The sequence below is a fragment of the Plecotus auritus genome, assembly GCF_963455305.1.
Source record: "Plecotus auritus genome assembly, chromosome: 9".
Taxonomy (NCBI): domain Eukaryota; kingdom Metazoa; phylum Chordata; class Mammalia; order Chiroptera; family Vespertilionidae; genus Plecotus; species Plecotus auritus.
In genome coordinates, this window is record NC_137783.1 from 83948634 (window position 1) to 84020722 (window position 72089).

Sequence of the window (72089 nt, forward strand, 5' to 3'; positions counted from 1 at the left end):
GAATGAGAGAGAGAGAGAGAGAGATTTGGGGTAAGAGAGTTGTATGAGTCTATAGTGCAGCCTTTTGAAAAACCACTTAGCTCTAGACATATAATTGGCTGTGATACTATGATTTGTAAGAAATACTTATTTGGTCCTCCTCTTGTTTCTGGTAATGAGCTCCTAAAACCATTAAGATTTCCTAAGTGATGATAATGATAAAGGTGTCTTTTGTTATCTTTATGAGGTGACTATTGGAAAGTACCTAAGTAACCTAATGATGGGGGCAGTCACCAGGGAAACCAACCGGTGATTAGAAGATTGGAGCTTTTAGTCCCACCCCACTTCAGGGGAGGAGGAAGGGTGGGAGGCCTAAAGATCAAATCAGTCACCAGTGTCCAGTGGTTTAATCAATCAAGCCTTCATAGAAACCCAAAATGTATGAGATTCAGAGAGCTTTCAAGTTGGAGAACCTGTAGCGATTCAGAGAGCATGGAGCTCCATGCCCCTTTCCCACATGCCCTGCCCTGTGCATCTCTTCCATCTGGCTGTTCTGGAGTTAAATTCTCTAAAATAAACTGGCAATCTGGTAAATAAAATGTTTCTCTGAGTTCTGTGAGCTACTCTGGCAAATTAGTTGAACCCCAGGAGGAGGTCGGCAAACCTCCCATCTATAGCTAGTCAGTCAGAAGCACAGGCGACAATCTGGATGCCAGACTGGTGTCTGAAGTTGGTGGGGTGGGGGGGAAGGGGGGCAGTCTTGTAGGACTTAACCTGTGGGACCTGATGCTGTCTTCAGGTAGATAGACTCAGGATTGGGTTGAATTGTCGGACACCCAGTTGGTATATGGGATTGCTTAGTAGTGTGGGACCCCCCCCCCCCCCCGCCTCCCCACACATACACATTGTAATTGGGAGCAGAATTCTTTTTTTTTTTTAAATATATTTTATTGATTTTTTACAGAGAGGAAGGAAGAGGGATAGATAGTCAGAAACATCGATGAGAGAGAAACATCGATCAGCTACCTCCTGCACACCTCCCACTGGGGATGTGCTCGCAACCAAGCTACATGCCCTTGACCGGAATCGAACCTGGGACCCTTCAGTCCGCAGGCCGACGCTCTATCCACTGAGCCAAACCGGTTTTGGCGGGAGCAGAATTCTTAATGGCAGTTGGAGATTGTGGGGAGCACTCTGGGCAGGATACTGACAAAATCTTATAAAATTTATTCGTGGTACTTGAACTCTACTTCAGGCCCAGAATTTAGTATTTTCACTCACAACACTCTAAGTTACTGATGAGGAACCCATGGCTCAGAGGACTCATGACTAGTTCTGCACTGAATTTTATCGTCTTGTGTCAGGGATTGTAATTTGTATCTCACTGCCAGGCACTGACTCTGTCCTAACCAGTGTTCCTAAATGTCTAAGCTTAATGATTATAGAGGTAATTTACAGTTAAGTGGTTAATGACTGCATTAGGAATTGTTTTTTTTATCCATGATTTAATTATATCCAAGTTTCATAATAACATTATGAGTTATTTGTGAACAAGTATTGTTATTATAAGCCCAATTCTATGGAGGAGAAGCCTGGCACTAAGTTATGAGGTTGATTGATGTATTTAAAAGGCAGAAAATAAATATTCTTTTGATCTAGAATGCATTATTCATAGAAAACTTACAGCAACGATAAAAGCTAATAGGCAGTTATTTAAAGGACAACATAGTCAACAATGCCTGGGAATTAGAAGGAAAATTCCTTTTTAATTTAGTAAAGGACATTGAATATAAACTTTAAAAAACTGTTATATGTGTTTTAATTGTTCTTAAACTGTTTTTGTAAAACTTTTGCCACACTGCCAGCATTTTTATAGAAGCTTGAGTGGAAGAAATTACTCTGTGTACTTTTTTTTTTCCTAAGGCAAATAAAGAAAGAAAGATGAAACTTTCTGCATAGCTCTGAAACCAAAATAAGGGTTTCTTTGTGACTCTCACTAATATAGAAAATCTGTTTAAATTTTCTCACTTCCCCTTTCCTTTCAGACCTGACTGATCCCAGTTAGCCTTGGCTCCCACCCTCTCTTTCCCCAGTTATAAAACCAAATGGAATGTTTGTGCTGAAGGGACAAGTCTGTGCAGTGACTCAGAGGAAACAAGCATTTATAAACCATGTTTCCCCAAAGCCTCGGCACAAACACCACCGTGGCCCAGTTCCAGATTGGACGGGGCAAAAACCATGGTGGTGTGGCCCCACAAAACCTAGTTGGAGGAGCCTCGCTGGAAACAAGACCTGGGCTGCAAATGACCTGGAGGCAACATAGCACCTTGGAGATATTTCATCATTAAGAGTCAAAACAAAAATGGTAGAAATGAAGTCATACAGAGAAATGTTTGGGCTTTGCTGGAATGCAGTGTTTTCTATGGATTTTTCATGTGGTTTTGTCTGACTGTAGCTTCCTTGCTGGTGAATCCTGCCTTTACTGTGTCCACGAACTGCCTTCTTTGTGTAACATCTCTGTCCAAAGGCCTAGACCCATGGTTGGCAAACTGCGGCTCGTGAGCCACATGCGGCTCTTTGGCCCCTTGAGTGTGGCTCTTCCACAAAATACCATGGCCTGGGCGAGTCTATTTTGAAGAAGTGGCGTTAGAAGAAGTGTAAGTTTAAAAAATTTGACTCTCAAAAGAAATTTGAATTGTACTGTTGATATTTGGCTCTGTTGACTAATGATTTTGCTGACCACTGGCCTAGACTGACCCCACCTGCCTGAAATATGAAGGATTATAAAGATAGATTGGATTTAGCTCTGAAGTCAGTCAGATTGAGTTTAAATCCCAATTCACCACTTCATATTTTCACTTGACAATGTTTACTAAGGACTTATTTTGTGCCAAACATGGTTCTAAGTGCTCAGAATGAGGAAGCCAGAAGAATAATCGATGTCTTCCATTCTAATTGGAGGAAGTAGGGAAAACAAAACAAAAACAGATTATCCTACAGTGATGACAATCCTATATAATAAAAGCTGAGCAACCAAATGGTGGAATGACCAGAATGACCACTCAACCAGTCGCTATGATGTACAATGACAACCAGGGGGCAGACACTCAATGCAGGAGCTGGCCCCTGTTGGTCACTGCACTCCCTCAGTGGGAGTAGCCGCTCAGAAGGTGGGTCCACAGCCGCTCTGCTGACCAGGATGAGCAGCGCTCCCATAGCAGGTTGATCCCCACAGGCCATGCCCCCCACCAGTGTACAAATCCCATGCACCTGGCCTCTAGTAATGTCATAAAAGTAAGTTAGGGAGCTCAATTGGGTGACCAGGGGAGGCCTCCTCAAGATGGTGTGGAGAAGGCTTCTATGAAGAAGTGACATTCAAGCTGAGGATACAAGCACTCCTGGCTTAGGCACACCTGAAACAGGAATAACATTGAGGAATGAAAAGGCAGCCCATGTAGCTGGAGCACTGTGAGTGAGGAGAGAGTAAGACGAAATGAGGTTGGAGAGTATGGCAGATCAAAGATGGTCACCCATCCTTTGAGGTGCCTGCCATAGAGAGGTGGGTCTGTTTCCGCTCTCCTTGAATTGGGGCTGGCCTGAGACTCTTTTGACCACTGGAGTGTGGCAGAAATGATGCTGTGTCAGTTCTGAGCTTAACCTTTAAGGTGACTGGTGCTCCTATCTTGGACTCTCTGGCACTAAACTGACATGTAAGGCTGACCACCTGCTGGAGAGACCACATGGAGAGGCCCTGAGAGTACATGACAGGGATGGGGTTGAGCTTAGCCTAACCTTCCAGCGCTTGTCCCTGCCATGGTGTCAGATGAGTGAGTGAAGCCATCTCGGATCAGCTTAACTGCCAGCCGAACACCACTCAGTGACTCCAGTAGATGCCTCTTGAAACATGAGAACCATCTTACTGAGCCTTGCTCCAAGTCCTGACATAGAAAACCGGAGATATAATTCAGTGGCTGTTTTGAGTCACTAAATTTGGGGGTAGTTTATTTCTCAGCAAATGATTTCCTGAACAGAGAGGCAGGCTGGACTAGGTTACTTTGACGTTGAGCCTGGATAAAATGTTTGGCTTGAGTTGGAATAGGTACCACAGGAGGGTCTAAGCAAGTGGCATGGGGCTTACAGGAGCTACATTACATTTAAATCTTTAACTGTTCTTGACTTCGTAGTTCTTTGACCTTGTACAAGTAAACTGAACTGTGCCTTGGTTTTTAATTATAAAATGAGGATAATAATAGTTATCCACAGTGTTGTCTGAGGATTAAATAATAGAAAATCATTAACATATAGTCCCCAGCTCCTCGTTAAGGGCTTAAAATATGATAGCTGCAATTGTTACTGTTTTTCTGGTTCAGCTTCTACTTGAACAACTGAAAATACTTCAGCTACCTTCAGCTTCCACTTGAACAATTGAAAAGACTTCAGCTACCTTCAGAAAGTAGACTGCCTGGATTTGAGTCCTGAATCCACTAGTTCAACAAATCCTCAGGGGAATGGAATTATGTATTCATAGAGAGAGCTTTGCCATTCCACTTGATGCCTCATATTCATCAGAACTGGCCATTTTGTACCTTTCATGGTCTCCTCTCCTTCTCTAATGTTGGTCCCATGGATCCTCCAAAATAGCTAGTCAGATTAGCATGACTGGGCAGTGGCCGAGGCCTCTGCATCTTCTGTTGTGGTTTCCTTGTCTTCCTCAGGATGGGATGTGCCAGCTGCCGCCTCTCAGGCTGTCAGTCTGTGGACTCCAGCCACCATCATGCTCAAGTGAGGCCAACAGCCTCACTGCTTCCCCCTTGGAGAAGACACTGCCCAAATAGCGATTCCTTGAGCTCTGGATCCTGTAGAACTATCAGTGATAAAAGTATATTTATTGTGTTATATTGTATCACATCACATCATATATATCATATTGTATTGACTTACAATGCGGTTATGTCCTAATAAACCCATCATAAATTGGAAATACTATTACATCAAAAATGCATTTAGTACACCTGACCTACCAAACACCATAGCTTAACCAACCTATTAAATATGCTCAGAACACTTAAAATACCCCACTGTTCAGCAAAGTGTCTCACTCCTGCTGCTCAACATCATGAGAGAGGATCCTACAGCATATCTCTAGCCTAGGAAAAGAAGACAATTCAAAATTTGTAGTAGTTTCTTTTGAATGTGTATTGCTTTGGCACTGTTCCAAAGTTGATAAATTTTAAGTTAATCATTGTAAGCTGGGGCCCATCTGTATTATAAGGGGACCTGGTCCACCTGCAGACTGGCAGTGAGGGAGCTTGCTCACTGACTGACCCTCCGGATCCACTACTCTACCTGGCATCTGCAGCCCTTCCCCTCCCCCAGCTTCTCTTCCCTGACTTTTCCATTAGATCAGTTTTTCTCAGACTTGTGTTGAAAAACTTCGGTTCAGCTCTTCAGACATGCCAAGTAAAAATAAAGTGATCCTGGTAACTGCTTCTTTCTATCACTCCATTTCAGAGAGACCCGGAGGCACACTCCAGCAAGAAACACGGTTTCACTTGGCTTGATCCAGCATTCCATAAACCTACTTAATCATGACACTTGGAGTCTCTCCCAAGAAGAATCTCCTATGAGGAAATGTGGTCTGGTTATGTGGTCAAGGTTGAGAACGATGGATCTAGTAAGGAATGGATGACTTGTCAATTTAAAATGATATTCTTATTTCTTAAAATCTTGTATATTCTAATCCAAACTTTTGAAATACAGGGGGAATTATCTACTTAGCTGTGGTTGGAAGATATGGAGATTAGTTTTATTACTGATGATATGATTTCATGATTTAATCTAATACTTTTTTTTTTTTTAAATGGTGTTTGAGAGATGTTGCATTTAATGTTTTTCCTCATTTCCAGGAACTGGAAGAGTTTAGCCCACTTCTTTCAATTGTAATGTATGTCAAAGTAGTACCACATTTTTTTTTCTGGGTGTTATTTCTATTGCATAGTGAAAGTAGACTGCCTGGGTTTGTGTCCTGAATCCATTACTTATTAGCTGCATAACTTTGGACATATTACTTTATCTGCTCCTCAGTTTCCTTATTTGTAAACTTAAGATAATAATAGTATTTTCCTCATAGGGCTGCTGTGATGGTTAAATGATCTCACCCATAAAAACTGACTTCCATATTTTCTGCTTACAAATGTTAGCTGCTAATGCTATGATATATTATTACTATCATTATTTAAAACAAAGCAGTCAACATTTAGGGTCTATACATTTTCTTTTATATAAAGATTTATTCAGTTTAAAACCAAATAATTCCTCCTGTTTTTATTGTGAATCAACAATGCTCTACAACAAAATCTGACTTTAGGACAGAGGTGTGCAGGAAATACATTAGTGATGCCAATATGAGAGGTGTGTTAACTGAAAGTGTAACCCTTTATGACTATTACATTTGTGATCTTATTAGTGCTAATGACATAATTGGAAAGCCCAATGTTGATGGTGCCATTTAACATATAGTCATATGAGCTTAATACATTTTAGCCATTACACATCAGATGTCCTTGAAAGAAAAGGTATTGTCGAGGTGGAAGCTTCCTGTTAGCCAGTCATTCTAAGCGGGTAAGAGTTCTCTTTACATTCAGGAGAGCCATGCACTGTGCAGTAGGAGTCAGCGTTAATCCCATTTTCTAAGTGAGGCCTTCAAGGCATCTGAAAATTTTATCTATCTTTATACTTTGTCCATTGGAAGCAGAGAGACACAGTTAGGGTGGAGAAAACATGATACGGACCTTTCCAGGGTCAGTAGCCACTATTAAGATTTTTTGGTTTGAGCAGTGAGAGCCAGCCTCAAAGAATGGGAGGTAGCCTTTTGGTTCCAGTCTGCTCCAGGACTGGGTACAAAACGGGACCTATTGATTTCATAAAGCAAAGTTTTCTCTTTGAAGTGCAGTAAGGAGGGACAGGTTTGGATTGAATAGAGATAAACTCCAGTTTATCATAAAGTTTAGTGATAAAGGAAACATGCTACATAGATTCACTCGATCTTGCTTTATATGGCAGTCTTGTTTAAATTATATGTACATTATCAAGAGGGAAAAGCTGCTTGAATGCTCTGTTCAGCTCTCCATACCTTACCCTGCAGGCAGCTGCCCCAATAGGAAGCATTCTCTTATGAGAAAGTATCCTATGAGGCTCTCCTTGAAAATTCGAACTTACACCAATGGTGACTGTACATAGGACAATCATTTTGTAATCTTCTTTATTGACCTTGAAACCCCTGATTGAGAAGCAGTAAGCTTTTCAGGCAAGTCTTTTGACAAATGTAATGATGGCAATAATTTGGTTAATGTAAAGCACAGTGCTCCTTACAGAGTTGTTATTGTTATCATTGTCATCATTTTGGCTGGCTTTCTTAGAAGCTTGCCTTCTCTCCATCCTTGAATGAAACATGATTTTCTTATGATTGGGAAGAGTGGGAGTCCTGAGAGGATCGTTTAACATCCAGAGGTCAGGGCCTTTCCTGGCCCCGGAGAGTCTCAGAGAATATTTGTTGGACGAATGGATGGGGGAGTGAGTAAATGAAATGTTAAAATAGCTGGATGCCTTTCAGTCCTCCACTCTGCTCTGGCACTGAAGATTGCCTTTTAAAAAGTCAAAGATCAATTTGGAGGCCTTTTTCAAGAGCAGCTCATTCTAGAATACAATATATGATACAAATATGGAAAGATGTCTTCTTTCCTATGCATTGCTGTCTTTTTCAAGACAGTTGTGCATGTTGCCAAAAGCAAGAAGACAAGTATCTCTCAAGTACAATCCAGACAAATTGCCTCCTGCTATTTAATGAAAAGGAAACAAAATTGATCTTACTTTGTACTTTTATATAAATAAAAATATTTTTAAACCCTCAGGCCAGAATACTCCCCTAGAGTAATATTGGATGATTGCTTGGCATTTCTTTCTTTACAAAAATATCAATACCAACTTTCTACTATATGGGTTTTATCTTCTTTTGTGCAAAATGAAACCGTAAAAATTTGTTAGCATATATAATATATGTAGCTCTTTTTTGCTGGAGGTTTCTATAAAACTTTTACTCTAAGATTTACCTCAAAGTGAATAAAAATAAAGTTATAAAAATATTTCTATTGGCAATATATTTTTTCCTGCTGTTTTACAGAACCAAAGGAGTGAGAAAACAGACTCACTGGGAATGCATTTGTTAGGAATTTACACACAGGGTATCTTGGAATATTTTCCCTACAAATGACTTTATATTGGGGGTGAATCTTCCTACAGCTTCTAATTTAAGCCATGTGTTCTAGATTTAATATTAGAATTCACTCTCAAGTGTCCTGGGCTTGTAATAAAAGAAACATATCAGAGGTTCCTCTAATAATAATGCAATATTTATGAAAAAGAATCTAACCAAGAGAAAGATGTTGCCATAGACGTCAATATTTATGAAACTGGCATTGGACTTGTCGCTGTGAGTATACATTTAGGAGAAAGAAAGAATATTTAAAACCTTGAGCAAAACTTTACCAGCTTTTTTTTTTGTTTGTTTTGTTTTGTCATTGGCATCCAGAACACAAGTCACACATCAGCTTTTGAGATCAACTCTTGCTCTCACCTTCTTGGGATGTGTGTGTGTTTTCTTTACAAATTAAAATAATGACTATGTTGCTTTGAAAAACGCAAAACATAGGATTTATGGGAAAATGGCAAAGTTCTTGGGAAAACATACTACTTTCCATGTACGAATAGTCTCACTACCTTATAGCTTTCTATTCTCTGCCCTCTCATCTGGAAAGCACACCCAGAACCTTCCTTAAAAATATGCCAGGTACTCATTTACTCACACCCCCATTGTGGACCTAGCACTGTCTTAGGCTCTGTGAAGACATGATCCTGGCTCTCAAAGAACTCATGATCTATTTGGGGTTAGTAAAAGGAAGAACTCTGGTAAATGAAGTGACATCAGGCAAAACCAGGTGCCTAAATAGGAGGCAAATGTTAAAGATTTAAATGTCAGAAGGTGTGCTTTCTGGCTTTTATGCCATTGCTTATGCTTTTCCCTCTGCCTGGAATGCCATCCTGTTCCTTTAGAAATTTTACCTATTCTTTAAAAAGTGGCCAACACTATGCCATCTTCTTTAAGGAGCCTCTCCTTATCCCTCTAGGCAGAACTTGTCTCTTTCACCCCTGTAGTTCTACATCTTTTTTCCCCCTGGACTAATCCTGTGGGAGTTATCACATGCAAGTTCATATTGTTGTTATTTATGTACTTTAGCAAAAAAAATTCCCCTTCACTTCCTGAAGGTCTTTTGTATTTTTGGATCTTCCCTAGCAGGATATAGGTGCTTAAAATATGTTTATTGAATGGATGATTGAATGGTCAGATGATTGAATCACATAATTTTGTACAAAAACTCCACACATTATCTTTGTTAATACTGAGAGATAGTTATTATCATCACCACCTTACAAATTAGTAAATCAAGGATTAGAATGGTCAAGTAAGTTGTTTCACTGCATACAGCAAGTAAATGGCAGAGCTGATATTCAAACTAGTCTTTTGGCTCCAAGGCTAGTACCTGTTCCTTTCCCTCCTATGTCCTATAGTAATTCAGTTTCTATACACTGCAGGGGTTATTTAAATGCATTTTAAAGCTTCAATAACTTTATATTTAAGCAGTTTGCGGAAAGACTATTGAGGTTCTCAGTATCCTCAAAGGACTGGTGCAACACTGCATTTTTATACTTTTTGTTGGAATCTTACGTCATTTGAAGAACCAGTGCTACTGATGTTGTACCAGATGTTACATATCTCAGGTTGGAGCCTCTTCAGATGATAAGGCCCCTTTTTTCTTTTAGAAAGAAGTTGTTTGGCTCTTCTTTACTATATATGTATTTCAAATATCAAACTGATATACATAAGTGAAAATGCTCCCATATTTAATACATCAGTTAATTTTGTTGTAAATAAGGCTCCCCATTGCAGGCCTTCTAATGTATATCACAGTTCTCTAACATTCATCTGAACAACAAATACTTGTTCATCCTTGTAGCTCAAGTTATAGTCAACTGACTAAAAAATCATAATGTCCATAATGTCTATACTCTTAAAGGCTAGTCTGGCAGAGTGAAAAGAGCTTAACTTGGAGATTAGAAGATGTGAGTCAACTACTCTTCCATTTAAACTAGTTATATGATGCTGGGCAAATCATTAATGTATGTGGGTCTGTTAAAATGAAGATATTGAAGTCTTATCTATAAGGGGTTTCCAGCTCTAACATTCTAGAATTCATTTGGTCTTTTATTCAACAAGAAAGCCTTATGCTTCCTAATAGTTATAAGAGGATTAATTTTATACAACTACGACATCTCTCTCATTGACTAGCTAGGTGAAATGAAATAAATTTAAACTCTCCCTTGGTTTACTTATATGTAAGGTAGGGATAATAGTACCCACCACACAAGATTAAAAACAGACAATTTATGAGAAAGATCTTTGTAAAGTCAACATACTATACAAATGCAATTAGACATATAAATGCTGCTTTATGATATAACAGTCTGAAAGTATCAAGGATGACATAATTCCCATTCTTTCTGTACTGCTTTTTCATTATTTATTGCATAAAATTTTATAAACACACAATAATATAAATGTAAATTTTGAAGCATAGTAACAGAATGAACACCCACAAAACCATCACCATCCAAGGTACCAGAATACTCTCAGCATCACTGAAATAGCTCTGTGTGTTTTTCTCTGATTCAACCCTCTGTTTTCCCATTAGAATTTGTGTTTTTAACTTTTAAAAATAGTGTAGTATATTGTTTAGTTTTGTTTTAATAAAAATGACAAAGTATGCAGCCTTTTGAGACTTTCTATTTTCCCCCCACTTAATTTTCATTAGCAAAATTATAATTTTAATGCATTAATAATATTAGCTTACAATAAAATTATATATTAATTACATGTAGATTACATATTAAAATATAATTCACCTAAATTGTGTAATAGTTATATAAATTATATTTTCATATAATTATACTAAAATATAAATTATAATATTATATCATGTATTAATTATACAGGGTGGAACCAAACTAGGTTTACAGCTGTGAGTATATGAAACAGAGTTTATTCTTTTATTATTATTTATTCTTTTATTGTTTTCCTTACAAACAACTGTAAACCTACTTTTGCTCCACACTGTAGTATTAATATTGTAGCTTATAGATAATAGATTTTTGCTATTGTATTATATTCTGTTCTGTGAATATGCCACACATTATTTATCCATTTTCTGAACATTTGCATTGGGCAGTAGTTTTACTATCAAAACCATAACACCAAATTGGTCATGAGCACTCTTGTGTTCTCCTGGTACACATGAATAAGAATTTGCCCCCCTTATATCCATGCTTAATCTTCTTCTTACTATTTATCACTATCAAGTATTATGCATGCACGCACGCGCATGCGCGCGCGCGCGCGCGCGCACACACACACACACACACACACACACACACACACACACATATCTTGTTCATTACCTGGATCCCCAAGTGGATTATAAGACTCTATTTTTTTCAATACCATTTCCCCAGTACCTAGAAAAGAGGATATAGCAAGGACTCAGAAAATATTTGTTGAATGAATGAATGAGTGAATAGGGTTTTATTGCTGGTTTGTTAAATAAGTTATCCTGTTTGGATTTCTTATTGATGCAGAAATCTGCAACGAATATGCAGAAGACACTGAACACACTATTCTGGGTTCTGACCCCAGATCTGCGACTAACTAGCTATGAAACTTTGGGCAAGTTACTCAACCTTTCTGATTCTGAGTATCACATTTATACAAAGGGATGATAATAATTTCTGGGTATTGTGAGGATTATTATGTGATGCTTATACAAAGGTTATATTAACCATGAATTCATAAATATATGCCAATTGTCATTTTTTATTATAAAAATCCCATATATTTGCAGATACTAAAAAAATGAGCACAAGGTAAAATTATTTGTTTTGTATTAAGACTTTCTGAGGTAGGGCAGGGAGCTTAAAAGAAAATAACAGACAGGAGAAAGTGAGAGAGCCCAGTGCTAGGGCCTCCTCTGATACACTTCATGTGTTGGATGTGTGGTATCTAGCTTTCATTGCAAAATCAAGCTATTTTTAACCTAAAGAAAGCATAAAGAATCTCTTCTTAAGTAGGGCGACCAAGATAGTGTGCTACCCTTTTCAATCAGACTGCCTAAATGAAATATTCATCTTTTGTGTCAAAATAAGAAGTGATAAATATAGTTGGGCACCAAGAAAGGATGGAGTCTTTTCAGGGCAAATTCTTAAAAAGTCATGGGTATGAAATAAGTATAGCTGAACTATCCATTTATGTTGAATTGTGGTTCTATAGTGTAGAGAAGTGAGATTTTCGGTTTTTCTTCTCTCATGGTTTCACATGGATAGGCGGAAGCCGAGGTGACGATGTCTGGGGAAGCTTTCATCTGTCTGTGTCCAGAGCAGCACAGTGGAATGCACCCCTGGATTTAGAGTTGGCTAGTCCCTGTGTTGTTAAAAAATGAGTTCATAACAATATTGTCTCACTCTGATGTTGTAGGAATTAAGCATGATAATGTGACAGTAAGGTGTGATGTTGATGTTATGAAATTCAGTGTCATGAGACTGAAACCCAAGGCAGAAATGTGTATTGAGTTTTGAGAACTAGACTCTGGGCAAAAATGTGAAGTCCAGTTTAATTTCGCCCTCTTCCTGACACCCAAACTTTTTATTAGGCATTCCTTCTTCCTTCCTAAGCTTGTCTTCTCCTCGGGTTCCCAGCACTCATGCTCACTGCTGTTGAGGCTCTCCTGCGCTCAGACCTGGAACCATACTTGCCTCTGCCCCACACATCCATCCTGTGTCCTCTCCCCTTCAGTTTGGGCTCTGCCCTCACTTTCCTAAAATAATATCAAGGGCTAGGAGAGCAAGAGACAAAAGGATTATTTGGCTTCTGCCTCATTCAGAACCTCAAGTCCTGAGTTTAATATGATCTCTAGATGAGCTTTAATGGTCACCAAGATCCACTGACAAGACCGAGGAAGAAAAGGTCCAAGGGAAGCTTTAACTCTCTAAGACTTGCCCAAAGGTGCTTTGACATTTTCCCAGGAACCCTCTGGGAAAAGAATGGGCCTCAACCTTTAACAAGTTCTGGTTGAACATTGTGAATAGATGCTCATGCAATAGTGTCCATGATTTTAATTTGTGTTTTATATCTCCAGTGAGAATTTAAATGAATTAGGAGAAGAAACTTAGTGAGTCCCTTAAGGGGAAATAACCTGTAAATAACCATGCATGGATTGGAGTTGGGTCAGTTCTAGGGATTTTTGTTTTTTGTTTTACTTCCTTCTCTCTCTTTTGAGGCCTGTATCTTTAATTTGTCTCAGCTTCTCTCCATATTCTTTATTCCCTTCTCCATTCTTTCCAGGTCACATCCCAGAGGAACTTAGCTTGGCTGGCTAGCTCACCATTACTATCCTCATTGTGTGAGATTTTTGGAGTTAATCTACCTAGTGGGTATCTGGACCACCCCTCCAATCCTGATTCAACCAGCAGTTAGTACAATGCAGAGAGCAGCCTGGCTCTGCCTCCCTGGGCAGGGCTGAGAGTCTGCAGGTTTCCAATAGAAGAGGAGCATGACTGACAGTTCCAGGATACTAAAGGGTCAGGGCCCTGTGAGCATGAGGGAGGGAAAGTGCTTTGAGTGGATCAATGTCTTAGCCTGAAAGGCCCCCTCTAGTCTCACAGTTTACAACCTCCTCATTCTCCCATCTGTACTATGAACAAGAAGTTCTTGTAAATAAGATACAAGTTTCTCTCTCAAAGACTAAAAGAAGTTGTGAGCAAAGAGTTTTGGTCTTGGGGGTGGTGTGGAAAGGATCTTTCTTAAGGGTACAACATCTCAAAGGATTCCACTTACGATTGTTAGAATCTAAGGCTGGTATTGACTATCATTTCTCATCTCAAGTCCCAGAGCCATGTACTAGCTGTGAGACCTTGAGAAAGTGGTTTAATCTGTGTAATGGGCATAATGTTAACATCTACCTACACACTTTTATGAGGATTAAATGAGCTAACAAATGTAAAGTACTTAACTCAGTTCCAGGCACATAGCAAGTGCTCAATATGTTTTAGCTCTTTTTAATTGCTATTACTTGATTATTTTATTTATTACCTCTTAAACATGTCATTTAATCACAATTTATTGAGAACTTACTCTATGTGAGATATTTCCCTAAAGTATTTAAGGCACCTAAAATCACTTATAATTTTCAAAATTAAAATGATTTAAAAGTTTTAACTATCTGACTTATATGCTGAATTTCTTTAGCAAAGTATTTTTCCCACAAATGCAGAATCTTATAATATCAGTGAGTTTTGGTATTGCTCTAAGCCAGTGATTTTCAACTGGTGAGCTGCAAGAATTTTAAAACATGCTATAAAGAACTATTTAGTCAGGTCACTGACCTCTTTTCCCTTAGATCAGTGGTCGGCAAACTCATTAGTCAACAGAGCCAAATATCAACAGTACAATGATTGAAATTTCTTTTGAGAGCCGAAAACCGACTGCTGTGCATGGGCCACGAAGTTTCAATCGCACTGTACGTGTGTGTCCGCACGTGGTATTTTGTGGAAGAGCCACACTCAAGGGGCCAAAGAGCCGCATGTGGCTCGCGACCTGCAGTTTGCCGACCACTGCCTTAGATTGTCAAATAAGAAAATGACAACAGCCAATAAAACAATAGCCATCCAGTGTGAATGAATCAAAATTATAGCTATTTTTTAGTCAGATGGGCAAAACATTTTTTGCTGTGCCGCAGAATTTTAGTAATTATATTATGTGTGCTATAAAATGAACTAGGTTGAAAATCGCTGCTTTAACCTACAGACTTAAAGGAACATTTTTTAAAGGAATTTTATTTTGAATTGTTTTTCTTTTTCTTTTTAAAATATATTTTTATTGATTTTCAGAGAGGAAGAGGGAGAGAGAGATGGAAACACCAATGATGAGAGAAAATCATTGATTGGCTGCCTCCTGCACATCCTCCACTGGGGATCGAGTCCACAACCCAAGCATGTGCCCCCAACTGGAATTGAACCTGGGACCCTTCTGTCAGCAGACCAACTATCCACTGAGCCAAACCAGCTAGGGCAAGGGGCATTTTTAAAAAGCTCATGATAGTTGAGATGGAATTTTACCTGAAAATAAATTTCTAAATAAATGATAATAGTTCATAATATTTAAATAGACTGGGAACTTATGTCAAAATAGACGTTGTCAAGCTTCAGAAAGCATACACTGCTTAAAGTTTTGAATGTGTTTAATTTTTATGTGACATCTCTTCTCAAAATAAACATTTTTCCTTGAATGAAAAATTCTGTGCTAACTCATATCCTCCCCAAACACTTCTTTCCCTGTAATAACTTAACAGTGTGTGCACAGGATGGAAAAGGGGGAGAAAGGCTAAGGAAGTACTTTTCACTTTTAAGTTTCCAAAGGGTTATTATAAACTAGTGGCCCGGTGCACGAAATTCGTGCACAGGGCGGGGGGCGGGGGGCGGCAGGGAGAGGTGTCCCTCAGCCTGGCCTGCATCCTCTCCAATCTGGGACCCCTTGAGAGATGTCCGACTGCTGGTTTAGGCCCAACCCCCTTGCAATCCGGGACTGCTGGCTCCTAAACGCTCACCTGCCTGCCTGCTTGCTCGCCCCTAACCACTCTGCCTGCCGGCCTGCTTGCCCCCAACTGCCCCCCCTGCCAGCGTGATCACCCCCAACTGGCCCCCCCTGCCAGCCTGCTTGCCCCCAACTGCCCCCCACCAGCCTGCTTACCCCCAACTGCTCCCCCTGCCGGCCTGCTTGCCCCCAACTGACCCCCTGCCGGCCAGCTCACCCCCAACTGGTCCCCTCTGCTGGCTTGCTCTCCCCCAACTGCCCTCCCCTTCTGGCCTGATCGCCCCTAACTGCCTCTACCTCAGCCCCGCCACTATGGCTTTGTCTGGGGAAGGATATCTGGAAGGTCTCATGGTCTAATTAGCATATTACCCTTTTATTAGTATAGATAACAACCAGCATGTTTAAACAATGGTGTTTTCTAGTTAATGTAATATTTTGTGCACTGGGAATTAACTTGGATACCCTTTACATTTTGATCCATGTTAAAATTCACTATGGGATGGCAAACATGAATGAATCTATCTCAGAAAATTTGGGGTACTGTGTCATGAGTAAAAGTGTCAATTCTCATATAGGCATTCAAGGAACATTTGTTGACTGTACTAAACTATAAATGTAAAGGATGTAGAGGAAAGGGCAGAAGATATGTTAACTCCAGGACATTCTTTAGGGGCTTTCAGTAATCCACAGTAAAAAACACATTTTATATTGCAACCTATTTATTACCAATAAACACACACATATCCATGTAAATAGTTGAAAGAATAATTTTGTAAAATTATACTTATCAGCTTCAAAGTATTCTGATTGTTTTTGTTCTATCTATTCTCTTTATAGAAAAGAATGCTATTTGTGACCTACTAAATTAACTTTATGAGCTATCAATGGACTATGATGTATAGTTTAAAAACTCCTGGTTTGAATAGCAAATCTCTTATATCAGCATTTTCTCATTTTCATAATTAGCATAAGTATAGAAGTCAGAGAAAAAGTTTTTCTAGTTATTTTTTAAATTTTTTTTTATTTTTCAATTATAGTTCACATGCAATATTATATTAGTTTCAGGTGTACAACTGAGTGATTATACCTTTTACAACATACGAAGTGATCATCCCAATAAATCTTATATTCATCTGACACCATACATAGTTATTAGAATACTAGAGGCCCGGTGCACTTGCACCAGTGGGGTCCCTTGCACTGGTGCATGATTGGGGCTGGGGAGGGACCGCGGGAGGGCTCCAGGGTGTGTCCGGCCAGTCTCACCCAGTCCCCATTGGTCGGACCCCAGCAGCAAGCTACACTACTGGTTAGAGCGTCTGCCCCCTAGTAGTCACTGTGCATCATAGCTGCTGGTCGAATAGTTGAATGGTCGCTTAGGCTTTTATATATATAGATTATTGACTATGCTGTGCTTTATATCCCTGTGATTATTCTGTAACTAACAATTTGTACTTCTAATTCCCTTCACTTTTTTCACCTATCCCCATACCCCCCAATCCCCCAATCTGGCAACCATCAAAATGTTCCCTGTACCTATGAGTCTGCTTTTGTTCTTCTTGTTTGTTTGTTTATTTATTTATTTATTTATTTATATTTTAGATTCAGTTGTTGATAGATATGTATTTATTGCCATTTTATTGTTAATATTTTTTATCTTTCTTTCCCTTCTCCTTCTTAAAGAAGACCCTTAACATTTCATGTAATAATGCTTTGGTGGTGATGAAGTCCTTTAACATTTTTTGGTCTGGGGAACTCGTATATCCTTTAATTCTAAATGGTGGCTTTGCTAGGTCATCTTAGTTGTAGGTCCTTGCTTTTCATCACTTCAAATATTTCTTGCCAATCCCTTCTGGCCTTCATGGTTTCTGTTGAGAAATCAGCTGACAGTCTTATGGGGGCTCCTTTGTATATAATTAACTGCTTTTCCCTTGTGGCTTTTAAGAATCTCTCTGTTTTTAACCTTTAACATTTTGATTATGATGTATCTTGGTGTGGGCCTCTTTGGGTTCACCTTATTTGGGAATCTCTACACTTCCTGGACTTGTATGTCTATATCCTTCATCAAGTTAGGGAAGTTTCCTGTCATTTTTTTTCACATAGGTTTTCAATTCCTCGCTCTCTCTCTTCTCCTCTGGCACCTCCATGATGTGGATGTTGGTATGCATGAAGTTGTCCCAGAGGTTCCTTACACTCTCCTAATTTTTTGGATTTTTTTTTTCTGTTCTGATTGGATGTTTTCTGCTTTCTTGTCTTACAAATTTATGATTTGATTCTCTGCTTCATCTATTCCACTGTTGATTCCCTGTGATACATTCTTCATTTGAGTTCATGTATTCTTCATTTCTGACTGGTTCTTTTCTATGTTTTCTAGTTGCATTTTTATGTTTCCTATCTCTTTGTTGACGTTCTCACTAAGTTAATCTACTCTTACCCTAAGTTCCTTGAGCATCCTTATAACCAATGTTTTGAACTCTGCATCTAGTAGATTGCTTATCTCCATTTTGTTTATTTCTTCTTTCTGAAGTTTTTCTCTTTTCTTTCATTTGAGACATGTTTCTTTGTTTCCTCATTTTGGCAGCCTCCCTGTGTGTGTATTGTGTATTAGGTAGAGCTGCTACATCTCCTGGGCTTTTTAGAAAGGCCTTAAGTAGTAGGTGTTATGTAGGGCCAGTGCCATAGCTTCCCTGATCTCCCAGCATGGCCTGAAGCTGTCCATTGGGTGCACTGGCTCTGGGGCCTTCTGGGTGGTACAGGCCAAGGTCAACTACCACCTGTTTTCTACTGGGGGCCACCTGCCATGAACTACAAAGAGATCTGCCACTTTTCCTGGAGACTTGGAGATGCCTACGGGAGGTCAAGCTATAAATCAAGGGTGGCTGCTGCTAGTGCTGGGCCAGGGGCCACTGAGTGAGAGGACAGGGCACACAAAGGACATAAACTGCTTGTTTGAGAAATTTTAAGAAAGTCTGAAGCATGAACCAAGATAGGCTATTTGTATGGAAAAGCCACTGGAAACAGCACAGGTGGGTTCAAAATTTCGGTGGGGTGGGGTCGCAGGGAATCACCAGAGTGGGGGGAACAGAGTTATGCAGGTTGATGGAGACTCAGATATGGTGCCTGCCTCTTGGCTCTGTGGGGGAAGGGCTCAGAAAAGGAACAATGGCTTCTGCTAACACTTCTGTCTGAGACAAAACTGCCCCTCCAGCTCTTGCCCTGATACCAGACACTTTAGTTCCTCTCTGACTGTCCCAGGTACCTTTCAAGCTGCTTCCCCAGTGTTGGAGCTCAGAGAGAGTGAGTCCAAGTAAGTCCCTTTGCAGGCCCTTTTAGAAGAACACCTGGGACTCTAGCAGCCTCAGTCTCCTTCCGTCTTAATCCCCACTGGTTTTTACAGCCAGAAGTTATTGGGACTTCTCTTCCTAGTACTGGAACTCTGGGTCCGGGGTCTGGTGTGGGGTTTGGACCCCCTTGAACCTCAGGGGGCACCTCTGAAGCCAAGATATCCCTCCCAATTTTCATTTGCCACACATAGCTGTGGGACCAGCCCATTCTGGGTCTCTGCCCCTCCTACCAGTCTCTATGTTTCTTATTAATTTTACCCTTAATTGTAAGACTTCTGTACAGCTAGAGTTCAGGTGATTCTGAATGATGGTTGTTCTGTAATATAGCTGTGATTTTGATGTGGTTGTGGAAGGATTTGAGTACCATGTCTACCTGGCCTCCATCTTCACTGGAAAACTCAGTTATTTTCTTTAAATTTAGAAAATTGGAATCAAATTTCTTGGTTAACATTACTTTTTAAATTTGAATTGACTTTAATTAGGTTTACATTACTGTTACTTAAACCATAGTCTAGTCCTGAAGATTTGAGCTAAAAGAAATTGTTGAATTTGGAGTACCAAAGTATCCATACATGAAAGAATTACATGATTAATGAAAACTTTCGTAAATGAAAAAAATTTCAGTCAAAGATCACAGTAAAATTACTACCTTAAAGTGTTCTGAAATTAAGGTTTAAAAATAATATAAGAAAAAAAAGAACACCTCATCCAACCAATGAATAACATCTAGAGTTCTTCTGTGACTTACTCACGTTTGCTTTTACTAGCATCAGGAATTATTCCTGTAGAATCCTAGATTTCTTGCTGTGGGGTATGCAGTGTACAAGTTCTTTAAAACAATATCTTAACACAAGGAAACTTAGTATGTCAGATCCTTAATATTTGGAGAACTTAAAACCTCCTATTAGGATAAAAATGGCTTCTTCTACTTTTTTAAGCCCTTTGATTAAGGGCCTAATATGTCATGGGTGGGGATGAGGATGGTGGGGAGGGGGAGACAGAGGTGGTTTTGAAAAGCAATGATGTGGCTAATTGTCAAGTTCAGGAGTGTTCTATCATGTAAGCAAGCTCCCAGGTATTTGTTGAGTGCCTACTAGATTTTTTAGCCAGCCACACGCTTCTGCAGCTATTAAATATTAAGCTGTCTTGGTACCAGTTGCAAAACCTCAAATTTCTTTTCCTGTGGCTGTCATGTGGCTCTTTATATAGCACAAGTGGTGCTGTTGTGCAATCAAATCTGGACACTCCAGACACAGCGTGTTTCTGATGCCCGAGGAAGTCGTGGGGCAGATCTGATGGTTCACAGAGAGCAAATATTCAGTCCACTTTTATTCCCAGGCCTGACTCAAAGGGCTCTGTGATTTGAGGAATTACCCCAGTTGTGCTTCCCTATTTCCAGGGAGTAAAACCACAGAGCAGTTTGGACTTATGGGTTTGCTCCTGTCTGGTGTCTACACCATTGTTACTGTCACTCGGAGTCACAGGGTATTAATGGCTGCTATGTGGCCTGCAGTAGCATAGGGAGAGGCGATTGCTATAAGGCTGCAGTGGGTTGATCATAGTTCAGATTTCAATTGTGCCAAGATAGCTCTGTGAATTGGGCATGCTCCTTGAGTCCTCAAAGCACGGTTTCCTTATCAATAAAATGAATACAATAGAACATAACCAAGTAAGGTTGTGGAGAAAAGAAAGGAAAATAAAAATAAGAGCTAATAAAATATCAAATTCTTATTATGTGCTAGGCACCATTCTGATCACTTTTTATGTTACTCATGTGATCTCAGTTTTTATGACAATTCTGTAGGGTAGGTGTTATCATCATTTGCATTTTCTAGGAGTGACTGAGTTTGATTTGTACAAGATGACACAAGTAGGAAGTGGCAGAGCAGGGATGGGAATCCAAACAGCCTGACTGCAGGACCTGCACTCTTTTTTTTTTTTTTTTTTTTTAATATATTTTATTGATTTTTTACAGAGAGGAAGAGAGAGGGATAGAAAGCTAGAAACATCGGTGAGAGAGAGACATCGATCAGCTGCCTCCTGCACGCCCCCTACTGGGGATGTGCCTGCAACCCAGGTACATGCCCTTGACCGGAATCGAACCCGGGACCCCTCAGTCTGCAGGCCGACGCTCTATCCACTGAGCCAAACCGGTTTCGGCAGGACCTGCACTCTTAACACAAAATATTCACGTATTAATTTAAGAACATAGAACTATTTAAAAATGGTTCTGCATCCCAAATTCACTGACTAGTCAACAAACTTTTTTCAGTGTCAACTCTGTGTAAAGCCCTATGATAGGTGCTATGAGAAAGCAAACATAAGACATTTTGTCACATAATAGTGACAAAATTCTCTGGCTTCCCTATAATGGGGAGATGTGTATGAAGATGGTGACAGGCATTTGGGGAATGAGCAGGGACTGGGAGTTTGTGGTCTTAGCTGTTGATTTGCTGAGGGAGAGGGAGAATGAGGGCTGAGGTAAAGATACTGCTGAGGTGTCAAGATCAGGGAGACCAAGAGAATGGTGACCTGATCAATATAATGGGAGATCCAGAGGAGCTGGTGGGGGGAAGGAGGTGGTGCCGGTCACAGTGAATTTTCCTGTAGATACCTCAAGTTATATCATACTAGAGGCCCGATGCATGAAAATTCGTGTGAGAGTAGGCCTTCCTTCCCCTGGCTGCTGGCACCGGCTTCCCTCCAGCACCCAGGACTTGGGCATCCCTCCTCCAGCTGCTGGCAGGCATCGAGACCAGGGCTGGTTTCCCTCAGCCCTGGCTTCGTCAGGAAGGATGTCCAGAATGATGTCCAGAAGACATCCGGTCTAATTAGCATATTACCCTTTTATTATTATAGATAGGCAGTGTTAGTTGCCAAATTGAAGATGCAGTGAACATGTTTGCTCCTTGTTAATTCATTCCACAAATATTTATTGAGCATCTATTTTGTGTCATGGGCTCCTAGGCCAGCTCTGAGGTCTTTCCTAACTCAGAGTTCACATTTCTTGTGAATTTGGAAGGGAAGGCATTCAATATATTAGTCTTTTAGGTGTTATCTTCATTTGTCTCAATTTTATTTATTAACATTAGTAGTATCTGGGGCAAGAGTATAAATGGAAATCTATTTACTACATGTCTTAATTTTTAAGTTATGTCAGGATAACAAAATATTAAGTAAAAGATGTTTTGTTTTCCTAGTTTGACAAAATGTCCCATAAGCACTTGGAAGGTGATGTTAGAGTTTATAATTGTTAGTTGGCTTTGAGTTCTTCCCTGGAAGATAGCTGTCTGGAGAGATGGCACTGGGAGAGATGTCCCTCCTTGGGAGCATGTATGGGGATATCCTGCCTGCACTTTTAAGCTTCGATCACCTCCCATACCTCACCAGTAGGCACTTGGCCATTTGGGGCCTAGTCCAGTCTGCTCTCAGGAGGACTGACCCAAGAAAGAGGCTGCATTTGGTCCCAGAAATAGGATTGAGGCCTTTTGTGTAGAGAATTTTAGAATTCCAAAAACTTGAGGCATGGTCTTGAAGCAAGCATGAGGCATGGGGACACAAGCTCTGGGTAGACATGTCCTCTTGCTCTGTGGACTTTTTGTCCAGAGTGGAGGAACATATCGAGGAAGCTGGAATGCAGTCTCTAAAGTGTGAAGCCAAGAGCAGTACCACACTTGCCTTCTGTCCAGGAGAACTACTGACCAACTGGAATTTTGTTATGAGTGCTTTTGTATGTCTCAGTTGTTCCTACAAGGTCAGCACAATCCCTATCTACCTTTTGATAACTGTCATAAATTGAAATTTCCAAATGTTTATTTTTGTAGACCTTTCCAAAAAAGGAAAGAAGGAAGGTGAGGAGGGAAGGGAAGGGAAGGGAAGGGAAGGGAAGGGAAGGGAAGGGAAGGGAAGGGAAGGGAAGGGAAGGGAAGGGAAGGGAAGGGAAGGGAAGGGAAGGGAAAGAGAAGGCAAAAAGACATTCATGACTCTGGTCTTATTAAAGGCAGCTGCTGAAAAATGTTCTCAGCTATTTAACAGCCAAACTAAAGCAAGACAGATGCTGCTGGCTTTGTTGTAAATTCTGCAGACGTTGTCTTTCCACATAAATCCAAGGAAGCCCCTAATTTTTATTGCAATTTTTAGTGTACTGGATTCATTTCTCTCATGATTCTTCCTAATAATTAATTTCTTATATTTATAATTTGTTTTCAGTTCTTAGAGCTGCTTTACATGACCCCAACATTTTCTGTGGATCTCAGTTTGAATATCAGAAAACTCAAGTTTTTGTTTTCTTATAAAATAGTTTTAGGATTTTGCTAATTCAATTCAACGCAAAACCACACATTGTACCAATTATGCCATGCATTGTGTTTTCCCCTAGAAAGATCTAAATGAATAAGACATGGCTACTACCCTAAAGAACTCATATACTGGTGGTTGAGAAGATATTTAAGCATATAAATTATAATAGAACACAATAAATGTTACTACACGTGGCCATGTGAGGAGAGAGGACGGCAGAGTTGATACTCAGACCTTGAGGAGATCTGCGAAGATTTCACTGAGGAGATGGCATGTCACCTGGGTCTGAAAGATGAGTAAAAGTTTGTCAGACAAGTGAGATAATTGTTATTGCCCATTTTTCTTTTTAATTATTTATTTTTCTACTTACTTACAATTAATGAGATGTCTGGATTGTCATTACTCATAAATATCTAATTTTCTATATTTTCTTATTGTTCAGTCCGATGTCTCCCATATGGACCCAGTTTTGTATATAAGTCTCTGTATTATCATCTATAGAATAGGAACTAATACCACCTAGTAGAGTTGTTTTGAGTTTTCAAAGCAATACTGGGTCTAAATGCTTAGTGCTGTTCCTGTGTAGGGGTTAGGATTGTGTTTGGCTACATGTCATGGAACTCCAACTCCCATGACTTAACCGAGTCAGGGTTTGTTTTCGCTCAGAAAGTCCTGAGCGAAACAGTGCAGGGTTGGTGGCTCAGCATCCAAGGCTCCTTCGAATGTTCTGCTTTGCCTTTCTTAGCATATGGTTTTCTTTTCTACTATTTGCTGAGTCGTGATGACAAGATCGACCCCTATCTCCAGCCTCATATTCAGTTCAGGAAGAAGAAGGAAGGAAAAAGGAAAAGGGTAATGCCTTTATCAGGAAAGCAAAACTCACCGTGAAAGCTCCATCACACTGTTTATGATTCAAAGGACAGAGCTTTCAACATGGCCTCCCTGACTGAGGGAATCTGAGAGGGCAGATATTTTAATTAGGCATTTTGGCATCATAAACAAGATTGGGGTTCTCACAGGAAAGAGAAGGAACACAGATATTATGTAAGCAACCAGCAACCTCTGCTACAACTGGCAGACAATAAACACTCAACAGTCAGTATTACCATGGAGAAGACACTTAATAAATGTTTGTTCATGGAGAAGACACTTAATAAATGTTTGTTCATTTGGATAGAACCATCTCCACACTGATTCTGGCCCAAAGTAGCATCACCTCTTGCTCTTGCTAAGAGCCTGCTAACTGACCACCCTACCTCTATTCTTGCCTCGCCACTATCTATTTCCCACTAGGAGTCAAGTGAATTTTTAAAAATGTAAGTTGACCTAAATGTAAGAGCTAAAACTATAAAACTCCTAGAATAGGGTAAAAGCCTCATGATATTGGAATTGGCAATGATTTCTTGGATATGACACCAAAAGCATAAAAGAAAAACATAGGTAACTTGGACTACATTACAATTAAAAACTGCGCATAAAAGGACATAATCAACAGAATGAAAAGGCAATTACATAACAGGAGAAAATATTTGCAAATCATGTATCTGATAAGGGATTCATATTCAGAATATATAAAGAACTCCTAGAGCTCAACAACAAAAACCCTCAAATCACCCAAATAAAAGTGGGCAAAGGATTTGAATAGGTTTTTCTTAAAAGATGATATACAGATGGCCAACAAGCATATAAACATGCTCCATATTAATAATCATTAAAGAAATACAAATGAACCACGGTGAGATATTGCATTACATCCATTAGGATAGGTGTAAAAAGCAAAAACAGAAAATAGCAAGTGTTGGTGAGGATGTGGAAAAATTGCAAACCTTAGGCACTGTTGGCTGGACTGTAAAATGGTGCAGCCAGTGGAAAACAGTATAGCAGTTCTCTACATACAAAACACTAAAATATAATTATCTATGATCTAGCAATCCCACTTCTGAATATATCCCCAAAGAATTGAAAGTAGGATCTTGAAGAGATGTCTGTATGTTATTTACAATAGCTAAAAGGTGAAAGCAACTTTGTTATCAAAATGACCTCTCATGACCTATAGCAACTGCAGACCTTCCTGACCTCATGTGAAAGCACTCTCCTTGTTCACTATGTCCTAATGTAATCAATCTTTCCATATATTAAACCTACTAATCTCATTCCTGCCATAGGACTTTTGTTCTGCTTTTCCCTGTGCCTGGAACATTCCTCTCTATTTTCACAGTTGGCTCCTTCTTATCATCCAGACTTAAGCTCAAACATTTTCTCTTCAAAGAAATCCTTCTCTGTCTTTATGTAAGGGTATCTTTTGCCACACCTTAGATACTATTATGTTGTCTTGATTAATTTATTCATAAGCCTTTTCACTATGTGAAATTAATATGTTTATTGCCTCTCTCCTTTAGCAGAATTTAAGCTGAATGAGGGCAGACTTTGTGTTCACTACTGTAATGTCAAGGCTGACAGAGAATTATCAAGACATTCAATAAATATCAGTTAAACAAATAATTGAATTTGGCAAATATTTTTTGGGACATCGCTGTGCTTCAGGCTGTATACTAAGCACCAAGCATAAACAAACATTATGTGATCAACTTCATAATGAATTATTGGTAGGCTATAGCCTTTTCCAAGACTGGAGTCTTAAGGACCAGACCTACCTTAGAAGGGGAACAGAGCTGAGTGATGTAGAGAGTCCTGGATGATTCAACTGAGCCCCTGTATCAAACTTCACTTGAGATTAGCATGCTCTTAGACTTTGAAATTTCATGAGCCCATAGGTTCCCTTGTGTGCTTAAGCCAATTTGAGCTGGGTTTCTGTTTCTTACTAACCAGAGTCCTAAGAGATAAATATGTAACTCAGTTGTTGTGAGCTATAGAATCTTCATGCATTGTTAATGGACCACGTGTACATATGTAAGAAGATGGAGACAGTTTTTCCCCAGAGCTCCTTTTAAGAAGGAGACAGCATTTATTTGAGAGGGAGAGAACTGAGACAGTCGGATATAAGTGGAATTTCTCTTAATGTGAAAGGGAAAAATCTCCATAGTCATCCTGTAGGAGAAAAAAGAGAAAGAAAAAAGGAAGGAAGAGTTGACTTTGGAGGCATGAGTTGCTCATTTAACCTCATAACCCCCAAATCATTAGTAAAACTTACAAAATGTTTGAGTTTAGGTGGATTTGTGTGTGTGTGTGTGTGTGTGTGTGTGTGTGTGTGTGTGTGTGTTGGGGGTGGGCTAGGGTGTGGTGCAGGGAAGGGGCTTGGTTTTGTGTTGTGCCTGGATTGACATGGTATGGAATTGAGGCAGTACCAGCATGAATGGAGAGGCAGAGAAAAGCATGATGAAAAATGTTCCAGAGGGCATAGAAAGTGTTTGGGTGCGTGTGTATGTGTGTAGTATGCTGAATTTTTCCCAGGCTGTGGATTTGGGCTCAGGTCTTATTGGTAAAGATCTCCCAGTTATAAGGGGCCAAAGATGCTATCTTGTCTATATATTTTTTCTTGTATTAAAATAAATATATACTCAGTATACTACAGTTCATTCGTGCATTAGTATGAATAGTTATATATATATATATATATATATATATATATATATATACACATATTATAGTCTCTTGGCTTCATATATAGTATTTTATTATATACAGAACTTTTTTTCAAAGCCTTTTGGTTATTTTAGATGTTTCAGTGTATTTTATAACCTTCAACCTATTTTAGAAGCTCCATCTCTATGTACTATAATTATCATGGGGTTGTTATGATCATACCCACTTCAAATGCTTGCACAGGAAATTGTTTTCCTTCTAAAAACATGGCTCTGTGCCAGACCCTGATATAGAAAGCTGAGTCAATGGTCAGTGTCAATTCCACAAAGAAATGTTATGAATTTCCAACACATTGTATAATCCAACCTTTCTGAAATGACTGATGCTGTTTTAAAAGTGAGAAATAATCACAGTGCATGCTGTGTTCCATGGCTTGTCACCATCTTGGATCAGAAGAGAGACACTGGCCAGATCTTGGATGCAGGACCAAGTCAAATAAGACCCAGTACAAGGTTGCTGTCTTCCATGTGGAGTGGCTCACGGGCCTTGGGCTCGAGGACACTACTTGGGGATGCTGGTGGTACCCATATTAATCAGTCCTTTGGCATTTACTGTGCACTATTCTATATAATAAAAGCCTAATATGCTAAGTGTCTGGTTGTCTGGTCAGCCTTTCAACCAATCAAAGGGTAATATAATAATGATATGCTAAGGCTGCTCAACTGCTTACTGTGACATACACTGACCACCAGGGGGAAGACCATCGACCAGTCGACCAGTCGCTACGATGTGCTCTGACCAATAGGTGGCAGATGCTCCAACCAGTAGATTAGTTTGCTGCTGGGGTCTGGCCAATCAGGACTGGGAGAGATGAGCTGGACACACCCTGGAGCTCTCCCTCCCTGGCTGGCCAACCTCCTAAGTCCCTCCCCGGCTCCAATCATGCACTGGTGGGGTCCCTTGGTCTGGCCTGCGCCCTCTCACAATCCAGGACCCCTCAGGGGATGATGGAGAGCCAGTTTCGGCCCAATCCCGCAGGCCAGACTGAGGGACCCCACTGCCATGAATTCGTGCACCGGGCCTCTAGTAGGGTATAAAAAGATGAGGAAATATAATCTCTGTTGAGCTGATAGAAAGCAATTAAAGACATGGGCTTTGGTTCAGTCTTAATTTCTTCCATCTTAAACCTCTTTTCTTTTTGGGCCTTAGTTTCTTCTTCTCTAAAATGGTGATAATGAATACCTACCCTGTAGAGCTGATGTAAGGATTAAGCACAGATAATGCACACAAAGCATTTTGCACAGGCTCAGTTCTTAGAACTCTCTTAATAAGGGAATCTTTTGTGTTATTATTATTCTCACCAGTGTGTCAATTAACTTATTGAATGATGAGAAAAGACAAGTATATAAAAATAATGAGAGGTTACAGTGTAAACAAGCAAGATGTAGCAGAAATATCTACAGAAAAATGACATGCATCATATATGTAGATGATTCTATTGTAAATATGTTTATTTTGATCTCATTACAATAGCTATAGTGATTCAACTGTCTAGCAGGTAAAATGAAAATTATTTGAAAAATCAAATTCTCACAATTAATTAAGCTCTAAGAAATCATGATATTGATATATTAACTGTAAAGACAAATTAACATTTTATACCTTAGCCCCTCCACTTCTTATCTGCACTCTCCCCCAAGTCTATCCTCTCTGCCTCATGGGAGGCAGTATGAATGTTGTGATTGATATTATGGACTGTCTAGTTAGGAAGACCTAAGTTGAGACACAGGCAACTGTTAAACATCCTGGATGTTTTGTTCTCATTAAAAACGGAATACTCTAACTCACAGTGTTGTCAAATTTTAGTAAGAAAATGCTTCAAGTCCTTAGCGAAGGACCTACTATGTACAAAGTAATTAGTAATTTTTTTTTATTATTGAAAATTTCTGCTTCAATGCTAATGAATGGCAACATTTTAGCCTCTCAGCTGGCCTGCTAAATAATCTATTCAAACATCTTGAAAGTGCTGGTCTTATCAAGATGCAGTTTACAAACGATGCAGATATTCCCAAATTGGTCATTGGTTAGATTAGCATTTCTTAAAACAGTTCAGGGATTCCTGGGGGTCCCTAGACTCTTTTAGGAGGGACACTTTCATGGGGTCTGGAAGATCAGATTCTCTTCTTAAGAATACTAGGACATCATTTGTCCTTACTCTCAATCTCTGGAGTTTTGTAGAGGCCACTTGATGTGTTACATCCCAGGAGATTGACCGGAGAAGCAGATGTGGGAAATCAGTAGTCTTCTTCTAAGCCAGACTTTAGAGACATTTGCAAAAATGTAAACAATGTTACTCTTCTCACTACATTTTTGTTTTGGGAATATAGTTATTTTTCATAAAAATGTTATATTAGCATGCAATTGGTCTATTATTGACATTTTAAAATAAATTAATAAAGTATTTAAAAATGTTTGTGCTTTAATTTTTGTTTTGGTAAATGTTGGTAGGTATCACTCACATAATCAAAAGCTCCTTGGTGTCCTCAGTAATTTTTAAGAGTGTAAGGAGTCCTGAGTCCAAAAAGTGTGACAATCACTGAATTTGATACATTATGTTCAATTAAATGTGAAATATTATGCAGTCATCAAAATGTCAAAAAAAATTATTTGTTGATAAAGAAAATATTCCTGATATATTAAGTGACAATAGCAGGTTACAAAATGATGTGCTATGTTATCCTGTTCTTGTTTAAACATGTATGTGCATATGAATAAAAGATGATTTTAAGTGTTTATGTTTCTTAGCTTGTCTACATTTTTTTCCTGCATAATTAGCATGGATTGCTATAGTAATAATAATAAAAAATAAACCTTGATTTTGAAAAAAAAGCTCAATTTACTAACATATCCATGATTGCCTTATAAGAAACAGACCTCTGACTCTGAAGATGTATATTTATTCCTTTATCTGATTACAATAGAAAGATGATTTTAAAACAGTACAAGTGAAATTCTAGTAAACTATACTACATATTTTTGGGATGACGAATTTGAAACATTTTGAAATAACAGATAAGCGTGTTCACCCAAAATAACCTTAAAACTTGACAAAGTATTTAAACATGGACTGAAGCAAATTTTGATGTTCTGGAAATACACAGTGTTATGAAGGTAGAATAAACTGTTCATAGATAAGTCTCATGTCCTGTTGTAGGGGTTTATTTATTTATTTATCTTATACTTAATACTACAAAATGGTAACTTGTATTATTATCTGATGGTATCAGCAGGGTCAGATTGTGTGGTCCTTAGAGCAGGGACAAAATATTAAAATCATTTTGCAAAAATGACAGTGACTGACAGAGAATTCAATATGCAGAAGGCATTAAATAAACACTGGAAAGATTTAAATGTTGCATCTTTCTTTCAGAATTATTATCCCACTAATTCATTCTCATTCCATGTTACAACCTTTACAGGTCTTGAGATAAGTCAAGAGGAAGCTGGAAAATTCTTAATATAAAAATGTTTAGTTATTCCTGAAGTTTAAAAAACAAAAATGAACTTCTATTCTACAATCACGTATAGAAAGTGTCCCAAAAATGTATACACATTTTGAATGATTATAAAATCAGAGTTTATTACATATAGTTCATTTTCAAAATTTAAAAGAATCTACAGAAATGAATAATTTTTTTGTCAGTGCCTATTTTCAAACTGATGACAGTTCTGGTCCAGGCGCTGCTGATAATGCAAAGCAATGGAATCACAAACATCAAGAATCATCTCACTTGGTATTTGTGTGCCTTCACTTCGTCACCTGATGCCGGCTTTGTACCATAAACTTTATCTCTTATGTATCCCCATAAAAAGGTCTAGTGGATGAATTTCCTTTGTTCAAAGCTTATTCTGGCTGAAAAGAAAGAAACATCAATTGAGCTATCAGCTGTATACAAGTTTTTGGGACACTCTGTAGATGTTTGTTACTTAAAAACAAAACACAACTTTCTGACTAAGTTACTGATAGATTTCACATGCTATGGTGTTAATGCCTTAGTTGAGATGATCAGTGGGTTAGGAGGCTCCTTGGGTACCTCCTACAGGTGAAGCCCCTGCTCCAACAGGGCAGTGTAGAGAGATGAGAGGTGAGGCTATTTTCCAAGTGTGGATTATTTCATTTTATTTTTTGCTACCAATAGAATTTGGTGATGGTGGGTATGAGGAAGAAGGGAAAGTTGGGTGAAGCAAAGATTTCTAGCTTGGGGGACAGGAGATTGGAAAGACCAGCAATAGAGTCCAATGGCAGAAGGAAGAGATTGAAGTGTGTCAAGGAAGTGGATAGAAAGGACTAGGTAAGGGGGCATTGAGAGTGAGTGCAGCCTGGGACTTTAGTGCTATGTGAGTACCTAACTTCTAGAGTTTTCTCACCATTAATGGGCATTATCCCCCTTCACGCTTTCCTCCCCGCTGCTCCCTGAGGAGACATTTCTGACCTCAACTTCCCTTGATTTTATTTACATATGTCCTGAGTGTCTACTTTCTCCATCTTCTAAGACCAGTTAGAAAGGTTCCAAATTACCTCCAGCTTCATCCAATGACAATTGTTTGGAAATCATATTAGAACATTTGTTTGTCCAAGTTAGTATGTGATCTAGGTGTTTTCCATTTCCTTCTATATTCAAAACTTTTTACACTGTGGTTAGAGTTTCTAGGCAGGAAAACCGGTTCTTTTTACTATTGGTATAAAAGTCTAGAAAACAAAAGTAACCATTTCCAAATCAAGGGAATACAACATTGATCTTGAGAACATGGAGTTCTGGCAAATAGACTCTATGTTGTAATAGGTAGAACCCCAACGTGAACCTCAGAATAATCTGATTTATTGCAGATGCCCTGCCCTTAATTAGCTGTGTAAGTAACTTCTTCTCTTTAGGCCTCAATCCACTTAATTATAAAATTAAGGGGCAAGAATTTTCATATTTGAAACAACAACAAAAAATTATATTGAATCATGGTGATATCTTCCTCCTTGCCAAAATCAAGGAAGACTGCTGGAGAGCTAAAAAAAAATCTTTAAAAACTAAAACAGGGCCAATACTTGATTTTGATTGATCCTTCAACATGTAGAGAATGTCGTCCTGTACCCTGGATGATGGCACTGCCCACGTTCCATTAGCACTGAGGGGAGGCCAGGAATTGCAAGGATGTTTATCGGGGTTTGAATGGTGGTGAGCTGCCATGGTCCCCACCTGCAGCTAGAGTTCATGATTCATACAGAAGGGAGTGCTGTGGACATGGCATAGACATCGCTGTCCTGAAGCTTAGGCGGGTGCATCACTTGTAGCTGGATGTTGGTTAATGATAACTACTACTATAGAAGAGTTTAACCTCTGTGACAAAGCAGTAAGTTTAAAAAACTACAACCCTGTGGGTGGAAAAGGTGAAGGGATTAAGCAAAAGAACAATTAATTAATGAACAAAATGAACTAATAAGCAAAATAAAGACAAACTCAGAGAGCAGGCTGACAGAAGTTGGGGGCGGGGAGGGAGAGGCTAGGTAGAGGGTGTGGAGGGATAGAGCAAAAAAGACAGGGACAACTGTGTGGTGATTGCCCAGGGTGGGGGAGTGTGGAAGGGGAATGGGGGAAGGTAGGGGAGGGTATGGGGGGATAAATGTTGATGGACAGACTTGACTTAGGGTGGCGAATACACAATACAGTATACAGATGATGCGTTGTAGAATTGTGCACCTGAAACCTACATAATTTTGTTAACCAGTGTCACCCCAATAAATTAAAACAAACTGCAGCCCCTAGACCCCCAAATTAATCAGGTCCCTGAGCACTTCGTAAGGGCTAGTCACAGTGCTAGGTGTTGGGGACATGAAACTGAACAAGTCGTTAGGTGTGCCCTCAGGAGCTGTGGAGGATGAGACAGACAAATCAAAGCTAGAGTGTGATGAGCTGACTGCTGAGGAAGCACCGTGCATGAGAGCACAGAATAGGCAGAATCTAAAAATAATTTCAAGGAAAAGTTAAATTTTTGGATGAAGGTCTCTAACTAGAGGAACCTCCAGTTACCTATCACTGAACTAGACAGTAACCCAGCACAGCGGTTTTTATGCTGCTGTCAGAGAGAGGCTGGCAGACAGATGCAGCAAAGTCCATTGAACCAGACTTTCCTGCACAGTAGATCCTCTGGGGTCTTATGAGTAGCTATTGAAAGTTTTCTATGAAGGACCATGTATTTTTAGAAATTAGGTCACAAACATTTGTGAGGAGATTTCTGACATAAGGAGACTGTAGAAATGCACTATGGTATTAGAGTAGGCTAACTATTGCAGCAGATAGAATAGCAAGTCCAAGGTAGTTTGAGGTAGGCCTGAGGACTCTGGAAATCAGTTAGGGACCCAGATTAATGGGGGTGCCACCATCTCTTGTACATAGTTTTCAACATTGTCCTTGGCATGGACCTCTGGGCAGGATAAGGGGAAACAGTGGAGAGGATCTTACATGCCTCTTCTGAACTAGCCTGACCAGAAGTGGTACAATTCACCTCTGGTCACGTTTAGTCACATTTAGTCTCTGGGTGCTGCTCAGTGGTTCAGGGGAGCTGGGAAAGGCAATCCAGCTGTGAGCCCAGCAAGAACTGGAAGTGGTTTGGTGAACAGCTAATAGTTTCTGCCACAATCATGGATCGGGATTGGAGGACTAAGCCAGAGAGGCCTTTGGACACCCAACTGAAAAGAGGAAAGAAGTGGAGGGAAGGGAACAAGATAATAACATCTATTGAAATGGTTTAAGTTCTCTTCTCCTCCCATGGATTAAGACTGAGTCACAAAGCAGGAAATACCTCCAGATTTGCAAGTGGATTTTGCAGACTGAAGTCTGCAGGAAATCTACGTGTCTACATGCAATTTACACCTGTAATGTAAGCTATCAGTATTACATAGTATATTCTGATTATTATATTTCTTATTATGACATCATATTCAAATGACATAATTTTAGATATTTCCAGGTGTGTTGGGCACCTGAGTTAATTCACCAAAACTTACATAGATGCAGATACTACATTGTATTAAAAAAAACCTTTTTATTTTAGAAAACTTTCAGGTTCACAGAAAAATTGAGAAGATAGTACAGAGTTCTCATATACCCCAACCCAGTTATCCTATTATTCAAATCTTATATTAGTATGGTGACTTGGTTATGATTAATGAAGCAGTATTGGTACATTATTATTAATTAAAGTCCATATTTTATTTGGATTTCCTTAGTTTAACATATATACACATACATACTATGCTACAGGATGCTACAGCACATTTAGGCACATTTAGTCATTATGTCTCCTTAGGTTCCTCTGGGCTATGACTGTTTCTCAGACTTTCCTGGGTTTTGATGACCTTGAGAGTTTTGAGTAGCACTGGTCAGGTATTTATAGAATGTCCTTCAATGTGGATTTGCCATATTTTTCTCATGATTAGACTGAGGTATTATGTTTTTAAGAGGAAGACCACAGAGGTAAAGGGTCATTTTCATCTCATCACATCAAGGGTACGTGCTGTCAACATGATGTATCACTATTTATGTTAATCATGATCACCTGCCTAAGTTGGTGTTTGTAAGTTTTCCCCATTCTAAAGTTATTCTTCTGCCCCCCCCTTTTCCATACTCTGCCCTTTGGAAGGAAATCATTATGTACATCCCACACTTAAAGAGTGAGGAGCTATGCTCCACCTCCTTGAAGGCAGGATATCTACTCAAACTATTTGAAATTCTTCTGTATGGGAGATTTACATTGCATTTTAAAAGCAGCCAAATGCAAAAAGCTAAGTTAATGCTGTACAGCAATAAAGTATTTAAATGCATGGGGATGTCTTACGTTCTTTATATCTTCTACTACACCTAACTCTAAATAATGATAATAATAGCTAATACATATTGAGTGGTTGTCAGCCAAATTGAGTCTTCTTAACAAAATTACCAGGTAGCTACTATTACAAGAATTTTGCAGATGAAGAAATTGAGGCTTAGAGAGAGGTTGGATTATGAGCAGTTAATATAAATCAAATTTTATAAGCAACATTTAGTAGGCCTCCATTGTGATTAGAATAATTTAACCTCCTAAACTTGGCTTTCAGGCCCTTTATAATATCGGCCAGATTATTTCTCTTATTTCTTCCCCTCCTTCACTATGCTTCAGTCTCAAGGACCTTCTTTTTTGTTTTTGTTGTTGTTGTTAACACCACCCCCCCAAAGCATATTTTTTTTGCATTGATTTTTTTAGAGAGATTGGGGAGGGGGAGAGAGAGGGAAACATCAGTGTGAGAGAGACACATTGATTGATTGCCTCCCCCACATGCCCTGACCAGGGCAGAGTGGACCTGCAACTCAGGTACATGCCCTTGACCAGGAATCAAACCCATGACCTTTTGGTGTATGGGCCTTCTCTCTAACCACTGAGAAACACAGGCCAGGATGGGCATTCTTTCTGTTTTGAACCCCACATAATCTTGCCTTAGAGTCTAGAATGTGTAGACTGTCTATTCCCTTGGTCCCAGATCCTTGAGTGCCTAGGTAATTTTGTGTCAATCAGGTTGCCTACCAAATCTCATCTGTTAAAAGAGGCCTTCCCTGGCTATCCTGTTTAACTTAGCTCTCACTTCCCCAGAATCATTCTCTGTCACTTTTCCCTGTGTCATTTTTGTTTCATAGCAGTCGTCACTCTCTGGAATTATTTGGTAATGCAACTCATTTGTTCTCTACCCCTCTAGGTTGCAAACTCCATGAGAATGATGTCTGTGTCCGTTTTTTTCACTGCCCTGTTCCTAGGACCATGAACAGTGCCAGTGGGCACTTAGAAAGTATTGCTGAATGAATAAAAGAGTAGCGTGACCCAAGTTATAAGATTGGCAACTGGTGGAGCTGCTATTTAAACTCATTTCTCTCTGATATAAAAACGAACTCAAAACCAGTGCTATGAAGTCTGATAGCCATTCAGTAAACATGTTGATTGGTCCTAGCAGCAGTCTTCTCAGAGACCAAAGACAGGGACTCAGTAATTCTCAACCCCCATTAATGAGCTCTGGTCAGGACGCCCCATTTACAGGCTCTGTCATTTGTAATAAGCCACAAATTCCTCCAAATCTTAGAGTTTCTCTGTGGATAAAAAGGAATAAAAAGGGATAAAAATACCACTTGCCTCACATAGTTTATGTGAGGATTAAATGAGATAAATATGTAAAACTGCACTGAAGTATCTAAAACATACGAATGTTTGTTTTTGTCAGAAAGAAAAACATATTTTCTTCCTCAATCTATTCCCTGGAGTCTTTGTAAATAATCAATTAATTAATTTTAAAAATCCTCACCCAAGGATATGTTTATATTAGATATACAGGAGACAGAGAAATAGGGAGGGAGAGGAGAGAGAGGGGGGGAGGGAGAAACATAGATGTGAGAGAGAAACATAGATGGGTTGCCTCCCGTACCTGTACCTGCCCTGACCGGGAATCAAACCCACAACATTTTTGGTGTATGGGATGATGCTCCAACCAAGTGAACCACCTGGCCTGGACCCTGGAGTCTTTTTATGTTGTAGGGAAGATGGGGTGGTGAGACAGAGAATGGTGGGTGGAAAGGAGACACTAAGTTCTGTTTGGACAGTCTTCTAAGCCTGTGTACTGAGATCCAACCTGAATGCAGTCTTGTCCAGCTTTTAATTCAGCAGACATAGGAAGCAAAATACACCACATGAACATTAGTTTCCCCAAGAACTTGACCCTATAGTGATTCACTCCATAGTTGGAAGAAGCCTCCATGTCCCAGAATACAGACAATCACCCCAGTAGGGCTATGGAATGAGGTGTGTAGATAGTTAATTCAGTGACCCTCAGGATCTAGTTTACTATCACACAGCTTACAGTGAATTTGTCATAGCAGCAATGTCCTTAAGGGTGGATGGTTTTTGTCAGATTTCACTTGCAATTCTTTGAAGACTTTAGTATACTGAATTGTCTTTGCTACATTGTTCAAGGAGACACAAGCAAGATGATTAATCTCTGTTTTAAACAGACGCTTACCATATTTTCCTGTGTTGAAGGGGAGTGGGCGGGTTCTTAGTGATTTGGTCCACTTGTTCACTTTATGAAGGACACAGTGGGTGTTTATCCAAGCTTAGGTGGCTCTTTTGTGACAGAGTTGGGACCAAAATTCAAGTCCTCTAATTCTCAGAGCAGTGCTCTCGTCACACCATACCTACAGAGAGTAACATTTTTATTTTTATTTTTTGAGCTTTTGTACTTGTTTCCTTATTTTTCTCTTGTCATGCGCCACTCTTCTATTTAACACTAACATTGATTGACAAGTACAGTATAGGTTTCTGTCTTGTAAGCCGATGTCTATTTCCCTTTTACCTAAATCATTACAAATCTAGAAGTTTGCTTGCTGAGACATCCAGAAGTCTTTTTGTAGCTGCTGAAGTGCTGGTGAACTTGGAGTGTAAGTGGAAAGTAGTCTAAGTCTACCCCCAGAATGTTTCTCAGCTGAAAGAGGCCATGTGTTTTAAAGGATGCCTTCAAATCTTTGATAAGCTTGAGTTGATAGACTTCTAAAATTATTTGCTATGTAGTAGACTCTTTTCTCCCTCATGAATTAAGAGGCCAGTATATTCTTTTAAATAAACATTTTTAATTGTGGTAAAGTGTACATCATATAAAGTTTACCATCTTAGCCATCTTTAAGTAGCTAGTTCAACAGGGGGAAGTATATTCACATTGTGCGGCCAGTCTCCAGGACTTTTTCATCTTGCAAAACTGAAACTCTATACACATTAAACAGCTTCTTATTTCCTCTTCTCCTCAACCCTGGCAAACACCATTCTAGTTTCCATCTCCATGAATTTAACTACTCTAGGTACCTCATGGAAGTGGAATCATATGGTACATTTTTGTGATTGGCTTATTTCACTCAATATAACATATTCAAATACTGCAGTCTTCAAAGAATTGCAAGTGACATCTGACAAAACCCCATCCACCCTTAAATGTCATTGCTGCTCTTACAAATTCATTTTCAGCTGTGTGGTGGTAAACTAGAAAGTGGGGTGGGGGTGTCACAAAACCCAATTATCCACACACCCTATTCATCCATGTTGGAACATGTGTCAGAATTTCCCTCCTTTTTAAGGCTGAATAATATTTCATTGTATGTACACACCACATTTTGTTTCCTCAATAGGCACTTGGGTTGCTTCCACTTCTTGGCAACTATGAGTAATGCTGTTATGAACGTGTGTGTAAATATCTCTTTAAGACCTTGTTTTCAACATTTTGGATATATGCTCAGAAGTGGGATTGCTGGATTATAAAGTAATTCTATTTTTTAATTTTTTTGAAGAATTACCATACTGTTTTCCATATTGGCTCCATTTTACATTCCCACCAACAGTGAACAAAGGTTCCAATTTCTCTATCTTATAGCCAACACTTATTTTCTGTTTTTCTTTAAAACTAATCAATCTAATGAATATGAGATGGTATCTCACTGTGGTGTTGATTGTATTTCCCTAATGATTAACAATGTTCAGCATTTCTTCATATGCTTGTTGGCCATTTGTATATTATATTTGGAGAAATATCTACTCAAGTCTTCTGTCCAATTTTTAACCTATTTTTTTAAAAAAATTTTGAGTTGTAGAAGTTCTTTTTATATTCTGAATATTAACCCTTACCAGAGATATAATTTGCAAATATTTTATTCCATTTTGAGGAATAAAATTTGCAAATATTTTATTCCATTTTATTCCTTTTTATTCTGTTGATTATGTCCTCTGATGCACAGAATTCTTTAATTTTGGTGTAGTCTAGTTTATCTATTTTTCCTTTTGTCACCTATGCTTTTGGTGTCATATTCAAGAAATCATTGCTTAGTCCAGTGCCATGAAGATTTCCCTCTATGATTTCTAGGGGTTTTATAGTTTTAGCTCCTAGATTTAGGTCTTTGATCAGTTTTTCATTAATTTTTTGTATATGGTATAAGATAATGGTCTAATTTCATTTTTTGTATGTAGATGTCCAGTTTTTCCAAAACCATTTATTGAAAAGACTGTCCATTTCCCATTGAATGGTATTGCTATGCTTGTAGAGAATTATTTGACCATACAAGTGAGGATTTATTTCTGGGCTCTCTATTTTATTTAATTGGCTTATAGATCTATCTTATGCCAGTTTTGAAATCAGTTAAGTATGAGACCTTTGACTTTGGTCTTTTTTTTCAAGATTGTTTTGGCTATTCAGAGTTCCTTGAGATTTAGCATGAATTTTAGGGAAGATTTTTCTATTTCTAAAAAACAAAAACAAAAACAAAACAAAACAACAACAACGCTGTTTGGGGTTTGAGATTGAATTTAATCCATAGATTATTTTGAATAATGTTGACATTTTAACAATATTAGGTTTTCCAATCCACAAGCACAGTTTGCCTTTACATTTACTTGTGTCTCCTTTAATTTCTTTCAGTAATGTTCTGTAATTTTCAGGGTATACATTTTTTACCTTCTTGATTAAATTTATTCCTAGGTATTTTATTCTTTTTGGGCTATTGTAAATGGAATTGTTTCTTTTTTTGCATTGATCATTGTTAGTGCAGGGAGATACAACTGATTTTTGTATGTTGATTTTGTATCCTGCAACTATGCTGAAAAATTTTTTTGTTTAATTTTTTGGGTTTTTTACTTATAAGAGCATGTTGGCTGCAAATGCAGGTCATTTTTCTTCTTCCTTTTCAATTTGGATGACTTTTATTTTTTTCTTGCTTAATTGTTCTGGCTATTATTTTTAGTAAGTACTGTGTTGAATAGAAGTCGTGAAAGTGGGCATCTTTGTTATTGAATAAAAAAAGTATCTCATGTTAAAGGGAATAAGAATGTATACCAAACTGATTTCAAAGGAAAACTTTGAAGGTAGTAAAAAGAAGAATTCTTGTAGGGATATTCTTAAGCTCTTGGGTTGCTTTTCACTCTCAGTGTGCTCCAGCCACACATCACATTCTAGGCCACAATCACATGTGATCTAGGCTACTATTGCATTTAACACATATTCATGGATGAACAGATGTTAATATAGGCAGTGAAGATTTAAGGAACAAGATGCGGGGTCCTTGCTTTCAAGGAGCCACAGTCTAGTTTGGGTGTATGTGTGTATTTCGGGGGGCGGGGGGGCGAGGAAAGAATAAATTACAGTATAATCAAATAAACAATAAGGAAAAATTGGAATTGTTAAGTTTTATAGAGAACATACAACATGATTGTTGGACACACTGTGACTAGGGGGTGGTTAGGGACATCTTATTGGAAGAGATGACATTTAAGTCATGATGTAAATGTGGGGAAGGACCCAGCCATGTGCAGACCTGGTAGCAGTGCCTTGATAGACAAACCATAGGTGCACAAGTATATGGTAGAAACAAGTTTGTCATGCTCATTACTTTTGCCTCACTATTTGTATCTCCAGTGTTGAACTTGGTGCCTGACTTTGGTAGGTACTCAAGAAATGTTTATTGAATAAGTGGGGTTGGGTATATGGTAAACATCCTAAGATGAGATGAAATGTGCATACTTTGTTATTTCATAGACTCCTGGAAAACCTGAGGCAACAGATAAACTTCCTCAATTCTCCTTCATTTCATTTCTCCACTCACAAGCTACAACACTGCACTGGGGATTGGGAATGAGCTGCGTGTTGGGGCTAAGACATTCACTTAATTTTTTTTTTCAATTTTTCTGAGCTCAGCTTTTATTCAACAAATTAAACAAATATTATTCAGGACCTACTGTAAAGCAGTCTGAGATACAGGCCCCTTTTGGAACATAGAGAGTACTGGAGATAGAGATATTGCACAAACTGTTACATAATTTATTTTTAATTATAATCATAACTAGAGGCCCAGCGTGCGATTTCAATCTTGCGAGGAGTTGCCCCACCTCCTGCCGTGTGAGGAGGCACCCGGCGGGTGGCTGAGACCCGCGCCTGCTCGCAGCGTCCCCCAGCCACCCTGCCTGTGTCTGTTCCGGGGCCGCCCAAGCTGCTGCACTGGCTCAGGCAGGCTCTCCTGTCTCTGTCTCCATCTCTACTCTGGGCCTCACCTGCGTGCGCAATCTCCTCCTGTCTGGTTGTGACCCGTTACAGTGTCCTGGCCTAATTTGCATATTACCTCTTCACATATATATATATATATATATACACACACACACATACACACTGAGTGGCCAGATTATTATGATCTCTGAACACATAATAATCTGGCCACTCAGTGTGTGTGTGTATGTGTGTGTGTGTGTATACATATACACACACATATACAGGCCCCTTTTGGAACATAGAGTACTGGGGATAGAGATATTGCACAAATTGTTACATCATTTATTTTTAATTATAATCATAACTAGATTATTACATAATTTGTTATATGTTCATATAACACACATATATATGTGTGTGTGTGTGTGTGTGTGTGTGTATATATATATGTGTGTGTGTGTGTGTGTGTGTGTGTGTGTATATTAGAGGCCTGGTGCATGAATTCATGCATGGGTGGGGGGTCTTGCCAGCCTGGCCAGGAGGAGGGGACATGGGTGGTTGGCCGGCCTGCCTTCTGGTCGAGGGGAAAATTTGCATATTAGCCTTTTATTATATAGGATATACACCGAATGGCCAGATTATTAAGTGTTCAGAGATCATAATAATCTGGCCACTCAGTGTATGTAGATAAGTACTATTAAGTAAAAGTACAGTGTACCATGGAACATATAACTAGAGACCAAATGTAGTCCAGAAATCTAGAAAAAGTTTATTTCAGATTTGTAAAATATTGTATTGAATTAAATATTTTACAACTTCCTTTTTGGCTTTGAAATCCTGTTCCCACTTTCCTACTTTATTTATTTTTTCTTCTTTATTGAATTTATTGGGGTGACATTGAAATATAAGATTATATAGGTTTTAGGTGTACAATTCTATAATAGATCATCTGTATATTGTATTATATTCACCACCCTAAGTCAAGTCCCTATCACTATTTATCCCCTCTGAACCCTCTTCTACCCATCCCATGCCCCCTTCTGGTAATCACCATACTGTTATCTGTGTCTTTGAGGTTTATTTTTTGCTTAATACCTTTATCTATTTTACCCAGTCCTGAAATTCACTTCCCCTCAGACAGCTGTCAGTAGCTTTTCTATCTATGAGTCTATTTCTATTTTGTTAGTTTATTTAGTTCATTAGATTCCACATATGAGTGAAATCATATGGTACTTGTCTTTCTCTGACTGGCTTATTTCAATTAGCATAATGCTCTCTGGGTCAATCCATGCTGTTGCAAAGGGTAAGAGTTCCTTCTTTTTTACTGCATAGTAGTATTCCATTCTGTAAATTCACCACAGCTTTTCACCACTGATGGACACTTGGGCTGCTTCCCAATTTTGGTTCTTGTAAATAGCACTGCACTGAACATAGGGGTGTATACATTATTTGGAATTAGTATTTTTGGGTCTCTTAATATATATTCCCAAAAGTGTAATTGTTGGGTCATAAGGCAGTTCCATTTTTAATTTTTTGAAGTAACTCCATACTGCTTTCCACAGAGGCTGCACTAATCTGCATTTACACCAACAGTGCAGGAGGGTTCCCTTTTCTTCATAGCCTAGCCAGTACTGGTTTATTTATTAACTAGAGGCCCTGTGCATGAAATTGGTGCACTGGAGGAGGGGTGTCCCTCAGCCCGGCCTACACCCTCTTGCAATCTGGGACCCCTCAGGGATGTAGCAGTGCGCCAAGCAGCAGGCAGCCAGGGAGGAGCCAGAACCGAGGCCAGGCGCCACACTGCTTGTGCTCATCCTGGCCTGTGTGCCTGCTGCAGCTGCTTGGTAGTGCTGCCACGGAGTCAGGAGAGGCTCTCGCCGCCGCAGCTTGCACTCGCCAGCCGTGAGCCTGGCTTCTGGCTGAACAGTGCTTGCCCTGTGGGAGTGCACTGACCACCAAGGGGCAGTTCCTGCCTTGAGCATCTGCCCCCTGGTGATCAGTACACATCATAGCGACTGGTTGACTGGTCATTCTGGTTGTTCTGTCGCAAAGGTCGCTTAGGCTTTTATATATATAGATATGGTATAAGAAGGCAGTCTAGTTTCATTTTTTTTGCATGTATCTGTCCAGTTTTCCCAACACTATTTTTTGAATAGACTTTTACCCCATTGTATGTTTTTACCTCATTTGTCAAATATTAACTGACCACATAGACATGGGTTTATTTCTGGGCTCCCTATTTTGTTCCATTGACTCATATGTCTGTTTTTATGCCAGCACCATGATGTTTTGATTACTATGGCATGGTAGTATAGTTTGATACGAAGTAGTGTGATTATTCCAACTTTGCTCTTCTTTTTCATGATTGCTGTGGCCATTTGAGGTCTTTTGTGGTTCCATATAAATTTTTGGAATATTTGTCCTAATTCTGTGAAATATGCCTTTGGTATTTTGACAGGAATTGCACTGAATTTATAGATTGCTTTGGGTGTTATGGGCATTTTAATAATGTTAATTCTTCCTATCCATGAACACAGTATATGTTTCCACTCGTTTGTAGCTTCTTCAATTTCTTTTCAGTATTTTATAACTTTAACATTCTTGGTTAAATTCATTCATAGATATTTTATTTTTTTAAGGCAATTGCCAATGGAATTGCTTTCTTAGTTTCTCTTTCTAATAGTCTATTATCAGTGTATAAAAATGCAACTGATTTCTGGATATTATTGTGTCTTGCTACTTCGCTGAATTTATTTATCAATTCTAGTAGGTTTTTATTGGAATCCTTAGGGTTCTCTACATACAGTATCATGTTATCTGCAAATAACAACAGTTTTACTTGTTCCTTTTCAATTTAAATGACTTTTATTTCTTCTTCTTCTTGTCTGATTGCTGTGTCTAGGATTTTGAATATTATGTTGAATTAGATTGGTGAAAATGGACATCCCTGTCTTGTTCCTGATTGTAGGGAAATGCTTGTCATTCTTGCCTATTACATATAATTTTGGCTGAGCATTTGTCATATATGGCCTTTATTACATTGATGTATGTTTCCCTCTTTTCTCACTTTGCTGAGAGTTTTTTTTCATAAATAGGTACTGAATTTTGTCGAATGCTTTTTCTGCATCTATCAATATGATCATATGATTTTTACCCTTAATTACATTTATGTGGTGTCTCACATTAATTGATTTGTGGATATTGTACCAACCTTGCATCCTGAGAATAAATCCCACTTGATCATGGTGTATCATCTTTTTAATGTATTACTGCATGTGGTTTGATAGTATTTTGTTGAGGATTTTAGTATCCTCAAATATATTGGCCTATAGTTTTCTTTCTTTGTAGTGTTTTTATCTGGTTTCATAAAATGATCTTGGCATTCTTACCTCCTCTTGAATTTTTTTGGAGTAGTTTGAGAAGGATAGATGTTAGTTTTTCTTTGAATGTTTAGTGAAATTCACCTGTGAGGCCATACAGTCCAGGACTTTTGTTTGTTGGGAGATTTTTTGTGGTTGATGTTATTAATCCTCACCCGAGGATATTTTTCTATTAATTTTGAGAGAGAGAGAGTAGAAAGGAGGGGGAGACACACAGAGAGAAAAACATCAATGTAAGAGACACATTGATTATTTGCCTCCTACACAAGCCCTGACCAGGGCCAGTAATTGAGCCTGCAAGAGCCTGCAACCAAAGTACATGTCCTTGACTGGAATTGAACTCAGGATCCTTCAGTCCATGGGCTGATGCTCTCTCCACTGAGCCAAACTTGCTAGGGTGGAGTTTTGGATTACTGCTTAAATTTCACTAGTTGTAATCTATTTAGATTCTCTGATTCTTTCTGATTCATTTTTGGAAGATTTATGTTTCTAGGAATTTATCCATTTCTTCCAGATTGTCCAATTTGTTGGCATACAGTTGTTCAAATATTTTCTTACAATCCTTTGTATTTCTGTGGTACTTCTTCTCTTTAATTTCTGATTTTACTTATTTGGGCTCTCTCTCTTTTTTTCTTGATGAGCCTGCTTAAAGGTTTGTCAATCTTGTTTATTTTTTTTTCTCAAAGAACCAGGTCTTGCTCCTACATTGCATGAATAAATGTTTACAAGGGTTATATCCTTTAGTTGGATTTTTTCATTTAACATTATGTAGTATCCTTCTTTGTCTCTTATTTTAGTATTTATTGTAAAGTCTATTTAGTAAGATATAAGTATTGCTACCCCAGCTTTTCTTTCTTTTTCATTTGCATGAAATGACTTTACTTTTGGTCAGTGTGTATCTATCATTCTCAGGTAGGTTTCTTCTACACTGCCTATATATGGATGGGTCTTTTATTCTTATCCACTCAGCTATCTTATGTCTTTTAATTGGAGCATCTAAGCTATTTATATTTAAAGTGATTATTGATAGGTATGTATTTATTGTCATATTATTATTTTAACTTTGCTCCTTCTTTTTCTTCTTAAAGCAGATCCTTTAACGTTTCTTATAATGTTGCTTTCATGGTAACAAACTTCTTTAGCATTTTCTTGTCTGGGAAGATCTTTATTTCTTCTTTAAGTTTAAATGATAGCCTTGCTGGATAATGTAGTCTTGATTTTCAATACTTTATATATTTCATGCCAATCCTTTCTGACCTGAAATGTTTCTGAGATTTCAGCTGACAGTCTTATGGGAACTCTCATGTAGAAAACTAACTGCCTTTTTAAAATAATGTCTTTAAATATTTTTTTGTCTTTGAACTTTGGCATTTTAATTATGACTTGGTGTGGGCCTCTTTGGGTTTATCTTGTATGAGACTCTCTGAGCTTCCTGGACTTGTGTGTTATTATTATTATTATTTTTACCAGGTTAGGGACATTTTTGGTCATTAATTCTTCAAATAGGTTCTCATTCCCTTGCTCTTTCTCTTATTTTTCTGATATTCCTATGATGTGGATGTTGTTACACTTCATGTTGTTTCAAAGGTCCCTTAAACTATTCTCATTTTTCAAAATTCTTTTTTGTGTTTTTTTTTGTTCTGATTGTTTTTTTTTTAAAATCTTGTCTTCTAAATCACTGATTAAGTTCTCTGCTTTATCCAGCCTATTTATTCCTTCCAGTATATTATTCATTTCAGATATTGTATTCTTCATTTCTGACTAGTCCTTTTTTATGTGAGTTTTTTATTTGTTTATTTGTTTTTTGTCCTTTTTCATGTTGTTGAGCATCCTTATGACCATTACTTTGAACTCTAAATCTGATAAATTGCTGGAAATTTTCTGTATATTTCTTCTGTTCTTTCATTTGGGGCCTGTTTCTTTGTTTCCCTACTTCAGTTGCCTCCTTGTCTTCGTGGGGTGGCCTTACATAGTAAAGTGTTCTGTGTAGTCCATTGGTGCAGTTTTCTTGATCACCTGAGCTGGATGCTCCTAGAATGTCCCTTGTGTGGATTATGTGGACTCTCCTGTTGTAATTGAGTTTTGATTTCTGTTGGCCCTTTTCTGCCTGAGATTGACCATCAGGCTGGCTGACTTTGAGGCTCAACCCTGACCATGACTTGTGAGCTGCTATACAGATGCTGAGCACATGAAGCAGAATTTGCCTCAGCAGTTTTTGGTGCCTGCTGAGATCTCCCTTTGCACATGCCACTTGTGAAGCTTATTGGATCCTGCTCTGATGTTGTCTGTTGGTTCTGGGTCTTTTGGGAGGGACTTTGGTGCAGGCCAATGGCTGACACTGCCTGTGCCTGCTCCTGGACAATCTGTTAGGAGCAGTCTCAATTTGGTTTCTTCTGTATAAATTCTTGGTTATAAGACTTTTTATTCAGCTAGTCTTCAGTTGGTTATTCAGTATGATTGTTCTATAATTTAATTGTAATTCCTATTTGGTCCTGCGAGGAAATGAGTGTAGCTTCCACCTACTCTGCCTGCCATCATGTATTCTCCTCCACATTCCTACTTTAAACACTGTTTAAATTCTTATGGCAATGTCTAAGAACAGAGATGGGTGTTAGCTTTAAGCTATGAAATTAAATTCTTCTACTACAGATTACTGTAATCACAGGCACACAGGGATCCAGTTCAGATCCCCAATACTGTTTCCTATGAGAATGTGGATGCATGATGTCTATACTTGTTCAACCGCTTTTTAAAACTTTCTATGTACTCATTCTTGTTGGCTTGCTTTGCCTCCTTAATTGACCTGCTAATACAACAGCTCCAGTCTGAATACTGAAGGGATGTGAATGAGAACAAATACAGACTATTGGAGATAGAGACAAACCAGATTTTGAATTTGAAAGAACAGATTAAGAAAATTCTGATATATAATCTCTCTCTATGTATTGGTGGAGATTCAAACAGCTTTAGCATAGGTCATATTTTTGGGTTCTCTTTGTTCCCAGTCACACTTACACTACCCAGCTTCACACTGAATGGAGAACACTACATTTTTCATCCACAGAGATGGGCTCTTCAAATTCTGTTCTCCTCTAAAGCCCTGAGAATGCAGCTTGGAGAGCTGTGCAGCAATTGCAGTGGAGTATATCTTCTTGGGCATTTTATTATAAAATCGTGGAATAATAGTCACCTTAATCTAACTATTCACTAATTTTTGAAACGTTCTTCCAATTTTCTGATTAACCAGTGATTGAAAAGGACCATATAGAGACCTCATTGCCTCTTTCAGTTAAGTCACTTGTTCCATTCTTAGAATGGTTTTATTCAATTCCTTCTATTTATTTTCTGTACTCTACTCAGACAGGTATGGAGCTGGAATTTCAACCCATTTCACATATGGCATTGAAACAACACTGAAAGCTTCTCATCCTTGACATAGTGTTGCATAAAACAAGCAACCCATCCATACAAATTGTTCAAATAGTAACTTCCTGGCAAGTTATAAAAATTCAATGAAAAGAAACAAAACAAAAACAGAAAAAAATACCACAAAACCAAAATACAGAGATAAGGCATGTGGCAGAACAGCTGCAATCGATAAAAGCTACATAAACTATCAAGAAGAAGGAAGACACCCCCACCCCATACCACAACCAGATTTATAGCTTAAAACCAGAAGAGACCAGCTGGATCCAACATGGTGCCTAATTTCACCTTACGGTAACTCCTAGCCTCATTTTATGCTCATTTTAATGCATCAGCATGCTCAGTGACACACCCTGCACTGCCATTATCAGAAATGAAAAGCCCATATAAGGACACAACATGGCTAATGTAGTTCCTCTGAGAAATCTCCATTCATTTCCAAGGGAACATTTTAAATATTCCTTTCCTTAATGAAAACCCTATCCCCTGATTAAATGAATCTCAATAAAGGAAGCAAATTACACTAAAGGGAGGCTGCTCTGTGTGTGGAGTAGCCCATTCCCTGTCTCACTGCTTCACTAATAAACTTACTTTTATTTATTTATTTAAAGTTTTAAAAATTTATTTTAGAGATAAAGGGGGGAAGAGAAAGAGAGAGAAACATTAATTTGTTGTTCCGCTTATTTATGCATTCAATGGTTGATTTTTGTATGTGTCCTGAATAGAGATCAAACCTACAACCTTGGCGTATCAGGATGATGTTCCAACCAACTGAGTTATCTTTAAACTCTATGCTGGGTTGTGTTTGAATTCTTTCCTGTGTGAAGCCTCGAACCCACACTGGATCATGGACCCTCAGTCCCTCAGGTCCCAGGACCCCCAGAATGCCTGCATCAATACCACCTCAAAAATCACTACAAAAACATGTTTCCTTCACTGCAAATATTTCAACAGAGCTTATTTCTTATTTAAGGACAGGAACCCTATATTCAATCCTCAGAGTAGACCAAAACCATGCATGGTGAGTGCCACGCAATGTGGTTAATGAAGCCAAGGTGAGAAATAAAAGTCATATGTGGTAGTAATTATGCTGAATTAGCTGCTCTTCTTGGACCAATGGTACAATAGAGAAGAGAGGTGCACTCGTAGGAGAGACAGCTGGGGCAAGTATCTTTTTGAACGCAGAAAGCTTTCCTCTCCCATTAGTAGGAGTGAAAGCATATGTTTGGAGAGAAATAATGAACTATGCTAAATATAGAACATCCTATGCAAATGCTTGTACTTAAGACTGGCTGCTAAATAATGAATGTATACAAATTATAACCATAAAAACAAGAAAGTATAGAAATATAGACAATGAATGCCTTTATAGTAAATGTATTTCAAATGTATGTCTTCATTTTATAGATATGGAAACTAAAGCTTTATGAAGCTAAACATTTGCTCAAGTTTGCACCAGACTTTGATCTTATGTTAAGTGACTCAGGATTCAGGCATGGGATGTCCATCCCCACATCCAGTGTTGGATGAATAAGAGGAACTAACAGGGAGGAAAGCAGGATGAGGTGGTAGACACTGTCTCTCTCCTAAGGACAAACTTGGATCTGAATAAAGTGGCATCTGAGATGAAGCTTGAAGGACAAATAGAAGTTATATAAAAAAATCAGGTCCAGAGCATGGATGCATGGAACAGACTGACAGACCTGAGAGGGGAAGGGCATGGAGGGGAAGAGAAGAGATTAACCAAAGAACATATATGCATATATGCATTGCCCATGGATACAGACAGTAGTGTGATACAGGCCTGGGGCTGGGTGGGGGGGGGGGGCAGGAGAAAATGTAATACTGTCAACAATAAAACAAACAAAACAATCAGGAGGTGGTGGGGCGCTGGCCTTCCCCACCCCTGCCCACTGCTGGTAGGACCCATATGCCACTGCCTCTGAGACACCGTGTCATGGCTTGCATGGAGCACGATGCCTCCCCAAAAAGGGAGGTGATGGAATTAAACTACCCCCCGTCATTGGAAGATTTGGAACCTCTTGGAAAATTAGTATCATTGGATTGCTAAATGTTGGTAAATCTACCTTCTTTAATGTATTAACCAATAGTCAGGCTTCAGCAGAAACCTTCCCCTTCTGCACTATAGATCCTAATGAGAGCAGAGTGCCTGTGCCAGATGAAAGGCTTGATTGCCTTTGCCAGTACCACAAACCAGCAAGCAAAACCCCTGCCTTTCTAAATGTGAAGGACAGGGCACAGCGCTGGTCTTGTGAAAGAAGCTCACAATAGACAAGGCCTGGGAAGTGCCTTTTTATCTCAAGTTAGTGCCTGTGATGGGATCGTTCATCTAACATGTGCTTTTGAAGATAATGGTATCACGCATATTGAAAAAGTATAGATCCTGTTTGAGATATAGAAAAATACACGAAGAGCTTCGGTTAAAAATGAAGAAATTATTGGGTCTAGATAAACTAGAAAAAGTGGCTATGAGAGAAGGAGGTAAAAAACTAAAACCTGAATGACGACATAATGTGAAAAGTTAAGTCCTGGGCTATAGATAAAAAGAAACCTGTTCGCTTCTATTATAATTGGAATGACAAAGCGATTGAACACTTATTTCTGACTTGAAGGCCAATGGTATACTTGGTTAATCTTTCTGAACAAAACTACATTAGAAAGGGAAAAAAATGGTTGATAAAAACTAAAGAGTTTTTTACTGGCCAGTGTGGCTCAGTTAGTTGAGCATCGTCCAGTGCACCAAAAGGTTGTTAATTTGATTTCCGGTCAAAGCACAGGCCCAGGTTGAATTGTGATATGGAGGGCAACCACTTGATGTTTCTCTCTGACGTCGATGTTTCTCTCTCACCCTCTCCTTTCTTCTCTCTCTAAAATCAATAAAAACATATTTCAAAAAATTAAAGAGTTTGTGAACAGGTATGCCCCAGGTACCTTGGTCATTCCTTTCAATGGAGCCTTGGAACTCAAGTTGCAAGAACTGAGTGCTGAGGAGAGACGGAGGTGTCTGCAAGAGAACATGACACAAAGTGCTTTGCCAAAGATCATTAAGGCTGGATTTGCAGCACTCCAACTAGAACACTTTCCACTGCAGCTGGGTGAAGTGCATGCATGGACTCAGAGGGGACGAATGCTCCTCAAGCTGCAGGAAAGATTCACACAGATTTTGAAAGGATTCATTGTGGCTCAAGTAATGAAATACGAAGATTTTAAAGAGGAAGGTTCTGAAAATGCAGTCCAGGCTGCTGAAAAGTACAGACAGCGAGGGAGAAATTATATTGCTGGAGATGGAGATACTATTTTCTTAAAATTTAATATACCTCAGCAACTGAAAGAGAAATAAATTTTAGTTATTACTCAGATAAATGTATAATTTCCAAAAGGCATATGATTTTTTAAAATTAAAATTTCTGAAAACTGAAGGGATAAAGTTGGGGGGATGGGACTCTTCTACAAAAAGATTTAGTTTTATTTGTTTTAAAATCAAAATGCTGTGTACCTCCAATAAAATGCAAGTTCCCTAATGTGAACAGCTTTACTTTTCTCATGATTAAGACCCTACTCCAAATTGTAGAAGCTTTTCAGGAACCATAGTCTTCTCTTGATACTTCATTAATCTCCATCATGTATGCCAAGACTGACACATTTGAGTGTGGACAATGTGGTTGCTCCTTTTTGAATCTACAGGTAATGCATGGTTTATAGTACTCCAGATGTCTACACTCAATAAAACATTTGACAAAAATAAAGAGGTGATAGTAAGGGTTCAGGCAAAAGATGCTCTAGTCAGAGGGAACAGTATGTGCAAAAGCACAGAGGACAAAGCATGTGTATGGCACTGTGATACATCCATATAGATGGAGTACCATGAGGATGGGGGTAGAAGGGATTGATAGGACAAACTGTACTTTCCAAAGACAGCTACAGCAATATCTCCTGTCCTGTGTACTCTTCTGCCACCCACACCCTGTCACCAGGTAGAGTTGAATCCTCTCTTTATGAATATGGGAGGGCTTGTGATTTGCTTGTCACAAATATGAAGTGATGGAAGTGACACTGAGTGCTTCCTGTGGCGAGGTCATAAAAGGGGAAGTGGCTTCTGCATTGTTAGCTGGGACATCCACTTTTGGAGCCCTGAGCTTCCATGTGAGAAGTCTAATGATACTGAGGTTGCCATGCTGTGAGGAAGTCTATGCCACATGGAACAGCCATTTGTAGGTATTCTGGCTGACAGACTCAGATGAGATTCTAGCCAACAGACATGTGACAGTCACAGACGTCAACCATAAGCCATGTGAGTGCAGATATTTCCAGTCTCCATTAGCCAAATCATTCCAGACTTTAAGTCATCTCCGCTGAGGTCCCAGATATCATGCAGCAGAAACAACTGTCTTTATTGTGTCCTGAATTTCTGACCCAACCAATGGTTGTTTTATGCCACTAGCATGTGGGATGACTTGCTGTGCAACTGTAGTAATCAGAACAGATGGTTGTATTGTGCAAGCAGTTGACTAAATATGTCTGGAGTTCAAGAGAAAAATGTAGGCTAAATTTTTAGCCCTCAGAGTAAGTTTAACTGAAGCCTTAAGAAGACGTGGGGTAACCCAGAGGGGTATGTAGAATTAAAAGAGGTTTAACAATGCAACCTTTGGGCATATAAATATTGAAGAGGCAGAAAAAGGGCAAGGAACAAGAAAGAGGCCAAGAAGGATCAAAATGGGGAGGGAGGGTTATCAAGGAAAGCAATGGATGAGAATGTTTTATGAAATACAGAGATCAACACTCAGATGCTGCAGAGAGAGCACTGGAAATGTGACCCTGGGTTGGACAATAGACAGGTGCTCTTGTTTAAACTAGTTTCAGGAAGAAGTGAGGATGAAGGACAGACTGAGTGTGGTGAAGAGTGAGTGCCTTGAATAGTAGGTGCTTAATAAATATTTGTTGAATGAATGAATCCGAGATGATGAAATAGAGACAGGTTGGTTACAGATAGAAGAACAAAGAGAGAGATGGCAGAAATAGCCAGGGAGTCTTGGTGAGAGGTGGGGGTGAGGGAGGAAGAGATTTTAGCATTTGCTGAGGAGACTGCAGCTCACTTCTCTTCTAGCAGCTGTGCTCACTGCCCTTGGCCCACACCCACATCTGGTGTGGACTTGTGCAGAGCCCACTACACATAATCCGCAGTGGCCAGAGCTGCTCTAAAGTTCCAGCCTTGGGATTTTTTCAGCATATCCCAACACTGCCTGGATGACAGTGACCTGGGTGAGTTGCCAACACTTCCCAGAACATGCAAGGGTTTTGTTTAATAAAAGGGCAGGGACTGAGAGAAGGAGAAAGTAGTCAGCCAACTATAAAACATGGTCGCAAACTGTGGACTAATATGCAAGTGCCATGGAAAAAGGTAAGAACAACATTTTTCTATTCTGACAGCACCTTCCTTCTTCCAAAAGCACATAACACTCTATAACTCAGATGTGTTTCCTGAGTCACCCAACGCAGCGCAAACATGCCACTTCCTTCACGAGCATACTAGAGGATCAGGAGGAGGGAGGCGGGAAAATGCTTTCAAACATTTTAACCTTCAGATTTTTAACTCAAAACCAAGTTTAGAACCAAGCGCATTGCTGTTCTGTTTTGCTAAATAATAGGTTGGCTGCTTCTTTTTTTTTTTTAGTTTCTGTTTGACTTTATTAATTTAAGCTACTTTTGAGGTGAATTTGCCTGCTACAGACTTTTGACAGGTCACTTAGGATGAATTATGCCAAAAACTTGATAGTTGGTAAGTGAGGAGACTCCTTGTCTAAATATACATTACAATAAAGAATTAAAGGAATAGTATTTTAATTCTATTCTCTGATTCTCTATTGGGCCGAGGTCCGTCCTGAGCTAGAGAAATTCTAGGTCAATGGAAAATTATGATTACTCAAAGAAAGTTAGGAAAATGAGTGAATAATGGATCTTTGCCAAATCACATGCCTAAGAGGCCAACTTAGACTAACCAGGACAGTAAAAATTCTTTTAAAATGATCATTAAATACTCCTGCCTTCTCCTTCCTGCAAATACTGCACAGGGATCAATTCCTCTAGGCTTTTATATTCTAAAGCAGCTTTATATGAGAAAGAGAATCTTTATTAATATCATAGAATCAACTTGTTTCAAAGAAAAATCAGGCTTTGAATCTTCTCTATTCCCCGAGACCTTATTTCCAGATGAAAGCCTGAAACTGGTGTACTCTTATGATGCCACCGAAGTAAAGAAACTGCCAAAGCATGCCGTTTGTCCTGCCAAATCATCATGAGACAAAAATGTTTCTAATTTCTTTTCTCCTCTTCTCCATGAATTTGTTATTAACCAAAAGAACATAAAAATGCTTCAGAACACTTTTTCATCCTTAACAGGTGTTAGTGTTCAAAAACCATATTTCTTCCCATATAGCCAATGGCTTCACTCAAGAGGAATGTTTAAGTCATAGCTAGGAGTCATTGCAGTGGCCTCCTCCACAGACATTTTGAGTCCAAGAATGGCCTCTGTAAGATGGACTCCCAGTGATTTAGACTCCAGTTTGTGTGTGTAGCAATATGCTTTCAGGGCACCTCTGGTGAAGACCTTATTCCATCCTCAAGCTGTGTGATGGTTAAATATGTTAACTCGATTGGACTACAGGGTGCTTAGATGCTTGGTTAAACATCATTTTGGAATGTGTCTGTAAGAGTGTTTGTGGATTAACATTTGAATCAGTAGACTGAATAAAGTACATCCTCCTCCTCAATATGGATGGGCCTCATCCAATCCACTGAAGACCTAAATAGAACCAAAGGCTGAGCAAGACAGGATTCACTCTCTCTGCCTGATGGTCGAGCTGGGACATTGCTCTTCTGCCTTTGGGCTGGGACTCAGATGAGAACTGAAACCACCAGGTTTTATGGTCTCAGGCCTTTATGCTGCAGATCTTGGGAATTCTCAGCCTCTGTAATTATGTGAACCAATTCATTTGAATTAATGACTGAATAAAATAAGTAAGTAAATATATCTCCTATTGGTTTTGTTTCTCTAGAGAACGCTGACTGATATAGGCCTCTTATCATGCTTTTCCGAGTCCCGGTGTTCAGGCTGCAACAATAGATGGGGGTCCTGGCAAATTTATGGTATTAGTGACAAGAGTAAAACCCCCACTCAGTGCTTTGTGTGAAACTTTGACCCAAAGTTTCACACAAAGCACTGAGTGGGGGTTTTACTCTTGTCACTCAGATGGTTAAAATGGGGTTGGCCATCATGTGGTAGCATGAGCATTTCCCATATCCACTCCAGTCTTCCTTGGGTGTTTGATTTAAAAGCTTATTTATAGGAATTCTTTGTTTGGAGAAAATAAAAATATAGAGGTGACCAACAAAATGTTCTCCAAAGCATCATTTAATTGATCATCTGGGTTCAATTGCCTAGTTTGCCAATTATTTCTTCTCTTTAATACTAATATGTCCAGCTGTTCACCTGCATCCAGGTTATGTTAGTGCTAATTAGCAACTCAGCTTGAAGAAGGTCTGAGACATGGAAAGGAGTTAGAGTAAAAGCAGATGATGCTACAACTTTCTTTCTTTCTGGTTTGATGGAAGTAAGCCTGAGGTTCAGAAATTATACTTGGCTTTTTTGATGACTTTTACTGGGGGTGGGGAAGAATGGAACATGCTATCAGTTTCCATTCCTATGGGTTCACAATTTGGGAGGCATGCATGTCTGCAAGTTTATTAAATTGGCAACTGGTAATTTTGCATAGCCAAGAAGAGCCTGGGAAGGATACATTTTAAACATATGACTCAGGCACTCAAATGTTTGCTTAAAATTTATTTGGGACATACGAAATATTTTCCCAAGAAAATTTCAGTGAACTAAATAATAATGATTAGACTGGCATAGAATGATGCAGTAGAAGTAAGTTAAAATGAGCAATTAAGAGGATTGGGCAGCAGGCTTAATTTTGCTGCATATTTACTATATGATCTTGGGCACATCAATTCACTGCTCTGGGCTCCAATTGTCCTGATGTCATATGAATAAAATGAGGAGATGCCTGTTTTTCAAACTATGTCATCCTCATCTCTGCTTCCGGCAGAGATGAGGATAATCTAAGCGGGGGAGCTTCTAGTCCCTGCTTCAACTAGAGAAGCTCCATTTTCATCTATTTCATATACACATGGAGCTTACATGCAATATGTCATTTGAAGAGAACTGTTCAGACAGATCCAAGATGGGGCCAGAGTAGGTGGAAATTGCACTCACCTCCTCCCCAAGGACCAAACTGGATGGCTGCAGAAGGGAGTCGGGGGTCAATAAAAAAGGTGAAGGGATTGAGAAATACAAATTGATAGTTCCAAAATAGTCATGGGGATGGGAAAATACAGCATATACAACGTAGTCAATAATATCATAATAACTATGGTGCCTGGTGGGTACTGGAAATAGCGGTAGAACACTTTATAAAGTTCATGATTATCTAACCTCTATGCTGTACACCTGAAACTAAATGTTACAAAATAACATTGGACATAAGCTGTAATAAAATAAAAAAATAAACACATTCTATATTAAACTATTTCAGTATTTCAAATAAAAATTGGATAATAAAATAAGTTTTCATAGCTAAAAAGCATATGAACCTTTGATGATCTCTGAGATTCCTCTCAGTGATAATATGTTGCATAATTTTTTCAGTGCTGTTCACCAAGAGGGTAACCCCTGATTTGTGCATGGAGGGGAGGAGACATACATAAGTATTTACAAGTATCTATATTTTTATTTGTGCACTCATTCGCCATCTTTTTTCACGTATCCACTCTACTCCCACTTAATTCCCTCTCTAGAAATTACCATTGCAGCTTTAAAAGTTTCTGTAAGAAATAAATGATTAATTTTATGATAATTGTTCTTCATGGCTTTTTTCCCCTCCCATTTTTGTTCTTAAATGTTTGATTTTATTTTGGAGTAGCTCAAGTTTCCAGAGTAGATATTATTCCATTAGAAAAAACATGCCAACTATCCCCAAGTCAAAGATTAATGTTTTGATCTTTATCTCACCATGCTTGTTAGTACAAAAGGGAGACACTTCACTAAAACTTCATCTGAGGAACTAAAATCATATTTTGTAGACATTGTCTCATTATGGTTAGCTTAGCATCTTCATGAGCCTTCTCTTATCCAGGTGGAGTTGAAGTGCTGGATCTTAATGAAAAGTAGAAGTCTAAACCTTGTCTTATCTGACTATTTTTTGCCATAAAAATACCTTTTGATGTTTTTTACAAATACAGATTATTTTATCATTGGTGTTTGAACCAGCCTTAATTCTATTTGACTTTGTTTCTTTTAATGTATAAACAGTCTGTTAAAGAAATGGGACACCCAGCCAGTATGGCTCAGTAGTTGAGCATCAAACCATGAACCAAGGGGTCACCAGTTTGATTCCTGATCAGGGCACATGCCCAGGTTTCAGGCTCAATCCCCAGTAGGAGGCGTGCAGGAGGCAGCTGATTGACTCTCATCGATATTCCTATCTCTCTATCTCTCTCCCTTCCTCTCTCTCTAAAATAAATAAAATAAAATACAATACAAAAGAAATAGGCCATTTTTTAGGGTACATAATGCCAGGTCTGGGTTTTCAAAAAGTGCCTTGAGATATGTACTGCCAAATGACACTATTATCTAAAAAGTAAGAATTAACCTTTTTCTTATTGTTGTTGTTATTTTTTTTCAAAGAGGGCCAGGAGAAACTCATAAGGAATATCTCATAAGAAACCCTCCAATCTTTTAAATAATTTTCATTTTCACTGCCAAGATTCAATGATGCTGCACAGCACCAAGTGGGAAAGGTCCTACCCATAGCTACCGAGTCACCTTCTATCTGCACTCAGTAAAGATAATTACATAGCAAGTACTTAGTCAAGCATGGCTATTGATGAGCCCCTTCATCCCCGTGAACTTCTCACTTCCCAGTCTCTCAACCATGTCTCTTTGTTCAGAAGCAGTGGAAAGCCATTTTATTTGCAAAGGCCACTCCTTAGCGAAATCAATCTAAGGCAGTGATTTTCAACCTTTTTCATGTCATGGCACACATAGGCTAATAACTACAATTCTGCAGCACACCAAAAAATGTTATATTTTTTGCTGGACCAAAAAAAAGTATACTTTTGTTTGACTTACTAAAACAATAGCAATTATCTACCCTTTTTGTTCCAAAGTGACTTTTTAAAAGCAGGTACCTATACTTGTATATAAGGATTTTTAGTTCCAAGAATTAACCAACCAGCCTGGCTGGTGTAGCTCAGTGGTTGGGCATTCTACCCATGAACCAGGGGTCACTGTTCAATTCCTGGTCAGGGCATATGCCTGGGTTATGGGTTCAATCTCTAGCAGTGTGTGGGGAGGGAGCCAATCGATGATTCTCTCTCATTATTGATGTTTCTATTTCTCTGTCCATCTCCCTTCCTCTCTCTAAAATAAATACATATTTTTAAAAAAAGAATCAACCAATCAGATGCAACCTTATTATGCCACTTAACCAATAAGGTGCAACTCTATTGTATGTCATATATATATATATTTACTAGAGGCCTGGTGCATGAAATTCGTGCATGGGGGGGTGTCCCTTAGCCCATCCCGTAACCTCCCCAATCTGGGACCCCTCAAGGGATGTCCGACTGCCCATTTAGGCCCGGGATTGGGCCTAAATGGGCAGTCGGACATCCCTCTCACAATCTAGGACTGCTGGCTCCCAACCGCTCACCTGCCTGCCTTCCTGATTGCCCCTAACCACTTCTGCCTGCCAGCCTGATCACCCCCTAACCACACCCTTGCCAGCCTGATTGATGCCTAACTGCTCCCCTGCCAGCCTGTTTACCCCTAATTGCCCTCCTCTGCAGGCCTGGTCCCCCCCAACTGCTCTCCCCTGCAGGCCTGGTCCCCCCCAACTGCCCTTCCCTGCAGGCCCGGTCGCCCCCAACTTCCCTCCTCTGCTGGCCTGGTCACCCCTAACTGCCCTCCCCTGCAGGATTGATTGCCCCCAACTGCCCTCCCTTGCAGTCCTGGTCCCTCCCAACTGCCCTCCCCTACTGACCATCTTGTGGTGGCCATCTTGTGTCTACATGGGGGCAGGATCTTTGACCACATGGGGGCAGCCATCTTGTGTGTTGGAGTGATGGTCAATTTGCATATTACTCTTTTATTAGATAGGATAGAGGCCTGGTGCACCGGTGAGGGCCAGCTGGTTTGCCCTGAAGAGTGTCCCGGATCAGGGTGGGGGTTCCCTTGGGGTGTGGGGCTGCCTGGGCAAGGGGCCTGTGGTGGTTTGCAGGCTGGCCACAGCCCTGGTGACCCAAGCTGAGGCCCTGGTATCTGGGATTTATTTATCTTCTATAATTGAAACTTTTAGCCTTGAGTGGAGCCAAGCCTCCTGCTCACTCCATGGCCACAGCCATTTTTGTTGGGATTTATTTATCTTCTATAATTGAAACTTTGTAACCTCTAGTTGAGGCCTGGGCCAGGGTGTGCGGAAAGAACCCAACCAAGATGGCTGCAGCCACAGAGAGAGCAGGAGGCTTGGGTTGCCCCCAGCAATGGAGGAAGCCAAGCTTTCTGCCTGCCCTGGCAGGCCCAGGCCTCTGCTCAAGGCTACAATGTTTCAATTATAGAAGATATAAATCCCAGATACCAGGGCTTCCTCCTGGGTCACTGGGGGGGCGTGGCCGGCCTGCAAACCACCACAGGCCCCTTGCCCAGGCTTCCCCACACCCCAAGCGAACCCTCCCTGATCTGGGACACTGTTTAGGGCAAACCAGCTGGACCCCACCTGTGCACCAGGTCTCTATCCTATCTAATCCTATATAATAAAAGGATAATATGCAAATTGACCATCACTCCAACACACAAAATGGCTGCCCCCATGTGGTCAAAGATGACTGCCCCCATGTGGACACAAGATGGCCAGCAGGGGAAGGCAGTTGGGAGGGACCAGGACTGCAAGGGAGGGCAGTTGTGGGCAATCAGGCCAGCAGGGGAGGGCAGTTGGGAGGGACCAGGCCTGCAAGGGAGGGCAGTTGGGAGCAAACAGGCTGGCAGGGGAGTGGTTAGGGGGTTATCAGTCTGGCAGGCAGAAGTGGTTAGGGGCAATCAGGAAGGCAGGCAGGCGAGCGGTTGGGAGCCAGCAGTCCTGGATTGTGAGAGGGATCCCAGATTGGAGAGGGTGCAGGCTGGGCTGAGAGACACACCCCCACGTGCACAAGTTTTGTGCACCAGGCCTCTAGTCTTCTATAATTGAAACTTTGTAGCCTTGAGTGGAGGCCTGGGCCTGCCAGGGTGTGTGGGATGCTTGGCTTCCTCCATTGCCGGGGAAACCCAAGCCTCCTGTTCTCTCCGTGGTCACAGCCATCTTGGTTGGGGTTAATTTGCATACTCGCTCCTGATTGGCTGGTGGGTGTGGCTTGTGGGTGTGGCGGAGTGATGGTTAATTTGCATATTACTCTTTTATTAGATAGATTGGTTCAAGACAGGGGATTCACACTGGATGGCTATTGTTGTATAGACTGTTGTCACTTTTTTATATGACAATCTGAAGGGAAAGAGGTTAGTGGCCCCTGACTAAATAGTAAGGTATTGCATATTTTTAAAAATCCTTGTGGCACATCAGTTGAAAATCGCTGATCTAAGGGTAAGTACTTCCCCTGTATATCTATTTGTACCTCTATCTATAATCTCTCTATCTATCTGTCATCTATCTATCTAACATCTGGCATCTCCTCACTCTGCTGTAAGCCCCAGGAGCACAGGGACTGAGTTTACTCATCTCTTTTTGTCCCACAGCAATCAACCAGGATACCAGGTAATTTTTGAAAAATTGAATTGTCTAGTACTATTTTCCACATGGCTAAAGACCAAAGCCCAAGGTACAGAGACATAGCCAGTAGACTCTAAACCCAATTATCACCATTTCTAACCGATAAATTAAAATAGGTATATTCTTAAGATATCATAGCAATAACAACAAAGTCCCAGCTATATGGTGCTACACATTTTTAAAAAGCACGACAACAGACTTTATCATTTGAACTTTTTAACGTGGTGTGAGCATCCTCCTACTCATCTTACACATTGGGAATCTGTGGCTCAGAAAGATTAAACAACTGCTCTTGGAATACACAGCTAGTGCTTACTGAAGTCAGGTTAGATGCAGATAAAATGTTCTTGCAACACGATGCCCTAAATGAGCTAAGGGAAAAACAGTTCTTTCCTGTATGGTCCCAAGTACTATGTATTGTCACAATACATAGTTTGAATAATTATTAATTCCAATTATTTAATTCTTTAAAGCTGAAAAGAAACAAACATCAATTGAGCTATTTTTTTGGGATAATACACACACACACACACATGCACGCACGCATGCACACACACACCTATATGTCTGTGATGAATTACTGACAAGGGAAAGCAAAATGGTTATCTCAAAAATAGATAACTGAAACAAAAATAGGCTATAAGCTATTTCTGTTTTCCACCTCACATATATGAATGGCTGCACCAATAAATTCCTTTGTAATTATATTTACAAGTAATTTATTGGTTAATGACCAATTACAGTATTTCAATCCTGACCAGTTTTTCTAACTGCACCAAACTACTCTGTGAGCATAGGCTGTGTGGAATCTGTGGCTTTTCAATAATTCTTCATTCATGAATATTCCTCTGACAACAACGTAGGACTTGCTGCATTGCAGCCTTCCTACGCTCTGTCCCATTTCCCTCTGTTGAAAGTTTTCTAGTACTTGCAGCAACTAAAACCCGATTGAGAGAAGTTTGGAGTTTACTGGTAGAAGTATCTGGTGAGCCTAGATTCCTGGAATCTGGACCACATGGCTGCATAAAAGTTACAAATTCCAAATTTCTATTAGGGCGAAGCATGCAATCTCTGAAGAGAGGATTTGTTCTTTTGGCCTTCAATAAATACTGGTAAGTTGTTACCAAAAAACTTAGACTAGTGACTACTAAAAAAGGTAAGACATAGACAAGTAAAACAAAAACCAACAAAAAACAAAAAACAAAAAACAAAAACAACTTAATCCAAGAGAAGAGAAGCTAACCCTAGCCACCCCCAACACTCCAACACTCCATAGTAGTGGAGTTTGGCTGTGATGTCATGATGTCTATTACTATGACTAGGTTTCCTTAAATTTGCTGCCTTTTTCAATTATGTCCCTTCAGTTTTGGCACCAGTAGACTAACTTAAATGGCTAGTTGACTGAATTTTTAACTGAGCCCGAACTTGATTTTTTCCTGAAAGTCAAGGAAAGATTTTTATTTTGATGTAGTCCCATTTGTTTATTTTCTCCTTAGTTTCCATTGCCCTAGGAGCTGTATTGATAAAGATATTGCTATGACAAATGTCTGCTATTTCGTTGCCTATGGCTTCTTCTAAGATTTTTAGGAATATATCCCAAGAAAACAGAAGCATCAATCAGAAAGGATATATGCACCCCTATGTTCATAGCAGCACAATTTACAATAGCTAAGATTTGGAAACAGCCCAAATGCCCATCAGCAGATGAGTGGATTAGAAAACTGCAGTACATCTACACAATGGAATATTACGCTGCGGTAAAAAGAAGGAATTCTTACCATTTGCAACAGCGTGGATGGACTTGGAGAGCATTATGCTAAGTGAAATAAGCCAGTCAGAGAAAGATAAATATCTCATGATCTCACTCATTTGTGGAATATAATGAACAACATAAACTGATGAACAAAAATAGGACCAGAGTCTTGAAGCATCGAATAGACTGCCCAACCTATGAGGGAAGGTAGGGGGTGAGGGGATAAGAGATCAACCAAAGGACTTGCATGCATGCATATGAGCATAACCAGTGGACACAGACAGGGCAGGAGGGGGGTGAGGGCATGTGCAGGGGGATTAGGGGTGGCTGGGAGAGGTCAGAGGGAGGAAAAGGAGACTTATGTAATACGTTAAACAATAAATAATTTAAAAATAAAAAATAAAATAAATAAAAGTCTAGGGAAGAAAGGTAATGGGATAATGGATCTGGTGAAGACCTCCCTGTGGTGACCAGGCTTCTTTTGGTTCAAGCAAAAGGACAAAGCCTTTCTTCAGCCACTTCTTCCATAAAACAACACTCTCCTTCCTCCATGTGATCTACACTCTCTGCTCTAGAGAGTTAATCTCTGTAAAGGCTTCCCCTGCTAGAACTGCCCCTGGTGCTCTACTGCCCCCAGAATAAAATCAAATTCCTTCACAGAGTATTTCAGACTCCTCACCAGGGCTCACCTTACCTTCTAGCCTTTTTCTTTCCCTCCTACTAGTACATTCATGTTCCAAAGAGAACAATTAGTTCTTCTCCACACAGGCATTCCCAACCCTCCACACACCATGTGTCTTTGTGCCTTTGCAATATTGTTCATTCTGTCTGAAAATACTATTCTTCCCATCTCTGTATTTCTAGATCCCACCTCTTCTTCAAGTCCCAGCTAGAACTTCTCTCAATGAATGAAGACTTCCTGATTCTCAGGCTCATACTAACCCACCTACCCTGTAAGCTGGAAGTTCTATGCCTCCTCTGGGACCTGTTATTTATGTACATGTTTTATCTTTCTGGGCTGGTTCTTTCTCTTTGCACCTCCCAGCCTCCACTCAGATGCATTCTCTGTTTTCTATACCCTGTTCCATGCTCTTGGATGCTGATCCTTAAACACTGTCAGTTGGCTCCCTTATCTGTCAGTCTCCATTCGATTTCAGCCCATGAGAGGCACCAACAGACATATCAAGGTTGGGGATAATGGCCCTTCTCTATCCCTCCCTGTTTCAGCACTACATCCCTGCAGGAGCTGCCTCCCTCCTATATTACAGCTTCTGCCAAATGGCCTTTCTTCTACTTCAGCTCTCACCAGGCTCCAGCTACACTCTTCTCCCCTCACGTCTTTATCTATAGAGCCAGTAATGGCTTACAATTGTTGCCAGTGTCTGGGTGCCCAACAGCTCCCATTTATTCCACATATGTAGTCCCTTCATTAAAGTCTTCTCATATGTTCCATCTAGAGTGAGTTAGATTTTCCAATGGGACCCTGAGTGATAAACTTGCTCACCAGATATTCATCTTAAAGGCATTGTTTGCATGGCACAGGGAAGGGCTAGGGACTGAGGCATTTTTCAGTTGAGGTTCAGCTCTGCCTCCCACCAGTTGTGGAATGTTAGATACTCACCCTTTTCTCCAGCTTCAGAATATGTGAAATGGTTGTTTTGAGGATCAAATGAGATCCTAAGTAGGAAAGCACTTTGCATGTCTTTGTTCAGGATTCAGTGTTATTCTAATGCATCTTTTAATCCTCTCCAATGTATTAAATGCTTAATAAATGAGCTCTTTCATATAGACCTGTTGGATGAGTGCATGGAACAGATTGTCTTCCATTTTCTTAGAGTCAACTATCCTGATGTGTAGAAGCAGAGGGACCATGCATGAAGGATTTGGAGTGGTAGAAGACCAACATGTAACACATATAATCAGCAGATAACACAGATAGGAGGGTTTCTGGCTAAGATATATTTTGTTCAAATATTCTACAGTCATACTGATTTTTAACCTATTTGTTCTAATCATTATTGAGAAAGAAGTGTTGCTGAGTTACATTTTGAACTCCAAACAAATGGTGGAGGAAGTGATAGAAAGGAGAGACATTGGAATGTTGACTTGGGTCCTGGGATGAACTAATGTGGCTGTGGAGAAGACTTAGCCTTCACCCAAACCTTAAAAACAGCTGCATTCACTGGGGAAACCCTGTTGTTTTCCACAGACACCTCTCAGCTACCTTATACCAGTTTTAGAATCATCAGCATTTCTAGTTGCTTTTATCTAAAGAAATAATAAGAGAGGAACCTTTCTCCATGAGTATGCAGAGCCAACTTTGGAAAGCTGGTACTAGATCTGCCTTGGGGTTAAAAGGGGCACTTGAGAACCACTGTGAATAGAGAATTTTCATCAGAATTTGGGATATAGTGGATTGAATGGTAACCCCCAAAAAGATATGTTCATGGCCTAATACCCAGACACTGTGCATGTTACCTTATTTGGAAAAAGGATATTTGCAGATGTAATTTTGTTCAGGATCTTGAGATGAGATCGTCCTGGATTACCTGTGCGGATCCTAAATCCAATGACAGTGTCCTTATGAAAGACAAGGTGAGAACAAACACATGAAGAGCAGGAGGCACATAGTCAAAGATTGGAAGCCAAAGAATGCCAGCAGCCACAAAAGCTGGAAGAGCAAGAAAGGGTTCTCTCCAGAGCCTTCAGAGGAGGCGAGGCCCTGTTGACATCTTGCTTTTGGACTTCTGACCTCCACAGCTGTGAAACAATGTTTCTGCTGTTTTGAGCCACCAAGTTGGTGGTAGTCTTTTTGCAATTGTAGGAAACTAATAAATAGGATAAACTGTGTTTTAAAAAATTCCAGAGGAAAATCCACTATAAGTCAGTGTCCTGAATGGGGCTAGGTGTATTGGAACAATTTAGACCATGAAAAGTGACAATGTGACTTCCAGAAACTCAAGATGGTACTGCCTCCCTCACACAGGAGAGAGCTGTCACCCCAGTTCCCTCAGCACAGAAGAATATCAAAGTGATGCAAAGGGTGCAAGGAACAGAGGACAGCACACAGCACTGCCACGGCTGCTGAGAGAAGCAACAATTCTGTCATTTGGTAAAGGCAACTTTACAAGTCAGTGATTTGAACATTTCATCCTATATAATAAAGAGCTAATATGCTAATTAGACTGAACAGCCGAACAACCATCCAGACCACATTCCGGATCACCATCCAGATGACCTTCTGGATGAAACCAGGGCTAGAGGGCCAGCTGAGGCTGTGAGGGGCTGCAAGGGCTGGCTGAGGCTGCGAGGGGCTGTGAGGGCCGGCCGGGACTGCAAGGGCCGAGCCCCTTGCATGAATTTCATGCATCGGGCCTCTAATTGTAAAATAAAGAGTCTTCTGACCTAAATGGCCCTGCTAAAAAGAGCTGAAACAAGAGGAATGCCTGTGGTAAGGGGCAAAAATAAAGCAGTCCTTAAGGCACCCGTAGACGAAAGCCTCAGAAACCCAGGAAACTCTGTTCAAGGGCAGGAAGTGTCAGAATAGTGCCAGGAAGGGGTGGAGCCAAGTGCACTTGGCAATTTTACATTACTGTGAAAAAAATCCCAAACACATTTCATGTGAATATAAGGTGCTTATTGCTTTGGAATCACTACAGTTTCTGTCCATTGTTTACAACTCCTCACGCTCCCTCTCACAAGCCAAAGATAATGCTTAAGAAAATTTATTACACTTCCTCCTACAATAATTTATCTTTAGAGAACCTCACATATTTTTTTGATTGTATAGCAATGCTCTGTAACAAATCTTGCCCATCAGTTGAGCCTCTTCTATTAAGACTTCTTATTGTTGACCAATTCATGAAGAGAGGCCTTTACCCTCTTTCTTCCTTTCCTTCACTTCAAAATCCCTGGTCTTCTGAATTCATAATCTCAACATTATTTTTTGTTGTATTCTCAATATTAAGCACACTGAACAAAAATGATAACTTCTAAAGGCAATTGGGAGTGAGGTCAGTGAATCTGATTCCCACTTATATGAGACTGAATCAGGTGAGGTCCCAGAGACCAAGACTGGTTTTAAGTACATAGAGTGGTCACCCAGAAGTGGACCCAAGTGAAAGCTAATGTGAAACTTGGCCCGAGAATGGAAGATTGACAGCCAGAAAAAATATTTTGGGCATTTGATCTGAAAGCTGAGAGCCAAGCAAGGGTTCATGGGCCAAGTGAGGGCCTGGGAAGGCTAGGCACTTGAAGCAAGTGGAGAATAGGGTATATAGGACTCATTTTTATCTGGTGCTAGCCATGTGGTGATGGTAAATCAGCTCAACTTAAGTGAGAAGACTCAGGGCAAATAGAAACACTTAGGCAGTATGCTATTCTTTCTGTGTCTGAGCCCCGCCCAACCAGAAATGATACTCATCAGAGCACCTGCTATATCAAAAATTAATTAAATTACATTAGTTGACTTTTAAACATTAAACAATAAATAATGCCTGGTCTTGGGACTTAAATAATTAAATTAATTTTAATTCTTTGGTAATTGATAATCTGTATAATAAAATTTAGTTAAGGACAGAATTTCTGGCCCCACATTCATCAGAACTACCTAAGTCACACCTTTACTTTTCATGCCAATCTTTGTGTCTATTGATGTTATTTTCACAAAGTACCCTTTAAAAGTTCTTTTCATTTCACTTTTTATATTGATCCCCTTTGAACTCTTACATGCCTAAGTAATGGTCAGGGAATACTGGCTGATTTTGAACAAAGTCTCAGACTTCTAGACAAAAATGCTTTGTGTAATACTAAAAAATTCCTTTACTATTGGTATTGTCACCTTTGCCATATGTTGTGACCATGATTTTGTGAGTATCTTTGAAATATGAGCACCTCTGACATATCAGAAAAAAAATAACAAGAGACATCTCATCTACCCAGCCTAATTCCCACAAGGTTCCCTGAAGGCACTGAGCATGCCTACATCCAGATGGGGATGTATAATATGAACTGCTATTGAGAACAGGAATTAATAGATCAAGCAGCAAAGAGGAGGCAGCTAAGCAAAATGATGCATGGCATACAGTAGAGGGAAGGCCACAGCTGGAGAGCAGTGAAGCACTGCGCTGTGATGTTGGAAGCTATTGTGCAGACAGCAGCTAATAATACACAGCCATTGTTGGGTCAGATTTACTTCTACACCCTGAACTGCATCATAAGCACAAACAAAAGACAAAAAAAAACAAACAAACACCCATTCTAGGGTCGGAGTGGGTGGGTAACATTTTGAGTTATAGAACTACCTTAGCAAAAGGAATTTAATGAAAAAGAAACATCCTGGAGTTTAGTTATACCTGGGAGGATTTCACAAAGAGCTGGTGCAGCAAAAAACTCCCAGATGTTTCTCCAGGTTTTATATTCCAGGAGTTCCAATGTCCTTCATTTGAGTTAGGTCTCAAGTCTCAAGAAATGTGTTTAATAGCAGACCCATCACTTGGCAGAGGTAGTGTCTCCTTTGTGAATAGTGTAGAACATGTAGTATTTCAACATTATTTGAAAAAATTCAATAAGCAGCATCAAATGCCTGCTATGCACCAGTCCTGGGTGAGGCATTAGGGGCGTAATTATGAGCAACACCTGGTCTCCACCTTTGGAAACCTGCAGCCTGAAGCAGGAGGCACACATAACAGGATAGTATAGGGCAGTGGTCGGCAAACCCATTAGTCAACAGAGCCAAATATAAACAGTACAACGATTGAAATTTCTTTTGAGAGCCGAAAACCGACTTCTGCGCATGGGCCACGAAGTTTCAATCACACTGTATGTGCATGCCCACACATGGTATTTTGTGGAAGAGCCACACTCAAGGGGCCAAAGAGCCGCATGTGGCTCGCGAGCCGCAGTTTGCCGACCACTGGTATTGGGAGATTTACCTACATTAAAAGGAGGTACAGCATGGATAATACGAAAGCAGACACTGAAGCTAAATTCCTGGCACTGTCTCTTAATTAAGGTGAACTACTTAATCTCTTTGGGTCTCAGTTTTCTGTATACTTACAAAGTGAGTATAGTAATTCATAAGCTGGTGGAGACGATGAATGAGTTAATATGTACAAAGTACTCAGAACATGGCCTGGCACATGTGAGCATGTGTTAGTCTCATGGAGAGACAGACGGGTGCTATAGAAATACATCGGGGGAGCAGGACATTTGTCATGTGGGAGTCAGAGAAGGCTTCCTCCCAGAAAATGAATCTCAGCTGAGAGCCAAAGGGAGTAGGGGTGGGTGGGTGGGTGGGTCGGGTATTTGGAACCTGGGGAAAGAGGGGAGCAACATGTGAATAGACTGAAGCAGGAGTGATGCTGGCACACATCCCCTCAAATAATTTAATGTTCTCCTGTTGTTTGATTCATTTGGCAAGAAAAACAGGTTCACAAGTTTGCTGCCTTCACCAGATGACATATTATTGTTTCTCCAACACTTTTTCTGTGGACTCATTCCTGATAGATTTGGTTAGCTGCTCTCTTTGCTATTTCCATATGCCTTAAGGACACTAGTCACATAATACTGTCATTTGTTTACTTGTCTGTCTCCCCAACAAGGCTGTCAGATCCAGGATGACTGGAACTATTTGTTTGTTTGTTTATATATATCCTGGTATCCCAATATCTAGATTAAGCTCTGGTTTATAATAGGTGCTCATGGAAGATGTATTGAACAAATAATATAGTTCTGTGATAGAAGAGGGACTCACTTCAATATTCCACTGCTTCTAATCTTGCAGTCTTTTACCAGAAACCAATTTTTATCTATCCATTTCCAAATATTCTATCTTTTTCAGATAGGACATTTAATCTTTGCATTATTCCAGGTACAAAAGTGTGGGCATGATTTTTCCCTTATAAATTAAGCATTACCTGTAAGCATTATGAAAGAAAAATAATTAACAAAACATAATTAAGATCAACAAGTGTTAAAATGCTGGGAAGCTCTGTATTTGAGAGGAAATTCTCACTCACTGTGTAGCAACAATGCAAATATAAACTTCACCTTGAAGCCTCTTGCTAACTTCATGACATTAAATTTGAAATCTCTCCCTCAGTATTCCTTAGGTTGTCTCCGTTACTTCCCATTCAATGCATCTCCAAGGGCTTGTGAAAGGAGCTCTTGGACAACTCACTCATGGGCATTCTTCTTGGCTCTTTTCCCCCCTTCTTGAGGTTGGGAGTTTCAGCATGTGCAGCACTGCTAGCCAAGGGACATTGTTTTCCTCACTCAGAACCACTGAGCACCTTTGAACGGTTCTCTGAGAGACCGTCTGAAGACCAAGGACAACCCCAATGCACAACTGCAAAGTTAATTTCCTTTTTTTAAAATATATTTTTATTGATTTCAGAGAGGAAGGGAAAGGGAGAGAGAGATAGAAACATCAATGATGAGAGAGAATCATTGATTGGCTGCCTCCTGCACGCCCCCTACTGGGGATCGAGCCTGCAACCCAGCATGTGCCCTTGACAGGAATCAAACCCGGGACCCTTCAGTCTGCAGGCTGATGCTCTATCCCCTGAGCCAAACCAGCTAGGGCTGCAAAGTCAATTTCTACATCATAAATACAAGATCTTGTGAAATGGGACTTATCCCACTGCAACCAGGATGGGGAAGGACCTTCTAAGATCTATGAATGGGAGGGTTGAAGTCAAGGAAGTTTGACTGTCAATGCACATGTGTAGGAAGCCTCAGACCTGTCAAGGCCATGGGCCTGAAGGATGCTGTGAATAACATAAAATATAGAAGATTTATTGATTCATTTATTGACTGTGTACTCTGGCAAGTACTGAGGATATAGCATGTGCAAGACAGACATGATCTCTGTCCTCATGGGGTTTACATCAGCATGAAGAAGGATAGACAATAAACACATATGGATATCAACAAGATAATTCCAACATCTCTGAGGCCCTCATTCAGGGAAATAATATAGAGAGTGATTAGATGAGGGAGGCACTTTAGCTGGTCTGGTCAGGGAAAGCCTTTCTGTGGAGGTGACTATTCAGTTGAGATGGAATATTGAGAAGGATCCAGCCATATGAAGACCCAGGCAGGAAGATGAACATGCCAGCCATGTGAACGTGCCAGGCAGAAGCTAGTGACAGAATAAGGACCAGCTCCTCTATGGTTTCCCTATTCCAACACGATTCACCATACACACACACACACACACACACACACACACACACACGAAAAAAAGAAAAGAAATGGACCATCTCCAGATGACCCAGGCCTCTGTGTAACAGTTTGGATGGTGTCATGCACACTGTGTTGTAACACCTTTTAATGGTATCAGAGAAAATGGTCTGAGACAGGAATGGCTGCCTTGTGGGGGAGCAGAAAAGAAGACTTTTGTGGCTGGAGCAGAGCAAACAAGAGGGAGAGCAGTTTGCTATGATCATTATTGTTAGGATATATATATATATATATATATATATATATATATATATAGAAGCCTAAGTGACCAGAATACTGGAACAACCAGAATGACCAGTCACTATGATGTGCACTGACCACCAGGGGGCAGACGCTCAATGCAGGAGCTGCCCCCTGGTGGTCAGTGTGCTCCCACAGCCAACCCCCCCCCCCCCCCCGCCCAAACCCCCCCGGCTGGCCAACCTCTTGTGGTCCCTCCCCACATCCGGCAGGCCCTGGCCAGCAGCTGGCAGAAAGGCCCTGGCCAGCATCCGGAAGACCCCAATTGGCCCTGATTGCCAGCCAGGCCTAGGGACCCCACCCATGCACAAATTTCATGCACGGGGCCTCTAGTAACAACATAATAAAATAGCTAACATTAACAAGGCTGATTCCTTTCACTATGTTATCTTATTTGTCACAACAGGTCTATAAAGTAAATGCCATTATATCCTTTTGTAGATGAAGAAACTGAAGCTTAACAGAGTTAAGCAAATGGCCCACACCGCTACCAAGTGATGGAAACTCTTAAGCATTATGCTGTACTCTGCTTCTGAGAGAGACTGAATATGGGATCCAAAGCTCCAATGCTTAGCATCCAACATCTGGATGGACAAATGAAAATCATTTTCCCCTATGGCCCCTTCTGGAAGAGGAAGAGTAAGCAAGCTCTGATATTTCCAGAGTGTCTTTTCCTTCCCAGTGGAAGGAAAGTAAGGGTCTCCAGAGAACTACAGTAACAAGGTAAGTAAGTAAAGTTTAGGCAGCAAAAAAATGGGAAGGCCACAAAGAAGCTATTGAAAGAGTCATAGGGATAGACAGTGCGAGTCCTGACTTGCCCTTTTCATTCCAAGTTTAATATATCATTACATAAATTAACTCATTTATTTTTTACAGTTACTCTATGGCATGGGACGGTTATTGAATCCATTTTATGGATGAGGACTCAGAGGCCCGGGGGATTACATAGTTTGCCCCAGGCCTCATAGCCAGATGGCTAGAGCTGGAATTTCAAGGGAAGCAGTCTGGCTCCAGAATATGGGCTGTCAGTCACTACATTAAATGACTCTCAATGTCTTACTTCTTCTCTGCTCTCCCACCAAAATATTTGAACTTGTGCCTCTCTCAGAATATCCACAGTGTATTGCCACACTACTGAAGTCCTCACTTTA

At 39.8% G+C, this 72089-nt stretch overlaps 1 pseudogene across 1 annotated transcript; it reads left to right on the plus strand.

Annotated features, from left to right (window-relative positions):
- Positions 1-22648: 22648 nt before the first annotated feature.
- LOC308233579 (obg-like ATPase 1) lies at positions 22649-51166 on the plus strand (annotated as a pseudogene). The gene is made up of 4 exons: positions 22649-22804; positions 24040-24225; positions 49753-50531; positions 50743-51166. The product of its transcript is annotated as an obg-like ATPase 1 (transcript).
- Positions 51167-72089: the final 20923 nt, after the last annotated feature.